Source organism: Humulus lupulus, chromosome 2 (genome assembly GCF_963169125.1).
Source record: "Humulus lupulus chromosome 2, drHumLupu1.1, whole genome shotgun sequence".
Classification (NCBI taxonomy): domain Eukaryota; kingdom Viridiplantae; phylum Streptophyta; class Magnoliopsida; order Rosales; family Cannabaceae; genus Humulus; species Humulus lupulus.
In genome coordinates, this window is record NC_084794.1 from 25,089,123 (window position 1) to 25,161,211 (window position 72,089).

Here is a 72,089-nt window from a genome sequence, read left to right on the forward strand (position 1 = left end):
GCTAATGTTCTTGAGCTTTATAAATGTTTAGTAAAAAGGGCACGTGGAACTAAAAAAAAAAACCTGCACAACATCTATTTTATTAGACACATTAATGACAAAAATAATAGTAATTATTTTCAAACAAATAACAAGAAAAGTGGGCGAGGATGTATGTTATCAAGCTCTGATAGAGAGAATCCCACGTATAGAATCAATATACCATTTAAAAGAACACGTGTTACTATTCATACCAATTAGTATAGAATCAATATATCATGCACCTCATTCTACTTTTTCTTTCACAATATAGCTTTTTTTATTCTCGAATCACTAACAATTTTCAACTTTTATTTCGGAGTTATTTTTCTTTGTTAAAATTCCTCTGAACAATGTCAAATATGATTCCTTTTGGCACATCCAAAAATTGACAAAAATGTTATGTAACCATTATGTATAATTAATAAACTACAAAAATCTCTCTGCCTCCCCAAATTATTTGGTAAAACCTATTTGTCGAGATATGATCAAAATACCAGTACATGTCTTGACTAAGCCTTATTGTGATTATTTGTGTTATAACCCAAATTAAATTTATTAAACTTCTTAATTGGATTAAGTTTGTTAGTTCATATGGTTAGGCTTGTATTTTATTATTAGTTAGTTTAGATCAACTGTATTACGCTTTCTTGGTTGTATATTCGGTTTTGTTTATATCAAAATTTAGTTGTATCTTTACTATATAAATAATAATAAAAGCTCTATTAAGATTCATTCACTAAATCTGAACCCATTTTATCTCAAACACTCTTGTGTTTACATGGTATCAGGCCTTCACAATCACTTTCTCTTCCAAACACTTTCCCTTCTTGATTTCTTGTAAGCTTCCATGGCGTCTGACAACTCTCAAGATTCCTCTACAGCCCCTGGAAACTCTGCTACTGCTCCAATCCTTTCCATGATTTCAGCTCTCACGGCTCAGCAACAACAATTTGTGGTTCTTTCTCAAGCTCTTAACCATGTCTTGCCTGTCAAACTAGACCGAACAAATTTCCTCTAGCATGCTCAGATGAAGAATGTAATCTTTGCAAACGACATTGAGGATTTTCTTGATGGTACTGCAACAACTCCTCCTTCAGCCGTGGAAGGTGTCTCTGGTATCAACCCGAATTTTGTCACTTGGCGTCGTAAGGATCGCCTGATTCTAAGCTGGATTTTCTCTTCACTATCCCAAGAAATAATGTCACTGATTGTTGGTCACTCCACTAGTACAATCTTCTGGAATGCCCTTCGCCAAATCTATTCCTCTACTTTGAATGCATGTATTATGCAATTACAAATTCAACTACAAACTGTCAAGAAAAAGAGCCTTATCGATGATTGATTATGTCCTCAAAGTCAAGAGTCTTGCCGGTCAACTTGCTGTGGTCTCCGAAAAAGTCTCTGAAAGAGATCAGGTTCTTTACCTTCTAGCTGGTCTTAGTGCAGAATAAAATTATTTGTTGTCTCCAGTATATCCAAGACTAAGGGCTTCACATTTGAACATGTCACAAGCCTCCTTCTTGCTCATGAGACTCGCCTAGAACAACAAAATTCCATTGATGAAGCTGCTTCAATTATGGCCAATGCTGCCTTTCGTCATCACCAGTCTCAGCGAACCCAATCTTGGAATTGCCCAGCACCAGGTCGTGGTTCATTCACTAATGCCCCATCTTCATCTCAGGGTTGAGCCCTCTCATCTAATCGCAGCTATAACAACATTTTAGGACCAAGAATCATCAATCAACTCTGCTCTCGTGTAGGACACAATGCCTTCAATTATTACAGGCGTTTTGATCCAAATTTACCATCTTATTATGCTTCCAATGTGGCCTTGTCAACTTCGGTCTCTTCAATGGTAGCCACACCAAACACAATAGTTGATGATACATGGCTACTGGACTCGGATGCGTCTAGTCATCTCACCCCCAATGTCAACACAATTGACAACTCCACTCCTTGCTTGGGATTTGAAACAGTCACCAGAGGCAATGGTAACTCTATTCCAATTCATTCTTTTGGTCATTCCACTTTACTTGCTCCTAATAAATCATTTTCTTTACAAAATGTTTATCATGCCCCAAATTTAGCTGCTAATCTTTTATCTGTGTCTCAATTTTGCCATGACAATAATGTGTGTATCGACCTCTACTCCCACCTTTACAAAATAAAGGATCTTTCCACAAAGAAATGGTTGCTTCAAGGTTCTCTTGAACAAGGACTTTATACCTTCCAAGATGCCAAAGATCCTCATTCACCCTCTAGTGCCAAATGTGCTTACCTCACAACAACTCTACACCCAATTCCTGCTTTTAGTTATACTCGTAAGTTTCATAGTGTACAAATGACCCCTACTTCTATATGGCATGCAAGAATGGGCAATGTTCATTTTGATGTATTTATTTTTGTTTTGAAACAATGTAATAAATATTTTACATATAATAAAAAGCACATTTGTTCCTCTTGTCAACTTGCAAAGAGTCACAAACTCCCTTTCTCACTATCTAGTTCTCATGTTATAAAGCCTTTAGAACTTATACACACGGACCTCTGGGGTCCTTCTCCCATACCAGCTACAAATGGCTCTCAATATATCACCCCATTCATTGATGACTATTCCCAATTTACTTGGCTATATGCTCTTCAAACAAAGGATCAAGCCTTACCTATGTTTAAGCAATTTAAATCTCTTATTGAAAACCAATTTAGCACAACCATTAAATAATTGCAATCTGATAATGGAGGTGAATACAAAGCCTTCATCTCCTATCTCAACTTGTGTGAAATTCATCATCAATTTTCTTGCCCATACACTTCTCCTCAAAATGGTAGAGTTGAGCGCAAACATAGGCATGTTGTGGAAACTGGATTAGCCTTGCTAGCCCATGCTTCACTACCCTTGTCTTACTGGTTATATGGTTTTCGTGTGAAATTTTACACAATCAAAAGACTACCCACTCAACTTCTTCACAATAGCTCCCCATTTCAGGTTCTATATAACAAAACTCCAGACTACTCTCTCTTCCGTACCTTTGGTTGTCTATGTTTCCCTTGTTTAACTCCCTATAACAAACACAAGATCCAATATAGGTCATCTCCTTGTCTTTTTCTTGGTTATAGTACTAGTCATAAAGGCTACTATAATGTCCCAAATTCCCTAATGTGGTTTAATGCCTGGATTAGGGGGTCAGGAGGGCCATAATTGATTTATTATGCAATTATGTGATTAAATGCATGATTATGTGAATTATATGATGATAATTGCATGCATGTGGGCCCACTTCTTATTAGAATGTCATATTTGTATATTTATGTGCATGTTGGTAATTTATGAGTGAGACCACATTGTTATGTGGATATGTTTGAGCTATTCGGCATGAGACGATCTTAGGTTGCAAGATTAGCAATTTGATCATAATGGGATTAATTTCCAAGCTCGGGGTAAGTCTGGGGGTAATTTGATGCTTAGTACATTACTGGGAATGAATGGGTAATGTGATATGATTTAGTTATTATTTGAGAATATTGGGAGTAACGGGAATTGGAGGTCGTTAATTATAATTAACGGGATAGACAAGAAATGACTGTTTTGCCCTTAGGTGGCTGTTAAGGAATTAATTGACCCTAGGGGCATTTTGGTCTTTTGACCATGAGATATGCGTAAGTTAGTAGGCTGTAGAAAGTTTAAGGCAGCAAAACAAAGGTTCTCTTCCTCACTCACGATCATCTCTCTTTCTCTCTCTCGGGTTGAGATTTTTGAAGGAAGCTTGAGGATTCAACTTGGGGAATCAGGGCTTGTGAGCGTAGGGTTGTGTTACAACTATTAAAGGGGGTTCAATTCAAGTTTGAGGTAATGATTTTAGTTCAATTTTTCTGGTTTTGCTCTGTTTTTGAGGTTAGTTTAAAGCTTGAGGTTTTGATCAAGGAATTGGGTATGTGTTGATGTTTTGAGTGGTTTAAGGCTTAGGTTTTGTTTTTAAACTGGTGGATATGTTGTGTTGATGATTGGTTGTGATTTTGGGATTGATTTGATGAAGGTTTGGGTTGAGTTTGAATTGAGAAATAGGCAGGGGAGCTGGGTTCGTGGGGTCAAGTCGCGACCGAGTTCATGCAAGTCGTGACTTGAACCCATTCTAGAGCCTCCCTTGGGTTCTATCTAGTAGGACGCCGCGACCCGATGGGTCAAGTCGCGGCCCGCCCTTGGTATCCCAGACAGAGGGGTTTCTGTCTTGGGAGCGCACCGCAGCCCTTAGGGGCAGGTCACGGCCGCCCCTCCCTTTTGTGCCAGGATGGGTTTTCAAGGGTTTTAAGCGCGGGGTTTCATTTCCTAAGGCTCGGGATCGAATCTACTAACCGTTTTTGTAATGCCCCAAATTTCCTAATAAGGTTTAGGACCTTGATTAGGAGGCCGGGAGGGCCATAATTGATTTATTATGATATTTAATGATTATATGCATGTTTATGTGAATTATATTATTATACGATGGTAAATGCATGCATATGGGTTCATTTTTAATTATAAGGGCATTTTGGTAATTTGGCCCGTTGAGGGCGCGATTATGTATTTTCGTGCATGTGGGTGAATTATAAATAATACCACATTATATGTGGACCGGTTCGAGCCATTTGGAATGAGACGATCATGGAATGCAAGTTTTCGGTCTAGTCATAACGGGATTAAGTTCGGGGCTCGGAGTGAGTCTCGGGGTAATTTGGTGATTAGAACGTTGCCGGGAATTAAAGGGTAATGAGATGTGAATTATTGGTATTTGAGAATATTGAGAATAATGGGAAGTGGAGGGTGTTAATTATAATTAACGAGATAGGCGGGAAATGACGATTTTACCCTAGGGAGTCTTCAGAAGCCTTTATTTGACCTATGGGCAAAATAGTCTTTTCACCCCTAAGATATATATCAGCCCTTTGAGTTTAGAAGGCTGTGGAAGTGTAAAAGACAGAGCATCATCACCCTTCTTTCTCTCCCTCACCCGTACACCATTTCTCCTCTTCCATCCTTTGGAATTTTTGAAGCCATCTTGAAGAACCAAGCTAGGAGATCAAAGGTGGGAGCTTAGGAACTTAGTTCAATCATTGAAGGGGGTCTTAATCCAGCTTGAGGTAAGGAAATTTAGCCATGAAAATCTTATATACCCTGTTTTTCTATTAGGTTTTCAGTTGAGGATTTTGATGTGTTAGTTGGGAATTAATGGGAGTTTTTGAGTAAGATTGATTGGCTTTTGAAGATGTTGTGACATGTATGAGGTTTAGAGGTTGAATTAGATGTTAGGGTGATGTTTGAGATTGTTTTGAAGGGTTAGTTTCAAGGAGAAACGCAGAGGAAGAAATCTGGTTCCTTTCTGTTTTGCGTAATGTGCCGCGGCATGGCTATGGTGAGCCGCGACCCACGCTGGTTGGCAGGGAAGGGTCGCCTCTGTCTAAGGGGCGAGCCGCGGCCCATAGAGGCAATTTTGGCCAGAAATGAGTTTTTGGCTTGGGGATTCAAGCCTTAGGCCTCGGGATCGATCTTACTGCCCGGTTTAGTAAGACTTGATGTCTCGGAGGCTAGGTTTTGGTTTGGGAACCTTTGTTTTAATTTTCATTGATGAATCCTATATTTTGGTTATGACTAGGTGACCGCTAAATGATCAAAGAATTGATCGTTCTCAGAAGTTGTTCTTTTACTAATTCTTGCTCGAACCAGAGGTAAGAAAACTGCACCCCATGTGTGACATGCATGACTATTATTGATGCATGTTGGATGTTTAAATGTAAACATTGATAGCATAATGAATGCTTAGCAATCTTGCTCATTTGCATATGATTATTATTGAGGCATGTTGGATGATTAAGTGTGATGCATGTGATGCACGAGAAACATGTGATTAGGGCATGCCATGGATATTGAATATGAGATTAGTCAGAGCTTGAGTCTCTGTGTTTGTGCATGATCATTATTATGCTCGCAATTGTTAAGTAAGCATGTTGAATGCCCCATCTTTGGATGTGTGACATATGATATATGTTTGGTAGCAATGCTTACTTGTGCATGGTACTGACTCATTAGTCAGAATTGGCAAAGGTGTTAGTATCAACTGTGAAGCTGTGACTCATCAGTCAGGTTCGGCAGTGGTACTGGGTACTGGTCACATGGTGCTGACTCATAAGTCAGGACAGCCTTAGCGTGTTCAATGCAAGCCAATAAAGATTAGATCTAATCGACAATCTGCATTGGATGACTCAAGGAGCATTAATATCGGACCGACCTCAAGTTCGATGAATAATATAAGCGCTTGTGTGACTTACCCATCAGTCACTCATCTGTTAAGTTAGAGACTTACCCATCAGTCTCTCATCTGTTAAGGCCAGTGGCTTATCCAGCAGCCACTCTTCTATTTAAGCTAGTGACTACCCATCAGTCACTCATTATGGTTTAACAGGACCTCAAAGTGATATTCACTCATCTGATCAGATCTATGAGTTCTGTATGATCATTTTGATCATCATATGCATGGCTTTGGGTGCTGAGCCCCGTGGTGACTTGTTTGTTGGTCACTCAGTATGGTTTATCAGAACCTCAAGTGTCGAAACACTCATCTGATTAGGATTGACTTGATAGTCCTCCAATCTGAAGGGCAGGATTTCTTATCCTGGATACCCCAACATTGTTTGAATTCAATTGCATGCTTGAATGAGGTTATGTTTGCTAGGCATGCCAGATATGATTTGATATCACGATATGACTGTTCATGAGCATATTGAGTTTTCTTGCTGGGCTTCGGCTCACGGATGCTATGTGGTGCAGGTAAAGGCAAAAGGAAGCTGGACCATCCTTGAGTTGGAGAGCTTAGGTGATGATGTGTACATATGCAGCTACTCGACCGCCACGGCCGAGGTTTGAAGGAGAGGAACTAGGGCTAAACCCTGTTTTGCTGCTTAGATCAGTTGATTGTAAATATTTTCTTGTAATAGACCTTTAAATTATATTTTTGGGATCCCAATGTATATAGTAAACGTTCTGATGAAACGTTATATCTTAACCGAAATTTTTAATCCCTAAACCGCTAATCATACTTAGTTACACATTTATGGCCAAATGACTCGATTAGCGAGTTTAGCATTGTTTGCAATGTGCACCGTAACGGTCCCTGGAGTTGGGGCGTTACAGTTTTAGTACAATTCGAGGCCCTGGGAGCGGGGTTTTAGACCATGAACCTTGTATTATTTCTTTTTATTGATGGAATTGCATATTTGGTTGTGACTAGGTGACCGCTAAGGGACTTAAGGACCGATCATTCTCAAGGGTCGTTCTTTTATTATTTCATGCTCGAACTAGAGGTAAGAAAACTGCACCTAGTATGTGACATGCATGGTTATTGACGAAGCATGTTGAGTGCTCTATATATGGACATTGGTTGCATTGTAAATGCATAACAGTTTTGCTTACTTGTGAATGACACTGACTTATTAGTTAGGGAATGGCATTGGTGTTTAGTATTGGTAGTGAAGCTGTGATTTATCAGTCAAGATCAGTGGTAGCACTGAGCACTGGTCGTATGGTATTGGCTTATGAGTCAAGAACGACATTAATGTGTTTAACATAGGCCGGAATGATTAGATCTAATCAACATGAGCATGAAATGCTTGACCGACCTAAAGGTCGAAGAAAATTAAAGCGTTTGTCTAGTCTAAAGGCTAGTTACTTAGAGCCAGGGCCAAAAGACTCAGATGATTGAAACGTCACATGGCTTAGGGTGCGGAGCCCCAGAGTGTGACTCATTAGTCACCTATCTATAGAGTGACTCATTAGTCATCTACACAGGGAGTGACTCATTAGTCACCTATCTGATTAGGGCTGCAAGCCCCAAAATGATTACCAGAATCATTTATTGATATTGTATACATGCAGTAATAATTTTTCTTACTGAGCCTTGGCTCACGAGTGCTTTGTGGTGCAGGTAAAGGAAAAGAAAAGCTCACCCAGCCTTGAGTGGAGAACATAGGTGGCAATGTGTACATATGTGGCCGCTTGACCACCACGGGCTAGGTGTTTCTCAGATGAACTGGGGGTTAACCCTATTTTTGCCGCTTAGGTCAGCGACTTGTAACTTTCACACTGTAATGACCATTTTGGATTGTAAATAACTTTGTAAATACTTTTATGGGCCCATGTACAATATGACGTTTTAAATTAAAATATATCAATTCCTTTTGACCGAGATTTTTACCCTGGCCTATGAATAACACCTAGAAGTACGTTTATAACCTAATGACTTGTTTAACGAGTTAAGCACTATTTAAAGTCCACAGTAACGGTCTTGGAATAACCAGGGCATTACAACTACCCATGCTTGGACCCCCTTACCAAACACATCTACACTACACATCATGTAGTGTTTGATGAAACATCATTTTCCTTCCATTCTCCATCTCTTCCCTCATCCATCTCACCCTCCTCCACTATTGTCACCCCTGCCCTCTTACCCCTACACATTCCTTCATCCAAACCTACTTTGTCCCATTCTTCTGTTGTCCCTTCTTTTCCTTCTTCCTCCAACAATAATGTTCCCAATTCTGTGACTCCCTCACTCCCACAATCCCCATCTTCCCCCATATCATCTCCCATTGCTCTTGCCCCTATCCCTGCAACTGTTATAGAGCATCATGCTCCCACATATACTAATGATGCTACTTTTATTCCTAATGCACCTACTCCAATTACTAACGATGCTACTAATGTTCCTTTTGTGCAGGTTCCTTTGAGTATAAACCACCATCCTATGGTGACTCGAGCAAAGAATGGCACCCACAAGCCAAAAGCATTTGTCTCTAAGGCTGCTACAGGTTCTCATGTCCCACCTAAGTCATACAAAAAGGCGCTCACAATTCCTCACTGGCAGAAAGCAATGGAAACCGAGATTGTTGCACTCAAGAGAAATGCAACATGGACTCTTGTCTTAGCTCCAGCTCACACGAATGTTGTTGATTGCAAGTGGTTGTTTAAACTCAAATACCATCCGGATGGTACAATTGATTGACACAAAACACGTCTAGTGGCTCGCAACTTCACTCAAACTACAGGAGTCAATTATTTTGATACTTTTTCGCTAGTGGTCAAACCAAGAACTATTCGTGTTATCATAACATTAGCTCTGTCTAAAGGTTGGCCCTTGAATAAAATTGATGTCCATAATGCTTTTCTTAATGGGGATCTCACTGAGAATGTCTACATGGCATAACCTCCGGGGTTCCTTGATTCATCTTGACCTTCTTATGCGTGCAAGCTTTCTAAGGTCCTTTACGAACTCAAACAAGCACCATGTGCCTGGTTTTCAAAACTCAGTGATGCATTACATCAATGGGGTTTTATTTGCTCTAAAGACGACTCTTCTCTATTCATTTTTCATCCTTCAGATCTTGTCATGTATTTGTTGGTCTATGTGGACGATATCATACTTACAGGCAACAATGTTTTAGCCTTAAATGATTCTGTCTAGCAGCTTCATCTCAAATTTGCTCTTCGAGATCTTGGTTCCCTACATTACTTTCTAGGCATTGAAGTCACATCTACACCAGGTTGCCTTCATTTGTGTGAACAGAAGTACATACATGATATGTTGATATTAAATATGATAAATCAGGATACACAACGGAATGGATCTTTTAAAAAATTTATTAATACTAGCCATGATCATACATATATAAATATATTAAATCAAACACAAATAGATTAGATAATACCTCTTGTAGCCTATTAAGCGTCCACGAATTTTTTTGTATAAATCAACGATCTTCCTATCCTCATTCTGAAAGTTGACATCTTGATCTTTCAAACCAATCCTCAAACACAAACGGACGTGTGTGGGCACGCAGGATTCAAAATGTTGATTTAGAACTCTCTAGATGTACTCAACATATGTGATCTAAAGATGTTTGAGAAGAGAAATGCTGTAGAAATTTCTAGAATTTCAGGTTAAGGAAATTCTATCGTTTCTTTTCTTGAGAGAGTCTGATAGTAAAAAATAATTTAAAAATTCTTCTTTTTGAAAGTATCACTTATTTCATGTTTATAAAGATAATTAACTAATTTAATTAATCTTTATTTTATTTAAAAAAAAACAGACCAGTTACTACTTATTTAATTATTTAATTTAAATCATATTTAAAAAGAATAATTAAATATAACTAAATAAACAAATAGGTTTGAAATTCAAAATTCAAACCCATGGTTATTTCTATCCCTAAGTGGCGCCACACACACTCACTGAGTCACGTTAGAGTTTTTCCTAATTTTCTCATTTGTTTGTTTAATTAATATTTAAGATAATATATTTTTCCAAAATAAATATCAGTTAATTTAAAATTAACTTTGTCTTAAAATATCAGTTTTAAATAAATAAATAAATATGTTATTATAAATAAGATAATTATTAATCTATCTCTATATTAATCCAAACATGATTAATATTTATTTTACATGTAGTTTTTCAAAATAAAAATTACATAGTTAAATAATTAATTAATTCATAATTAATCAATTGCCCATAACTATCACATAATTATTTCATTACCCTGAAAAATTAATTCCTTTGCAATTAAGTCTTTCTCTCTACAAATATATTTTTTAATATCCTTACCCTTGACAATGTAGGACAGAGATGATCTGGGGACCATGGACCTATAATACGAAGCTCCAATAAATCAGATTATTAATTAAACATTTTAATATGATAATCTTATTTATTAATTCTATGATTACTCTACTATAAATATGGAATTGCATTCTAAGTATTTATGGAATTATATTTACAGAATTTTCACTTGTAGTCTATTGATATAATCAATAAATGTAGTTTCGTCCTCCATTTATTAGATCGTTAATTAGAGCTGGTCAAAATTACCGTTTTACCCTTCTAATTACCTCTTGATCATTAAGTACCATTAATTCACTAGCAAATAATTAATCTATAATCAAATTATAGATTTGAGCTCAATAAAATTTAGTTCTAGAATTAACCCGTAAGGGAACCAATATTCGATCCGTTAGGAAAGTATAAATTTCATTATTGTAAAATCATGTTCCCAACCATTCATGATATTGAATCTTCAAAACAAAAGTCATTAGCCTTACTATACAAAGAAACTTTAACAAGTAAATCAAAAGATCCAATAAACACAAACGGGAGTCCGTGAATACTCAGGATTTATATTGATCTACAAATGATCATCTATTATGATAAGAATTAAATTTTTTATGTCAAACAGTAAGTTTATAAAGTTAATTAATTCTCATCGGTCGTGTCATATATAATCTCTATTATATACAACACATTTACTAAGATGTCTATCCACACCAGTAATCCGAATCTAGATCACTTTCATCCCGTATGCTTAGTAAGTTGCACTAGCAACCATTCATTAAAGACTCCTTACTTTAATATGTTATTAACTATTTTATTCATTATATATGATCTTAATTCTCTCGTACTAATACAAGATCATATTATCATGAATGAATATGGAATTTTCTTGATATTATTATATAATTTATTCAAACAATAATTATAATATTCAAATATAATAAAAATGTACTTTTATTTAAATCAATAAAATGTATTTACATGCTTTTAGAGCATTAATCCTAACATAACCTTCTTTTATATGACCGATATGCTTGACTCAAAGGTTGCTCCCACACCAGGCTCTGCAGGAAAACCTCTTTCTCAATATGATGGTTCTCCACTTGAAGACCTCACTAAATATTGAAGATTAGTAGGCTCCCTCGAATATGTGACGATGGCTCGGCCAGATATAGTGTTTGTTGTGAATAAGGCGTGCCAATTCATGCATGCCCCAACTTCGGCTCAGTGGTTTGCAGTAAAGAGAGTCCTTCGATACATGTGAGGCACTCAATCTCATAGGATTACACTTACTGCAACATCCAAATTTCATCTTCCAGCCTTCACGGATGCTAACTAGGCTTCAAGTCTGGATAACCGTAGAAGCACAGGTGGCTGCTGCGTTTTTCTTGGTGACAACTTAGTCTCTTGGTCCTTAGCAAAGCAGAAGGTGGCATCTTGCGGTAGTACAAAGGCTGAGTATCTGGCCTTGGCTAATTCAGCTGCTGAACTAACATGGTACAAGCATCTGTTTCAAGAACTGCATCTCAAAATTGCCTCAACACCAGTAATATGGTGTGATAATATCTCAGGCACACACTTAGCTTCAAATCCCATCTTTCATGCTCGGACAAAACACATTGAGATCGATTTTCATTTCATGAGGGATATGGTGCATAAGAAATAAGTGCTGGTGTGCTACATCCCTTCTGCACATTAGGTGCCAAACATCCTTACAAAGCATCTACTTGCAACTCGGTTTACAACACTGAGTAACAAATTGATTGTCCTAGACCTGTCAATTTGAGGGGGGCTGTTAGTTCATATGGTTCGGCTTGTATTTTACTGTTAATTAGTTTAGATCAATTGTATTACAGCTGTCCTAACAACTTCTTTCTTGGTTGTATATTCTGTTTTGTTTATAACAGAATTTAGTTGTATCTTTACTATATAAATAATACAAGCTCTATTCAGATTCAGTACTCATTTTCTCTCAAACACTCTTGTGTTTACAAAGGTTTGGTATACAATCTTGTGGATGATGAAGTCTAAGTTTCATTAGTCCTAGACTGGATTGAAGTTCTCCTCTCCATTAAAAGTTATACCATAATTTTTCAAGACAAATCTTAGATTCTACTCAAAATAAGAAAAATATATAAATTAAGGAGTTTAATGAAACTTTAAGTGTAATATTATTAATTCAACATTTAATAAACATACACTTTTACATATTCATCAATAAAAACTTGCTACTACAACTAAAAAAGTGTAAATCTAAGTGTAGGTTGTCTCAAATAATAAATCTCAAAATTATGAGGTAGACCACAAAAAATTGGTAAAAAATAGTGATGTGATTTATGAAGAAATAGTTTGGATGAAACAATTAACAGATTACAACTAAATAATATGTTACTAGTGTCTAGTCATAAAGGAGAGTATTCGTGGGTGGACTCTTGGCCCCGATTTTTATGTTCTCTGACAGATATTCGTTGTTAATGAATTTGTTTTCAATAAAAAAAACATAATTTTTTTTTTTCAAATTTAAAAGATTGCTAAGGCTAGGGGATTCACTTTTGGCATGTATAATAAGAATAATTTAATTCTTTTTTTATTAGTCAATTAGAATTCTCCCATAAAATGTTTCTAATAGATAAGTTTAACACTTAAAGCATACTTCTTATTATATTGATTTTAGCTTGAAAACACAAAAAACTCCACCAACTGTAAATAGATTCAAATACTCTAAGTGTGAATAAATGATATTGACAGTAAATGAATTAGTGATAAACTATTTAATTTTTATAAATATGGAAAATAATGGTATGAATGAATTTCTAATGGGTGAGCTAAATTTGAGCTATTTTACACATTTTTTTACCTTAATGAATAGTATTAGTCCACATGTAGAGACAACTATTGATTGAGTTAAAATTATTTTTTTATTATTTCTTTCTTTCTCTTTTTATGGTAATTATATTATTTTTCTCTTTCTTATTTTAGTATTTTAATAAATAAAAAATTAATATTTAAATGAGGTTGAGAAAATATAGAAAAAAAATAAATAAAGAAACTGATGTATAGTATAATGTAAAAAAGTAAAGTAAAGTATAATTTGATGATGTATTTGAAAAAAAATATAATAGAGCATCCATTATGAGTGTTCTTAAGTAACAATAATTAACAAACTAACTATTCTGTAACCGCTTAATCTAACAGAAATAACAGAAGAACAATTAGTCCTTAAACACTCGTCAGCAATGTGTTTAAGTGTTTAAGGAAAATAAGTATAACACAAAAAAAAAAAAAAAAAAGATGGGTACAACAATTAATATACTACAAGAACTATTACATATCCCGATTGAATAGCGTGATCCTATGTAGGATGTATGGTTTTTAATAATAATTGGGTCCTATTTCAAAAGGGTTTATATTTTTTTGGACCTTGTATTTTGAAAAATTATTTTTTGGACCCTATGTTTTGTAAAATAGTTAAAATAGAACCCTAAACTCAATTTTGATGAAGAAAAAAAATTGAATATAACAACACATTTTTTAAGCAGAATGATTTTATTTTTGTTCTGAGTTGTTAGTTTGGTAAATTATTTGTAATTTTAGTTGAGAAAACATTGACCAAAATCGGGTTTAAGGTTCTATTTTAACCATTTTACAAAACATAGGGTCTAAAAAGTAATTTGTCAAAACACAGGATCCAAACAGGTAATGGGAAAAAACACAGGGTCCAAAAATGTATAAACCCATTTCAAAATAATAATAAATGGGTTCCACATCTACATGTGGCTGACAAAGGAAGCGTGGAGTCAATACAATGGACTACATATTGATCGTGTGTGGAATAGAATAGCTCTTATAAAATATAGAGATAATGGCGGTAAAATTAATTAAGTAGTTACAATTATTGCAATTAAATACTTATGTAAAAATTTTGACAGCAAAACTACTCAAGTAGTTACAATTCTTGTAGTTAAATACCCATGTAAAATTTTGATAGCAAAAGTATTCAAGTAGTTGATTTTCTTGCACTTAACTCCATGTCGTTAAGTCAATGGTTAAAACTAATCTTATGGGACACGTGACAGCTTCCAATTCGTCCAAAATATTTTAAAAATAATTAAACATATTAAAAAATTCAGAAAAAAACAAAAAATTATTTTAATTCGTAAAAGTTTAATTTTTAAATATTTTAAAAATTAAAAAAATTTAAATAAAATATTTTAAATTCCAAAAAAAATTAACACAAGTATTTTTAAAACTAAAAAACATCAATTTAATGAAAAATCTAAATAAAATCATAAAAAAATATTTGGATTTTGATTAAAATTTAAATACATTCTAATTTTATGTTGATTAAAAATGAAATTTTATGCTTTTTATTTAGATTTTTCATTAAATTAATGTTATTTTTTTAGTTTTTAAAATATATGTTTTAATTTTTTTATGAATTTAAAACACTCTTGCCTAAGAGAGTTAGAGCGGGCTCGAGAAAGATTCTAATACCCAGATTAGTAGAATTTGAGGTCTTGGAGACTGGGACTCGGTCCAGAAGTCTTTATTTACTTGATATTGATGAATATCATTTATTATGGTTGTGACTAGGGTAATGCTAAGGCTCGGGAAAGGGTCGTGCTCAAGGGCCGTTCATATTTACCTTACGCTTAGACCTTAGGTAAGAAAATTGCACCCAAGATGTGATGTATGTGATTAGGGCTTGGCCCGATTGTTAAATATATATTTGATTAGGGCTTGGGCCCCTGTAAATGAGCATGATTTTGATTATTCTTGTGATTGTTTGATTAAGCATGTCGAATGCTCTGTATCTAGATATTTGTTATATAATGTATGCCTGTTTGCATTATTTGATCGGGAAAGGCTTGACTTATAAGTCAAGGGCAGAAATAGCGCGCTGAGCGCTGGTCGTTGTGGTTAGGCCTAATCAAGAGCGCATTATACGCTTGTCTGACCCAATGGTCATGGAAAATTAATCGCTAGGTACGCTGGGCCAGCTCTAAGGTTGGTTCTACAGAGGATAGGGCAAAGGGCCTCGGCGGGGTGACTTATTATTCCTATATCCTAAGGCATGACCCCGGTATGACTTATTAATCATTTAGTTAGGGCAGCGAGCCCCTATGTGATAGTGTGGTAACTTATTTGCATAGAATGCGTGCATGAGTAAGTTTATTTCTACTAGGCATGCTTATTATGATTCTATGATATAAAGTGCTTATGAGCATGTTTAAATTTTTTTGCTGAGCCTTGGCTCACGGGTGCTATGTGGTACAGGTAAGGGGAAAGGGAAACTAGACTAGCCATGAGTTGGAGAACTTTGGTGGCGACGTGTACATATGCGGTTGCTCGACCCCCACGACCGGGGGTTTCTCAAAGGATCTAGGGTTAAACCCTATTTTGCCACTTAAGTCGGCTGGTTGCAACTTTTGAACTGTAATAGACCTTTTAAACGTTATGTTGGGATCCCATGTATGAACGTAGATATTTTTAATGAAATGGTTATTCATTTTTTACCAAATTTTTTAATCATAAACCGTTAATTACGTTTAGTTACAATTATGGCCCAGAGACTCGTTTAGAGAGTCTAACACCATTTAAAACACATCGTAACAGTCTTGGCTATTCAGGGCATTTCAACTTGGTATCAGAGCGTGCCAAGGTTAAGGGTTCCTGAAAACTGGCTGGACATGTACACTCTCTATTAAAGACAAGCTCGACTTAAGGTTTGGTAACTATTTATGTAGTTATGTGTTTAACTGCTTAAATAAGATATAAATACCTTATCTGCCTGCCTTTATTAGGGAGCATGAGATATTCTGATAGGGCCTGGCCCTTAGCTGTTGTACGAATGATAAGGACGTGCTTATTAGCACTGATATTGCTTGTGACTACAAAATAAACACTTATTAGCATTGTTGTATGGACATGTAGGTCAAGACACACTCATTAGCGCTACTGTAGGTACATGTATGCTAGGAAAATGCTTATTAGCACTGTTAAATGTTAAAGAATTCCTTATTAACATCGTTATTTGTGTATGAATGTCAGAAAATGCTTATTAGCATTGTTAATTATTTATGAGTGCCAGAAATTTTTTATTAGCATCGTAACTTGCTTATAAATGTTAGGAAGTGCTTATTAGCACCATGTTTGGGTATGAATATGAATTGACATGCTTATTAGCATGATTGTTGAGTGTGAATGTTTGTTGTTCGGTCTTGGACCGTAGGGCGGCAAGAGGTATAGTTATTACTACCTAACTGGTCGAATTGATTATTGCAACAAGGTACAAGCTTGGGCGTATGCTTCCATGGTAGTCAGATTGCAGGTCAGCCAGAGATTACAGGCCGAGAACGATAATCAGGGTCAGACCCCTCCACTAGCTCGTGGGAACTAGACGCAAGTGCTTGCTGATATGCAAGCCAGGTCACTGAGGCAGGAAGAAGAAATCAGACTCAAGAGTTAGCAATAAGTTCCTGCAGGGAACATTCAGTCAGAGGTACCACTGGTGTTGGTACCGACAGTAGAACAGTCGTTAGAGGCTGTGAACAAATGGAAACCTCTTTATGAAAGGTTTAGGAAATAGCACCCTCTAGTCTTTGAGGGCAGTACAGATTCGACTAAGACTGAGCACTGGGTGAGCATGGTTACCACCATCTTGGATTTTATGAGGGTGGTTGGTAATGAGAGTGTGGCATGTGCCACATACATGTTTTAAGAGGATGCCCGGATTTGGTGGGTGGTGATATCCTAGACCAGGAACGCCAATACTCTAGAGTGGGAAGAGTTTAGAACTTTGTTCAATGAGAAGTATTACAACGATGCAGTTAGGGCTGCAAAGGCTGAAGATTTCAGTAAACTACTTCAAGGGAATATGTTAGTGTCAGAGTATGCATTGAGATTTGATAGATTGGCCAAGTTTGTTGCAGACTTGGTACCCACTGATGGGACAAGGAAGAAAAGATTCCTTTTGTAACGCCCTGGTTACTCCAAGACCGTTACTGTGAACTTTGAATCGTGCTTAACTTGCTAATCGAGTTCTTTGGTTATAAACGTGCATCTAGGTGTTATTAATAGGTTAAGGTGGAAAACCAATAAAAAAGGAAAGGATATATTTTATTTAAAACATAAAACTGTTCATGGGCCCATAAAAACATTTACAAGTTATTTACAATCCAAAATGGTCATTACATCGCAAAAGTTACAACCCGCCGACCTAAACGGCAACAATAGGGTTAACCCCTAGTCCCTCTGAGAAACTCCTTGGCCGGCTGGTCAAGCGGCCACATATGTACACATCACCACCTAAGCTCTCCACTCAAGACTGGGTGAGCTTTTCTTTCCCTTTACCTGCACCACATAGCACCCATGAGCCCAAGCCCAGCAAGAAAACTCATTACTGCATATAAATATTATCATATGATGATCATTATAATCATACAGAGCTTATAGCCCTAAACATATGAGTGAATATCACTTTGAGGTTCCATTAACCATGATGGGGCTTTTAGCCCTAATCAGATGAGTGATTTAACATTTGAGGTTCTGTTAAACCATGATGGAGTGTATAGCTCTAATTAGAAGAGTGACTCATGAGTAAGTCACTAGGGCTCAACACCCATAGCCATGTGACGAAGTAGTCACCTGGGCCCTCTGGCCCTGGCTCTAAGTGACTAGCCATAGGCTAGACAAGCGCTTTTAGTTTTCATTGAACTTGAGGTCGGTCCAGCATTAATGCTCATGATGAGTCATTCAATGCAGATGTTGATTAGATCTAATCTTTGTCATCTTGCATTAAACACGCTAAGACCGTTCTTGACTTATTAGTCAATACCATGTGACCAGTGCTCAGTACTACTGCTGAACTTGACTAGTGAGTCACAGCTTCATAGTTAATACTGACACCATTGCCAATTCTGACTAATTAGTCAGTACCATGCACAAGTGAGCAAGTTTTGCTAAGCATTTGATATGCAATCAATGTCCACATTTAAACATTAAACATGCCTCATGAATAACCATGCATGTCACATATGGGGTGCAGTTTTCTTACCTCTGGTTCGAGTGAGAATTAGTAAAAGAACGACCGTTGAGAACGATCAATCTTTTAGTTCATTGACGGTCACCTGGTCATAGCCAATTATGGGATTCCATCAATAAAATGAATCATAAAAGGTTCCCGAACCAAAACCTAGCCTCCAAGACATCGAATCCTACTAAAACGGGTAGTAGGAACGATCCCGAGGCCTAAGGTTTGATTCCCCAACCCAAAAACTCCATTTTAGCCAAAATGCCACTAAGGGCCGCGACCCTACACCACCATGCCGCGGCCCGCCTCCTGAAACAGAACGACCACCCTTCAATCCCCAACACGGGCCGCGACCCTCCTTTACCATGCCGTGGCCCTGCAACTCCTCCCTTCCTCTTCAACAAGCTCAGGTCGCGACGCTCTAGAACAGAGTCACAGCCCCACCTGAAACTCAGCCAAAAACCCCTGTTTTCCCCTTCAAACTCATTTCAAAAACCCATTAAAACACTCCCAATATCACAAAGCAAAGCTACCAACTATTACCACAATTTATCCACCATAAAACCAACAAAACCTAGGCCTTAAACCAAGCAAAACTTCATCAAATTCTCGTTTCAATGATCAACACTCCAATCTAAAAACCAACCCAAAAATAGAGCAAAGAGCCATAAAATAGAACTAAAACCTTACCTTAAGCTTATATTGAATCCTCTTCAATGGATGAACACTAGTCTAAGACCTTAAGCTTCATTCTCCAAGTTTGAATCCCCAAACTTGCTTCAAGATTCAAAGGAAAAGAAAAGGGAAAAAGATGATCGTGAGGGAGGTAGAATAAGGCTCTGTTTTGGCTAACCTTCCACAGCCTTCAACTTATATATATAGCCTAGGTCAAATGACCAAAATACCCCCATGCTTAATTCATCTCTTAACAGCCCCCAAGGGAAAAATCGACCTTTCCCGCCTATCTCGTTAATCATAATTAACGCTCTCCAATTCCCGTTATTCTCAAATACTAATAATTCATATCCCGTTACCCTTTTAATTCCCAGCAACGATCTAATCACCAAATTACCCTGAGACTCACCCCGAACCCCGAACTTAAACCTGTTATGACCAAACTGCTAACTTGCACTCAAAGATCGTCTCATGCCGAATGACTTGAAAAAATCCACATTATTATGTGGCCTCAACAATGATTCACCAACATGCATGAAAATACACAATTATGCCCTCAACAGGCCAAATTACCAAAATGCCCCTATCATGAAATGTGGACCCACATGCATGCATTTAACATCATATAATAATATAATTCACATAAACATGCACATAATCATTTAATGGCATAATAAATCAATTATGGCCCTCCCGGCCTACTAATCCAACCATTAAACCTCATTAGGGATTTCAGGGCATTACACCTTTAGGGGCTACAGTCTATGATAGCCTAGGATGTTCGCATTACCACTGTGCCTGGGGTGACAACATATGCCCAGGTGGCAAAGAAGGCCCTTACTACAGAGGGTGTAGAGAACAAAATCTGGCGCGAGAACGCGGCCAGGACAGACACTAGAAGGATGGGACCTCCATTCATGAGTTCAGGTACGGGCGGAGGCCCCAGTGATTAGAAAATGAAGGCTCTAGATGCCTTTTCAGCTCCAAGCCCTGACATGAGACCACATGGTATTCCGATAGGCCGCCAAGGCGGCAATGAGGGCTGGAGGACTTACCCAGAGTGCACCAAGTGTAGGGGGAACTATGCGGGGGAGTGTTGGGAAAAGGCTTGTTTCCTATGCGGGATAGTGGGACACTTGATGAAAGATTGCCTGAGAGTAAAGAAAGAAGAACTAAGGAAGGTGAATAGCTCGACTCCAGCTCGAGTGTTCACATTTCCACAGGCAGAGGCTGAGGCTAGTCCCTCAGTATTGACAGGTCATCTTTCTAGAGCTGGAACATCTTATACTATTTTGATTGATTCTGGTGCTACACACTCTTTTGTTTCCAATAGGATTCTTGATAGACTATGTAGACCATGTGATTATTACACTGTGGGGTTCGAAACCTTACTGCCCACTGGGCAGTTAGTAGTTTCCAGGAGATGGGTCAGATCACTGCCAGTGATAGTGGATGGCAGAGAGTTGTCAATTGACTTGATAGAGTTGGTTATGACCAACTTTGACATGATTCTAGGTACGGATTGGTTAGTGAATTATGGGGCAACCATAGATTGCAAAAATAAGATGGTAACCTTTTATCCTGAGGGTAAGGACCCCTTTGTATTTGTTGGCACTGTGCATGGACCCCGTGTACTTATGATATCAGTATTGAGGGTTAGAGATTTACTGCGAGGTGGTTGTTGAGTCTAGTTTTTGTCATGTTTAGGTGGTGTTTTAAGTAGTCTTTTATCTAATTTTTCTTTCATTTAGTGCGGGTTTATGCTGTTGTTTGTTTGTTTTTGTGAATATCAGGAAGAATTGAGAACTTGGAGGAAAATGTCCAAAAAATAGAAGAAATATCCAAGTTTTATAATATTTTTGAGATAGGATGGATCTCAACATGATTTGTAGGCGTTGGTGAATTTTTGGGTTTAAAATTTGAAGAATTGAGAAATATCTTAAGGGCCGCGACATGAGCAAAGTAGAGCCGCGGCTAGCCAATGAAACAGAACCTATGTTTTGAAGGAGAAACTTGGGCCGCGGCATGGCTAAAGAGAGCCATGACATTGAAGGGCAACAACCCATAAAATGCAGATACAGGCCGCGGCATGGCTCAGGAGCGTCGCGGCATGAAAAGCAGATTTGTGAAGGTTTTAAGACACGGGTTGCGACATGGTATATATAGAGCCGCGACCCGCCTCTTCAAAAAATGAATATTTTTTTTTAGGTTTTATAAGAAGAAAGATAGGAAAAGGGGACGGGGGGATTTTTTATTGGAGAGTCTTGGAGGCTCGGAAGGCTGGGAGAATTCAAACTGCATGTTTTTCATCTATTTTCTGATGTTATTTTTAATTGTCTTTGTGATTAAAATTATGATTATGAACTAATTTTCTGTTTAGGATTTTTAATTGAATCACTTGAATCCCTATTATGAATTAATGCAATTTCAATTTCCTTCTTCAATCTCTTTCAATTCCGTATAGCCTATTCTTATGTATTGATTATTGATTGGCCATCTATAGTCATTATTTATATGTTTTTGAATCAAAATCTGAGAAGTGCGATTTGAATTTGCTTTGGTTATATTGGACATAATTCTAATTTGGAACAAGAGTATCCATATTAATTGTGTAACTATTTATTGAGTTGTTGAGATTAATGCTATCTTGGTGAGTCAATTTACCATAGAAATATAGGAAATTGTCGCCTAGGTTGAGTTTATAATTCATAGTATGATTATAGGCTGCTTTTATCAACTCGTTAATTGAATTAGGCAGAAAGAAGAAGAATTTAGTATTTTGTGTTAGGGAATGATAGGGAGGATAGTTGATAAAATTAAATATCCTAATTATTTCTTCATTGTTTAAATCCAAGGTTTTGTTATTATTTGTTATTTTATTTAAATTTTTAATTATTGTTCCTGCATATTATATTTTCTTTTGCTTTGTCTGTAAGAATCAAAATTCTAATTGATCAAATAGAAAAAAAAAAGATTAATTGACTGGTAATTGAGAATTCAGTCCTTGAGGATGATACTTGGTTTAACCAAGGTTATTACTAAATTGCGATACGTGAACTTGCGTAGCATATAAAATCCGCAATAGTGGTTGCATAGGATTCCTAGCCAGTGTGGTAGATACCACTCAGGTCGTGCTAGTGAGACTAGAATAGACTAGATTAGTCTATGAGTTTCTGAATGTGTTTCTAGAGGATTTACTAGGGTTGTTGCCGCACAGAGAGATGGAGTTTGTTATTGAAATGGCACCAGGGACAGAGCCAGTGTCTAGAGCACCGTACAGAATGGCCCCAGCGAAGTTGAAAGAGCTAATGGTACAGTTACATGAGTTGTTAGACTTGGGTTTTATCTGACCTAGTTTCTCACCATGGGGTGCACCAGTTCTATTTGTGAAGAAGAATGATGGTTCTCTGAGGATGTGCATTGATTACTAGGAACTGAAAAACTTGACCATTAAGAACAAGTATCCTCTGCCAAGGATAGATGACTTGTTTGATCAGTTACAGGGTAAGACAGTATTCTCAAAGATAGATCTTTGATCTGGTTATCACTAGCTGAGGATCAAGAAGGGAGATATATCGAAGACTGCTTTTTGTACTAGATACATACATTATGAGTTATTAGTTATGTCATTTGGTTTGACTAATGCCCCAGTAGCTTTTATGGATCTGATGAACAAGGTGTTCAAAGATTATTTGGATCAGTTTGTGATCATCTTCATCGATGATATTCTGATATATTCTCAGTCAGAGGCAAAACATGAGCATCACCTTAGGTTGATTCTACAGAGACTGAGGGAACACAAACTGAATGCGAAGTTCAAGAAATATGAGTTCTGGTTATCGCAGGTGACTTTTCTTAATCACATTGTCAGTAGGGATGGGATCAAGGTGGACCCTGCTAAGGTTAAGGCAGTTAGAGATTGGCCAAGGCCAAGGATCGCCTTAGAGATCAAGAGTTTCCTTGGATTGACAGATTATTACAGGTGTTTTTTGGAAGGATTCTCAAGGATTTCTACCCCATTGACAAAAATGACACGCAAGAATCAGAAGTTTGTGTGGTCAGACAGGTGTGAGAACAACTTCCAGGAATTGAAGCGGTGGTTGATTACAGCTCCAGTACTGAGTCTTCCAACATAATATGAGAAGTTTGTAGTGTAGTGTGATGCCTCGAAACAGGGTTTGGGTTGTGTTCTTATGCAAATAGGGAAGGTGATTGCATATGCATCACGACAATTGAAGGAATATGAGCAGAGGTACCGTACTCATGATTTGGAGTTAGCAACTGTGATTTTTGCATTAAAGGTATGGAGGCATTACCTTTATGGGGAGAAGTGTGAGACATACACTGACCACAAGAGCTTGAAGTACTTCTTCATGCAGAAAGACCTAAACATGAGACAGAGGTGTTGGCTAGAGTTGGTAAAGGATTATGACTGTGAAATCCTGTATCACCCAGGAAAGGCCAACGTGGTGGCAGATGCCTTAAGCCAGAAAGGTCCGGGATAATTATACAGTGTGATACTGATATCCATGGAGTTGGCAGAGGATATGACCAGAGCTAAAATAGAGTTGTGGGTGGGCCAGTTGGCCAACATAACACTACAATATACACTGTTGGAGGGGATAAAGGAAAGTCAGTTGGGTGAATCTATGCTCCAATGAATGTTGTTATTAGACGGGAGATTCTGGATGAATCTCATACTACCCCTTACTCTTTGCATCCAGGCATCATGAAGATGTATCAGGATTTGAGATCGCCATATTGGTGGCTTGGGATGAAGAAGGATGTAACTGGATATGTGGCTAAGTGCCTGACATGTCAGCAGGTCAAGGCTGAGCATCAGAGACCAGCAGGGTTATTATAGCTTTAGCGTCCAAATTTGCTAATAGGGCTTAGGGCCTTGATTAGCGTGATGGAAGGGCAATAATTGATTTAATTATGCTATCATGTGAATTAATGATTATGTGATTATAAATGCATGTTTAGGTGAATTAAATATGCATGTGGGCCTAATTTGGTTAATAGGGGCATATTTGTAATTTTAGCCTGTTGAGGGCAAAAATGTGATATATATGTGTGTTTTGATCAATGCCACAAGAGTATGGTGCTATGTTGGTGATGTACGATTCGAGACGGTGCTAGGGAGCATAATAGCTAAATAATCACAAAGGGGTCGAATACCCAGCTCGGGAGGAGCCTAGGGGTATTTATAGGATATAATATGTGTTTGGGAATTACCGGGTAACAGGTAGAGATTTAATGTTGTTTAAGTGTGTCGGGGATTAAATGGGGGAATTATAGGAACGCTCGAGGATTTAGCGGGATATGGCAAATGATGGGATTGCCCTTGATGGCACTAAAGGGTTAGATTAAACTTGGGAGTATTTTGGACTTTTAGCTAGGGGATAAACTTAGACTTATCTCAGATTCTAGAACCTAGTTAGAAGGAAACTGAAGAAAGAAACACCAAAAAATCTCAGCTCTTGCTCCCTCTCTCTTGGTTCTCTTTCCTTCTCTTGGGGACTTAGCAAATTTTTTAAAATTGGGGTGGTGAAACTCATAATTTAAAGCTAGGAACTTAGGGAAGACAAGCTAAGGGTGTTGGAAAGTTAGTCTAAGCTCGAAATCTTCACTGAGGTAAGGTTACTTTCATGTTTTTGTTGGTAAATTCTGTTGATAATGAAGCTTAGTTAAGTTCTAGACTTTAGTTGAATTTAGTATTAATTGGGGTGATTTAGCTAGCTTTCTAAAGTGCTAGCACTACCTAAAGTGTAATAGAGTGATTAAGGGACTTAACTCTAGCTTTGGGGTATGTTTAGATTGAATTTCAGGGAGGTTAACTCGTAAAATGCATGTGGAATTTTGGGTTTAGGGGTTCGCGCCACGACCCGTTTGAACATTGAGGCATGGGGGCCTCGGAAATTTCCCAGGCGACATGGCGCAAAGTATAGCACACAGTGGCCCGTGTCCTTCAGTAGAGAGAGAGAGAGCTTTGCTCTTTCACTTGAGCGCGTCACGTCCCTTAAGGGTTAGGTCGCGACTCAAATGGGAAATATTGGCTGTTTGAGGGTTTTAAGCTCGAGAACCCAAATGTTAAGGCTCGGGAAGGATTCTACTACCCGGTTTAGTAGAATTCAAGGTCCTGGAGGCTAGAATAATATTCCAAAGTTATTATTTGATTTAAGGCTTGATGGATTGTTAATATGGATGCGTTGTGACTAGGTTTACGTTAAAGCTCAGATTAGGTGACTGTACTCGGGATCGCGATACTCTATCAACTGGGGACATAGGTAAGAGAACTATTTGTGCCCGTAGAGATATGTGGTGTGTAGTGTTATATGTATTGTTTATAGTTGTTATGTAGTATATGTGGTTGTGACTAATCGACAAGAGTCAGAAGTCGTAAGAGCTGGGAGCAGCAAGAGCTGGAAGCGGCAAGAGCCAGAAGTGGCAAAGGGTCGGGATCGACGTTAAGCAAGCTGAATGCAAGCCACTAGGGCGAGGCCCTCTAAGGGTGCTGTACACACTTGTTCAGTTAAGACCTTGGACCTGGTTCCTAAAAGCACATCCCAAGTGGAGGAGGTCCTTGCTATGCTACTGTACTATTGCGTTGTTATACTGCTATGATGTCATGATGTTGTGTTTATGTGTCGTTATACTGCTATGATGTGATGCTGTTATGTTGTTGTGCCATCGTGTATCCCAATAACAATTTTTAGATTGTTTATTGCCTTTGATTAAGTATTTATTTGTTGAGATAAATTATTGTATGTTGTGCTCTGAGGTTCTCTTGCGGGGCCTCGGTTCACGGGTGATCTGTGGTGCAAGTAAGGGCAAGGAAAATGGCGATTAACCATGAGTTGGAGGTCATGGAGAGGTGCGTACATGTTCGACCAACCTGGCTGCCACGGCCAGGGTTATTATGAGGAATATGTTGTAGAAGTTAGTTTTGTCGCCTAGGTCGACAGTATTTCCCCTTTTGAGTTGTAAATATGTTTCTAAAGAGTATTTTGGGATCCCAATGTAATACTTTTATAATTTAAATGAATGTCCAACCCCTTTTATACCAAAATCTTATTTAAATAAGCCTTCGTTTTAATTATCCACACTTTTTGGTCAAATACCTCGATTAGAAAGCTAATGGCACATTTTTAAATTCACATGGTAACGACTCTAGGTAGTAAGGCATTACAACAACATCTGGATATCCCAGAGTGGAAATGAAAGGATATCACAATGGATTTTATGGTTGGGTTATCCAGGACCGTGGGTCAACATGATTCAGCGTGGGTTATCATGGATCGATACACCAAATCAGCTCACTTCTTACCAGTAAGGAGACTTATACAATGGATCAGTATGCATAACTCTATGTCAGAGAGATAATGCACCTTCATGGGGCTCCAAGGTCGATCGTGTTAGATCGGGACCCCACCTTTACTTCCAAGTTTTGAGGAAGTTTGCATAAGACTATGGGTACACAGTTGAAATTCAGTACAACTTATCATCCTCAGACAGATAGACAATCTGAGAGGACGATACAGATATTAGAAGACATGCTGCAAGCATGTGTACTGTAATTTGAAGGGTCCTAAAGTAAGTATTTTCCTTTGATAGAGCTTTCCTACAATAATAGCTATCAGTCGACCATTGGGGTGGCTCCTTATGAGATGTTGTATGGTAGGAAATGTAGATCGCCCATTCATTGGGATGAGATAAGGGAAATAAAATACTTGGGTCCTGAGGCAGTTCAGAGGACCAATGATGTAACGTCCCAAATTACCTAATAAGGCTTAGGGCCTTGATTAGGCGGCTAGGATGGAAAATTATGGAAATTATGTGATTATGTGATATATATGTGTATCATTATATGACTATGTGAGTTATATTATAATATGACTTGATATGCATGTTTAGGTGTATTAAATATGCATGTGGGACCATTTCTGATTAAAAAGACAATTTTTGTACTTTATCCTGTTATGGGTATATTTGGCATATATGTGATATATGTGTGGGACCACATCATTATCTGGATATATTATGGTTACTCGGCATGAGACGATCCTAGGGAGCAAGCTAATGGGAAAGTCACAACGGGATCCATACTTGACTCGGTGTGAGTCAAGGGGTATTGTAACGCCCTGGTTACTCCAAGACCATTACTGTGAGCTTTGAATCGTGATTAACTCGCTAATCGACTTCTTTGGTTATAAACGTGCATTTAGGTGTTATTAATAGGCTAAGGTGAAAACCAATCAAAAGGAAAAGATATATTTTATTTAAAACATAAAACTGTTCATGGGCCCATAAAAGCGTTTACAAGTTATTTACAATACAAAATGGTCATTACAGTGTAAAATTTATAACCCGCCGATCTAAGCGGAAAAAATTGGGTTAACCTCCTAGTTCCTCCGAGAGCTCCTTGGACGTGGTGGTCAATCGACACCTAAGCTCTCCACTCAAGGCTGGGTGAGTTTTTCTTTCCCTTTACGTGCACCACATAGCACCCGTGAGCCAAAGCCCAGCAAGAAAACTCATTACTGCATGTATATAATATCAAATGATGATCATGATAATCATCCAGGACTTATAGCCCTAAACAGATGAGTGACATATGTAAAAGTCACTAATGTGGGTTCCGTGCCCTTTACAAATGAGTGATCGAGTCACTAGATTAAACTAGGTGAGTGATCGATGAGCAAGTCACTAATGTAAACCAAATGAGTGATCATGGAATCACTAGCGTGGGTTCCGTACCCTTAGCCATGTGATAATGGAGTCACCTAGGCCTTCTGGCCCTGGCTCTGAGTGACTAGTAATAGAACTTGACAAGCGCTTTTAGTTTTCAACGAACTTAGGGTCGGTCCGACATTAATGCTCATGATGAGTCATTCAGTATTGATGTCAATTAGATCTAATCTTTTCAGCTCTGCGTTCATGACGCTTAGGCCGTTCCTGACTCATAAGTCAATAACATACGACCAATGCTCAGTACTACTGTCGAACTTGACTAGTAAGTCACAGCTTCACAGTCAATTCTGACACCATTGCCAATTCTGACTAATAAGCAATATTTTCTAAGCATTTGATATGCAATCAATGTCCACATTTAAACACTCAACATGCCACATGAATAACCATGCATGTTGCATATGGGGTGCAGTTTTCTTACCTCTGGTTCGAGCAAGAATTAGTAAAAGAACGACCCTTGAGAACGATCAGCCTTTTAGTTCCTTGACGGTCACCTGGTCATAACCAATTATGGGATTCTATCAATAAAATGAATCACAAAAGGTTCCCGGATCAAGACCTAGCCTCCGAGGCATCGAATCCTACTAAACCGGGTAGTAGGAACAATCCCGAGGCCTAAGGTTTGATTCCCCAAGCCAAAAACTCACTTTTGGCCAAAATGCCACTAAGGGTCGTGACCCTATACCACCATGTCGTGGCCCGCCTCCTCAAATAGAAGCGGCCACCCTTCAATCCCCAACACGGGTCGCTGTCCTCCTTCACCATGTCACGGCCCAACGGCCCTTCAACTCCACCCTTCCTCTTCAATGAGCTTGGGTCGCGACACACTAGAACAGAGTCGCGGCCCCACCTGAAACTCAGCCAAAAACCCCTGTTTTCCCCTTCAAACTCATTTCAAAACCTTATTAAAACACTCCCAATATCACAAAGTAAAGAAACTATTACCATAACTTATCTACCATATAACCATCAAAACCTAAGCCTTAAACAAATCAAAACCTCATCAAATTCCCATTTCAATGGTCAAAACTCCAATCCCAAAACTAACATAAAAATAGAGCAAAGAACCATAAACTTGAACTAAAACCTTACCTTAAGCTTGAATTGAGACCTCTTCAATGGTTGAACACTAGCCTAAGACCTCAAGCTTCAATCTCCAAGTTTGAATCCTCAAACTTGCTTCAAGATTCAAAGGAAAAGAAAAGGGAAAATGATGATCATGAGGGAGGAAAGACAAGGCTCTGTTTTGGCTAACCTTCCACAGCCTTCAACTTATATATAGCCTAGGATAAATGACCAAAATATCCCCCATGCTTAATTCATCTCTTAATAGCCCCCAAGGGAAAAACCGTCCTTTCCCGCTTATTTCATTAATCATAATTAACGCTCTCCAATTCTCATTATTCTCAAATACTAATAAAATCACATCCCATTACCCTTTAATTCCCGGTAATGCTCTAATTATCAAATCACCCTGAGACTCATCCCGAGCCCCCCCGAATTCAACCCAGGTATGACCAAACCAATAACTTGTATTCAAAGATCGTCTTATGCCAAATGGCTCGAACAAATCCACATTATAATGTGGCCTCAACAATAGTTCACCAACATGCATAAAAGTGTACAAATATGCCATCAACGACCAAATTACCAAAATGCTCCTATAATGAAATGTGGACCCACATGCATGCATTTATTATCATATAATAATATAATTCACATAAACATGCACAAAATAGTTTAATGACATAATAAATCAATTATGGCCCTCCCGACCTACTAATCTGATCATTAAACTTCATTAGGGATTTTGGGGGAATTACAGGTATATTGGGTATTTAGTACATTACTGGATTATTGGGTAATGATAATGATTATTTGATGATATATTGGGAGTTAGTGAGATCTGGAGGGAATTCTAGGGATTTTGACTATTTGGCCCCTAGGGACGTTTTTAGGTACCCCGAGCATTTGGATTTGCTTAAGGTTACTTAAGCTTGAAGTAACCTGGCAGAATAAAAAGAACGTTCAGTCTCGTTCTATTTCTCTCTCGTTCTCTTTTTGGCGTTCGATAGCATTTTCGAAGGAAACTTGAGTTTTAGGACTTGGATTCAAGCAAGGTTAGAGTCATAACGATTCTAGGGAAGATTAAAAGCTTAATAGCCGGAGGATTTAGATAGGAAATAACTTAATTGGAGGTAATCTAAGCTTTAAGTTTTAAGTTTTTGAGTTTTTAAGCTTTGATTGGATTTTACGTTTTGATGAGTTTTTGAATTGTTTGTGTGACAGTCAGTATCTCGTGATCTGTAGGGGGAAAGACCGGGTAAAGTTGTACAATCCCACACCGCCTGGGGAAGGTCAAGTGTGATGATTCTAAGACTATGTAGGTATGGGGCTACACAATTGAAGAGGGCTTAAATGGATTGATGGGTACTACATATATCAACAAGATGCATCTTCTTTTCGGTATCTCATCACTTGAGAACTCTAAAGTTAAGCGTGCTTGACATGGAGTAATCTCATGATGGGTGACCTCATGGGAAGTTTTCCCAGGAAGCGTGCGAGTGAGGACAAAGCACACTGGAAAGACTCGTGTTGGTTTGTAGGGTCAGTCGTCATTCAAGAAAGCAGCCATAGTGACGTAGGGCGTTACAGTTTGGAACTTGGGTTTTGATGATTTTGGGCCATGGAATTGATTGGGAACTTTGTTTTTAGGATTTGGATATGTTTGGATAGATTTATTGAGGTTTTTGAAATGGGAAAAATGGAGGAAATGACTGGGATCTAGGTCGGGCTGCGACCCTGTTCTTAGGCGCTACGGCTTAGGCTTGACGAAGGAGGAGAATAGGTTGTTGGGCAATTAAGGCCGTGACGCCTGGTAGGTGTGCCGCAGTGTGGGGCGCAGGCAGAGAAGAGGCTGAGCCTCTGTCTTTGGCGGGTCGCGACTCAGGGGCTTGGGGACACGGCGCTTAAGGGAATTTTCGGCCAAAATGGGTTTCTAGTGATGAAAACTCAAACCTAAGGGCTCGGGATCGATCCTACTACCTGGATTGGTAGGATTCGACACCTCGGAGGCTAGGACTCAGTCCAGAAGCCTGTGTTTTCTCGTTATTGACAGGATTCTATATTATGGTTGTGACTAGGTTATCGCTAGGGGCTCGAAAACGGGATCGTACTCGAGGGTTGTTCATTGGTAACCTGTACTTGGACCAAAAGTACGAAAACTGCACCTAGTATGTGATACATGTGATTATGGCTTGGCCCAAATTATTGAACAGAGATATGAATAGGGAATAAACCCCTAAGAATGTGCATGATTATGATTATGCTTATGATTATTGATTAAGCATGCTGAATGCTTTGTACTTGGATATTTGATATATGATATATGCTGGTTTGCATTACCTAATTGAGAAAGGCTTAACTTATTAGTCAAGGTCGACAATAGCGCCGAGCGCTGGTCAAAAAGCATTGACTTATTAGTCAAGGGTGACAATAGCACGTTGAGTGCTGTTCATTTTGGTTAAGTTAACTAGGAGCACAACATACGCTTGTTCGACCTAATGATCGTGCAAAACTCAATGCCAGGTACCCTGGGCCAGCTCCAAGGATGGCTATATAGAGGATAGGGCAATGGGCCCTGGTGTGAATTATTAGTCCCATATCCTAAGGTTGGGCCCCAACATTGACTTATTAGTTAAGGACGACCTTAGCACGTTGAGTGCTGGTCATAAAGCATTGACTTATTAGTCAAGGACGGCCTTAGCACGTTGAGTGCTGGTCCTAAAGCATTGAATTATTAGTCAAGGATGACCTTAGCAAGTTGAGTTTTGGTCGAAAATCATTGACTTATGAGTCAAGGACGGCAATAACGCTTTGAGTGCTGGTCGATATGCTTATGTCTAACCAGAAGCGCATCATGCGCTTGACTGGCCAATCGGTCGGGGAAAAATCAGCGCCAGGTACGTTAGACCAGCTCCAAGGCTAGTTATACAGAGGACAGGGCAAAGGGCCCCAGGGTGACTCATTAATCCCATATCCTAGAGCGATGAGCCAATATGGTTGATTAATCATGTGTTTGGGCTCTAAGCCCCAATATGATTCCATCATAATGTATTATGGACATTGGACCTCGATATGATTCATTGATGGTTAACTTGGGCTATTGGACCATATGACGCTATAGTCATTTATATGGATGGTATACATGCATGAGTAGGGTTATTACTGCTAGGCATGCTTTTATGATTTGGTAGCATGTTATTAACTGCTTATGAACATGTTTGAGTTTTCTTGTTGAGCCTTGACTCGCGGGTGCTATATGGTGCAGGTAAAGGGAAAATAAAGTTGGGCCATCCTTGAGTTGGAGAGCTTAGGTGACGACGTGTACATATGCGGCTGCTTGACCACCATGGCCGAGGGTGTAAAGAGGAACTAGAGTCAAACCCTATTTTGTCGCTTAGGCCGACTAGTTGTAACTTTTCCATTGTAATTAACCTTTTAAATGTATTTTGGGATCCCATGTATGAAGTAAATGTTTTAATGAAATGATGGTACCTTTGACCAAAAATTTCCCTGAATTGTTAATCACGTTTAGTTACACAGTTATGGCCAAATGACTCGTTTAGCGAGTTTAGCACTATTTTACATACACAGTGTAATGGTCCCTGAGTAGTAAGGTGTTACAACTTGGTATCAGAGTGTGCCAAGGTTAATTGTTCTTAGAGACAAGTTGGGCATGTACACTCGTCGCTAAAGACAAGCTCCACTCAGGGTATTGTAACGTCCCAAATTCCCTAATGTGTCTTAGTGCCTTTATTAGGGGACCAGGAAGGAAATAATTAATTTATTGTGTTATTATGTGATTATATGCATGATTATGTGAGTTATATTACTATATAGTTGTATTTGTATGTATGTGGGCTCGTTTCTTATTAGAAGGGCATTTTCATAATTTTGAGTCGTTGATGGCATATTTGTATATATGTGATATAAGTGTGAGACCACATTAATATGTGGATATATTTGAGATACTCAGCATGAGGCGATCGTAGGAAGCAAGTTAGCAGTTTTGTCATAACGGGGTCAAATACCGAGCTCGGGGTGAGCCTAGGGGTAATTTGGTAACTTAGTACATTACTGGGATTAAGTGGGTAATGAGAAATTATTTGGTAAATATTTGAGGACATTTGGAGTAACAGGAATTGAGAGACGTTAATTCTGATTAACGGGGTATGTGGCAAATGAAAAAACTGCCCTTGAGGATCTTTGAGAGAAAAGGTTGGCCCTAGAGGCATTTTAGTCATTTATGGAAAAAATCTAGTGACTTAGTCACCTTTTCCCTTGGCTGAAGGATAACTACAGAACACTTTAGCTCTTTCTCTCCTCCTCTTGATTGTGCCTTTTCCTCTCTTGGTTTTTCTCTCAATTGGGTTTGGGATTTTGAGGGTAAGGTTTGGGGATTCAAAGCTTGAGGTTAGGTGATTGTAGCAGCTAAGAGGAGTGTGATTCACAGCTGAGGTAACGTTTATAAACTCTATTTTTGGTTGGTATTTTGCTATGGTTTTGATTAATCTTAAGCTTGGAAGTTTAAGGTTGTGAATTGGGTTTTTGGTAGTGTTTTGAATGTGTTAAAGCTTGGGTTTTGTTGCTGGTTTGATGATAATGTTGTACTGGGTTTTATTTCTGATTTTGGGATTGTTTGGAAATGATTTTGGTTGAGTTTGGGCTGAAGAAAAACAGGGGTGCTTGGTTGGCAGGGGTGCGCCGTGGCCGTGTTCTTGGGCATCGTGGCCCGTTCGAGCCCCAGGGCCTAAGGTGGGGGCTCTGTCTTAATGGCGCATTGTGGCACTTAAGGGCAAGTCGCGGCCCACCCCTCGACCCAGATAGGGGGGCGCCACGACCCTTGGGGGCAGATTGCGGCCCGCCTGGTCCTTTTTGGTCAGCTCAGGTTTTTATGACGAGATTTCAAACCTATAGGCTCGAGATCAAATCTACTACCCGGTTTGGTAGAATTCGAGGTCCCAGAGGCTAGGACTTGGTCTGAAAGCCTTTATTTGTTCATTATTGACGGGATTCTATATTTGGTTATGACTGGGTTATCGCTAGGGGCTCAAGATCAAGATCTTGCTCGAGGGTTGTTCTTATTTTACATTATACTCGGACTTGAGGTAAGAAAACTGCACCCATTGTGTGATGTACATGATTAGGGCTTGGCCTGAATGCAAAATATAGTCTTGATTGTGCATTGGCCCCTGTAAATGCACATGATTATGATTATGCTTGTGATTATTGATAAAGCATGTTGAGTGCTCTATATATGGATGTTGGTTATACGACGAATGTATGTTAGCATCATATACTTGAGAAAAGCATTGAATTATCATTCAAGGACGACTATAGCGATGGTCATAAAGCATTGACTTATGAGTCAAGGGCGGAAATAGCGCATTGAGCGCTAGTCGACATAATTAGACCTAATTAGGAGCGCATTACACGCTTGTTCGACCTAATGGTCATAGAAAACTAAAGCACTAGGTACGCTGGGCTAGCTCCAAGGCTGGTTATTCAAAGGATAAGGCAACGGGCCCCAGGGTGACTTATTAGTCCTAGATCCTAGGGAGCTGAGCCCCAGTATGATTTATTAGTCATGTACCTGGGCAACGGGCCCCGATACGATTCTATTATCAATTATTAGGGCATTTGATTCCATATGACGCTGTCATCATTTATATGAATGGTATACGTGCATGAGTAGAGTTACTATTGCTTGCATGTTTATTATGTTATGGAATTTTGTTATTCACTGCTTATGAGATTTTTAAGTTTTATTGCTGGGCCTTGGATCACGGGTGCTACGTGGTGCAGGTAAAGGGAAATAAAAGCTGGACCAGCCATGAGTTGGAGAGCTTAGGTGGCAACGTGTACATATGCGGACGCTTGGCCACCATAGCCAAGGTTTTTCAGTGGAACTAGGGTTTAATCCTATTTTTGCCACTTAGGTCGGAAGATTGTAACTTTTGAGTTGTAATGACCATTTGCGAATTGTAAACATTTATTATGGGATCCCATGTACAATTTAATGTTTTAATGAAATATCCATTCCTTTTGACCGAAATTTTAACCCTGGACCATTAATCATATTTAGATGTACGTTTATGGCCTAAATACTCATTTATCGAGTTAGGCATTATTTAAAATACACAATGTAACGGTCTTGGCTAACCATAGTGTTACATGTATGGTGACTATTTATGTGGTTATGTGTTTAACTGCTTAAATAAGATATAAATGCTTACACGCATGCCTTATTAGGAAGCATGAGATTCTGATAGGGCCTGGACCTTGACTATTGATATGATTATGTGATTACATGCTCAGTGCATATATGAATGTCTTATTTGCATGCTAGAGTAAGAGCATGAGATTTTGTTGAAAGAGCAGGGATTATTGATTGATGCGTGAATGTTATGGGCATGTATTTTAGTATCATAGTGGTATGTGAATGTGGTGTTATGTGATTGTTCTCGTGGGGAAGGCTTTTGAATATGTTCATCATGCTTAATGGGTCAAGTTATTGACTGTAGACTAAGTAAGAGGTTATGTACCCAAGGCAGTTAATGGGACCCAATGGTGCTTATATTGAGGTTGGGAATTACAGACAGGGCTTGAGCCCCCCGCCTGCTCCTCAAGAATTGGCAACATGTGTTTACAGATATGCAATTAAGATTGCAAAGTCAAGAGGAAGATATCAGGTATTTAGAACAGCAGGTTCTGTCAGGGAACACATGTAACACCCTGGATAACCAAGACCGTTACACTATGTATTTTAAAATAGTGCAGGACTTGCTAACCAAGTCATTTGAACAATAATGTGTTCCTAAAATCAACTATCGGGATAAGGTTAAAAGATTTTAATCATAAATGGTTAATTTCCATTAAAATATATGTTTGGTACATGGGATCCCAAAAACAGGGTTTAAGAAACAATTTACAACTCCCAAAAAGTTTTATACAACCAAAAGTCACTCTAAGCTCTGTCCCTGTACTTTCCCTCGGTCGTGGCGGACGAACAGCTGACAATGTACCTCGCCCCCAAAGCTCTCCAACTCATGGTTGGACCAGCTTGCCTTTGCCTTTACCTGCATCACGTAGAACCCGTGAGCCAAGGCCCAGCAAGAAAACCATAACAGCAAGCACATAAAACTATAGTTAAATATAATCAATCTTAACTCAACCAGTTAACAAAATTCAAATATAAAACCAAACAGTGGTAAACACTTCATCTCAGATACATATCAAAGTTAATTACACAAATGCTTAGGGTTGGCACGCTTAGGCCGAGCCCTCTATTTATCTGGTTGACCCTGGCTCGCTTAGGCCGAGCTGCGTTCAGTACGCTTATCATCAGCCCCGGCACCCTTAGGTCATTCATTCTTAGATGTCATATCAATCGTACAATCACACAATACATGTATTCAATTATTGGGAACCACAGTTCCGTTCACAACCACAAGGGTGTAGTCTTCTTACCTTGAATTCCCGAGCGGAGAATTAAGAGTGGTCTCGAGCACAATGCTCAGTTCTGAGCCTTAGCAATAAAACTAGTCGCAGTGTCAATGGGTAACCATCAATTTCTAATCCAAATAAATACTTAGGAAACAATAGCTAGCCTCCGGGACCACAATTTCTACTAAACCGGGTAGTAGAAATCGTCCCGAGCACTTAGATTCGAACCCTCGAGCCTTCCCAAGCCTAAACACTAACCTAGGCCCAAATTCCCTAGGCGGGCCGCGACCTGGCCCTAGGGGTTGCGCTGCGCCTCAAGTTAGAGGCACGATCCCTATGCATTTGGGGGAGGCGGGCCGCGATTTGCTCCCCTAGGGCCGCGGTGCGCCTTCAAGACAGAGAGTCCTCCCAGGGCATTTTGGGCATGTGGGCCATGGCGCCCATGAGCTGGGTCGCGACGCGCCCCCACAAACTCAGAATTTCAAGGGTTTCCTCAGCATTCTTCCCAGCCAAATACTCACAATTCAATCTTAACAAGCCTCCTAACCAAAACTAAGCTCAATTACGAGTCTAGGACTCTTAATCACATATTTTAAGCTCAAAACCTCAAGAATCATACTGAAGCTACTACCCCGATTCAGTGATAATTCCTCACCCAAAAATCAATTTAATCCCAGCCTAATGATCTACATTTTCTAACAAAACAGAGACAAGACCTTACCTCAATTATTGCATGAATCCTCATAGGCTTTCTACCCTTTACCAACTTTAAATTCCTAACTTCTTATGCTTCAAGTCTAGCCTTTCCCCAGCTTAGCTCAAGCCTTTCTTCTTCAATTTTAATTTTCCCTTCAGCTTCCAAGTATAGGAGAGAGAGAGAAATCGTGAGTGGTTTTTTTATCTCTCTCCATTAATGTAGAATAAAACATTATCTCAAACCAATAGGACTTTATTATGCTTGTAATGTGGTTAGACAAAAGGGTGAGATAAAAGATATTCAAATTGGCTTAACTCACTAGTTGCTAACTTTGGTTCTTTCATAACCATTTTTTCAATAATTTTTTCTACATTCCAAGTACACCACCATGCTTCAAAATAATTCTTTTCACCACTTGTATTCTTTTTTTTTTTTTTCTCAAGACACTATTTCCTTTTTCCTTTCTCCAGTCACAAACATATATATATACTATTTTTCTTTTTTAATGTGACTTTTTGAATTTCTTTTCAAAACTTGAGCAACTTTTTTAACATAAACAATAATGAACATTTACTTATGATGTAAGGAATGAATTTTGTAGAATCATGCAACTTCAAATATGGGTGAAACAAGAATGACTTGTGTTTGGCTCAAATTGGTGAACTATGGAATATCATATGTAATGGTGATTATATAAAAAGGCTCAAGCGTTCCGAAAATTGCCTAAATCATTTCCTAAATAGTGTATTTTCTAGGATTTCGTCTCAAGAGATAATCAAGCAAATTCTAGAATTTTCAATTTTTTTATTTTAGAGATTTAAAAAATTCAATGTTTATATAAAATATATCCAAAAATCACAAATTCAAATAGAATATAAAATTGCCATATTATGAAAAATATATATTTAAACAAAACTAACTTAAAAATTAAAAATAAAGCTTAATAATTATTTATATTTTTCTAAGAATTAAGAACAATTCAATCATAATTCTTATCATCAGAAAATGAAAAATCACCAATAATTTTTTTTTTTCAAACAAAACAAAGTTTTTTTAATATTTTATAACAAATGAAAAACACACATAAACAAAAAGAAACACACACACACACACACACACACACACTAACCCAAACTTAAATGAGACATTGTCCTCAATGAGTAGTAAAATGGAAAAAGTTAAGAACTACTCCCTTGGATGTATGCTTCCTTGATTTGGCTCGTTTGTTTTCTTCTATTTTTTTTTTCTTTTTGGGCAAGGAGTTTCCTTCAAGCTTTTGAAAAACATGAAATAAAAACACACAACAAAAGTGAAATATAAAATGAAACATGAAAAGTATGGGCTGCCTCTCACAAAGCGCTTTAGTTTATAGTATTTAGCTCGACTATATATATTTTTTCTTCTAACCTACACGCAATTGATGGTGCAGAATTTCATTTGTAGGGTGAGTTCTGAGTTTGATGCAAATGCCATGAATAATAATTGATAACATCACACCTACACAAAAATTATAAATATGTCATTTTGATGGAATATCAATGAAATGAGAAACTTGCACGTCTATGTCACACTCCTTTTCATTCTCTTTTTCACCTTCAATTTGACTGTTTAGATTGGGAATGGGTTGGTTGGGATGAACTTGTTTTTCTGACTCTATCATAATAGTTGCAAGTTGCCCTATTAGTGTCTCAATTTTTGAGACTGACTGAGACTGAAATTGTAGGATTCGGTGGGTAGATTGCATAAACTATTGTAGGGTATCCTCTAAAGATGGGCTCATTTCTTGTTGGATGGGATATGATAGATAAAATTGGGCATGACTTTGATTAGGAACGTTGAACTCGTGTCTTTGATTCATTGGAGAGTGGGTATGACTCAATGAAAAATTTAGATTATAGGCGGGGGCAAATGGGATATCAAAGGATTCCCCATAAGCATGCATATCATTGGTTTCTCCATAATTTAAATTTACTTGTTCACAATAGTAGTACTCAGAATTCAACCTATAATAAAAATGATTCATATGGTAAAAACTCAATGACGAACTCAAGAAATCTTTTTTGATATAGAAGATCGGTCAAGACCGCAATCATGGAGCATACTAAGAGTTCAAGAGAATATATATATATTTAAAAAAAATTAAATATATATATTTATTTCTTATTTTTTTAGCACAAATGCAATAATATGATAGAATATGAGAAAAAATAAGGTAAAGTCAATAAGGCTATCAACTCGTAGGCAAGAGTAGAGAGGCATAACATGCCATCAACCATAACAAAAATAAAGTAAAATCCAGGAGGCAAAAATAAAGTAGCGGGAACTATTCAGATGGTATCGAATGGGGTATGACGAAAGGCATTGGTACATCAGCTTGGAGTTGGCTTGGCTACACGTGCTACCTTGGCTTGCGAATGTTTGGGTGAGCATTGGTGTTGGAATTTTCCTTGACATAGTGAGAACTTGGCTAGATAGCCTTGATGCATGGATGCACTCATAGATACTTGAGAGGATGACTGGCGGGAGTTGTTCGAGAGACGAAAGTGTGATGAGGCACACGGTCACGCAAAAATGTGCCCATTGTTATCCGAATGGTTGGAAGGCTGACCTTGGCTCTAAGGAGTCAAGGTGTCGCACATGCATTTCCTCTGTAAAAGATCTTATTTATTTTCATGTAAATCATATATTAAAAAATTAATATAAGAAAACCTAGAACATGTTTCTATAATTGAATTTAAACAGATATAATGATAAGAAGATTTACATTATATGCAACGAAATGAATAAGTCATTCCTTCATTTTCTCTAACATTTGTATCCTTTCTGTCGCAGGGTATCACTAAGAGACTGAACCGATCTTCAAATTTCTTCACAACCTTCCACAATATCCTTAGAATCACCTAGACTAGAGTGGGAAATTCTCAACACATGAGATAGATACAAAGAGAAGAAGAGAAGAGAATATAGAGGCTTAGAAAAAGACTTTTGTTGTAGAGAGAGTCTAAAACCCTAAAGCATCAAAAATAGATCTTCTGATCATCTGTTCTCAACTCTCACTTAGTATTCCTTTTAAAGGCTCAATTAGGTCACTTATTTAATTAAAAAATCAATAAAATAATAGGTAACATCAGTCATTAGGTTGAAATTATCATAGGCTATAGGCCAGTGAAATTTCCCATTTAATTAAAAACATGTTGGACTTAAAATCAATGCCCCCGTATTATTTTTTATTGATTAATTAAATAATTATGTAAATCCTTTATCAAATTAATTATTTATAATTTGAACCTTGATTTAACCTTATTTATTAATTTAGACACTAATTTGTCTTAATTAATAAATATATCCTAAAATCTATTTTCTTCTCTAAATTGCATAACTCTGTGAAACTATCCAAAATTAACCTGGTCAACTTTAATAATTCTAATTGATAATTAAATAAATTAATTGAGACTATCTAGATGATTTTATCCAAGGTACAGTGAGGACCATGGGCCTATGAAATCAAGCTCCAATAATTTATCATAAATTTAACAAATAAATTTACTAACTTATTAATTCCTCGTGACTCCACTAAAGACTCAGAATTGCACTCTTGAATTCATAGAACGCTCTATAAGCAATATGGATACGTTATTAATTATCCATTATTACAACCATCATTATCACTCAATCCTCTATAGACGGTCTACAATGAGATGGGACTAAAATATTGTTTTACCTCTCATTGTATTTTATCATTAAAACACTTAGTTCCTTGTAAATGATATTATTTCAGTAAACTAATATTAATTACTGAAATGAGATCTCTATCATTTAGCACCTCGAACCAATCTAAAAGGAAACTATCATTTTACTTCTTCATCAAAAGCTATAGATGTTAATCTCTATGATTAACACTCCCACTCAATTATACTACCGAGTTCCCAAGATCTAAGTATGGGCTAGTCTGTAGGGTATGCTGGTGACGAGCAAGTCAAAGAACTCAAATAATACAATAAGTTAGAATACTAACCACTCATAATTGAGATTGAATTGACATATAGTCAACTATATGATATGACTAGAATAGATAATAACTGTATGTTTACTTATCCTATCTACTGTCAATATCGGTCCAGTACGATGTAACAAATACATCCGATCTTATCTACTTTGCTAATGTTCTGGAAAGAACATAACACTACAATGTGTAAGTAGAACATATCATAGATTGACAAGTCAGTGTAAATCTTGTCCACTGACTAATCTTAGGACTAACTTATGTTTGAACATATAATCGTATTTATATTCCAATGTGATTACGTCACTATAAATATGATTAGCTATATGCTCAGGATTAAATTTACATTAAACAAATAATCATTAAAATAAAACACGTGAGCAAAGTGATTGAACAAGTCAAAAATGATTTATATTCTTTTATTGATAATAAAATGAGATTACAAAGAAATTGAGTTTTGATTAGGGCGTAAAACCCCAACAAACTCCCACTGGCACTAATTGAAACTAATGCCTTAATTCTAATAGTCTCATTTCCTTGATATGCTTATCAAATGTAGTTTGTGGTAGTGTCTTTGTAAATGGATCTACAAGATTGTCTTCAGATGCAATCTTCATAACCTTCACATCTCCCCTGGCCACATATTCTTGAATTATGTGATACTTCCTTTCTATATGCTTACTCTCCTTGTGACTTCGAGGTTCTTTTGAGTTGGCTATCGCTCTTGTGTTGTCACAAAACAATACAAGCGGTTTATCCATATCTGGAATAATACCAAGATCTAAATAATACTTGTTTAGCCAGACAATTTCATTACTGCTTCAGACGCAACTTCGTACTCAGCCTCCATGGTGAAATATGAGATAGTAGACTGTTTTACGCTTCTCCATATCACAGCTCCACCCCCAAGAGTAAACATCATTTTAGAAGTAGACTTTCTATCATCGACATCAGTCTGAAAAATCTTAATCAATTTAGCCTACAAGGTTCTAAACGCCCCCTTTATTCTATTAGGTTGTATTTAACTTTAAGAGAGAAATGTAACCTCAAATTAAAATTTTATTTTAGAATTGTTAAATTTTAATTAATCAAAACTAATTTTTATTTCTAAAACTACATTTTAAAGTTTTTAGAAAATTAAATATCTAAAATTGATTTTATTTTCAATATATTGGTTAATAAAATGTTATATTTTTTAAAATATTTCATTTTGTAAATTAATAAATTTTTGATAGAACTTCTATAACTTATATTTGAAAAGTGTAAAAAGAAAAAAAAAATATCAGTTTGGCCCCTGTGTTTTGCCCAAATACTCAATCGACCTTTGTGTTTTGTTAAATTACAAAAATGACCCTGTGTTTTACAAAATGATACATTGAGCTCGATTTTGTTCAAACAATTTTTCAATATGACTAAAATACTATCAGATTTTGAATTAATGAATTTATTAAATAATTAAGAATAAATTTTAAAATAAAAAATAAAAAAAAAACATATATTTAATTTTCCTTTTCTTTTCTCTCTCATTTCATCTCTCTTCTCTTCCATTTCCTTCCCAATCTTCTCCTTCTCTCCTGTTCTTCTTCTTCTTCTTCTCTGGTAACGGTAATGGAACCCAAATAGCTTTTCACATTCTTTGACCTCAAAATCAATGTCGTGGCTCTCGATCACTATATCCTTCTTGGCTTTGTCGTACTGTAACAATACCGGCTATTTTAAACGAAACGCTTCGTACCCGACAGACTTCATCAGCGACATTTGTTCCATGGCAGCCATCGTGACTTTCCCGCCGTTGGATATGACGGCGTTTCTGATCTCTTCAACCAATTGGGTGTGGAGTTTGACCTTGCATCGTCCTATCGACTTGAGCATGTTGGGGAGGAGGATCTTCATTCCGCCTAAGGTGTTAAAGCACGTAGCGAAAATCAAATTGTGATAAGCTTCTTCTCTAGAGATTCCAACTTTCTCTGCTTCATCAAGGACGTATCCCCCAGCTTCATAGAAGTAATCGTAGAGTCTCTTGTAATCAGATTTAACCAAGAATGATGGAAGTCGGAAGCTATGGATGGCCAACTCTTCAACCTGTTTGGGAAGACCCAAAATGAGAATGGGGTGAAGATTGAACAAAACCCATTTCAGGACCAACTTTGGACCGTCGGTTTTGAGTTTGGTATTGGTCGGACTAACCCCGTACAGTGCCCGACCCAAAACTTAAACGCAGAGGATAAGAAGAACAGGAGAGAAAGAGAAGGTTGGGAAGGAAATGGAAGAGAAGAGAGATGAGAGAGAAAAGAAAAGGAAAATTAAATATATATGTTTTTTTTCATTTTTTATTTTAAAATCCTATTTTAATTATTTAATAAATTCATTAATTAAAAAATTTGAGGGTATTTTAGTCATATTGAAAAATTATTTTACCGAAATTGGGCTCATACAATCATTTTGTAAAACATAGGGTCTGTTTTGTCATTTAACAAAACATAAGGGTCGATCAAGTATTCAGGTAAAACACATGGCCAACTAGTATTTTCCAAAAAAAGAGAGAAAATATATATTTAATTTTTAGTAGTTTGGTGTTTATCTAGGTATAAAGGAAAGAAAATTAATTTATTAAAAATTACTACATTACCCTTGTATTATTATAAGAGTATTATAGTAATTGTAAAAATAATTTAATAATTTCATGCTTGTCTGTTTTTATAGAACTTTTTTTTTTTTATAAAACTTTCTCTTCAAATAAGGGAGGAAATTTTTTTGTGGCCCCACTCATTATTTTTCTCACTTTTCTTTCTCTCCAATTTTCTATCATACTAAACATCCTATTTTTATATTTTCTTTTCATTTTTCTCTCCTATATTTTTGTTTTTATAGTTTTTCGGAAACTAGAAGTATGAAAGATAAGAGAGCTAAAAAGAAAGGATTTAAAATATGCAAGCAAGGTTTTTACATGGTTGTGGCGTTAATGAGCCTTAGTCTACGAGTTAGTTGTATTAGAGCTTTTTGACAATAGAGTTTTCTGCAAGTTTGAGTAGAGTAATTGCTTATAATAGAAAATCTGGGATCCCCGCTACAGTGCACAACTGGTCCTATTTATAAGCAGTTTAGGTGCGATGAGCTTGGGCCAGACTAATTTGGGCCCAATAGGGATGTAATCATGGTTTGCTTGCTAATGGAGGCTTAATACAAAGGATATTGCTAAATAATACATATTAATCAGAGCCCATTGGACCGGCTTAGGCGTGGCCAAGCCATACTGCTGTCAATAAGACATAACCTCAAACTAGTCCGCGTGGGCTTCTATGGGGATCTTGGGCACAAGATCTGTCAGAGTAGCAGCAGTACTATTTCCTAGTAGCATCGTACATTCCGTATGTAACCTCTTCTGTAGGTTAGTTGAGGAGACCAACTTCTGTGTTTCTTGGGAATGTGTCAGCGTCAGGGAAAGTCAATCTTGCTCTATCCGGACGTTTGGTTCGAGTTTCTTTATAAACGTCCCGGTCCATTCACCGGGAGCCTGGTTCGTTTACCAGGGCTTGGGTTCATTCTTGATAAGGTTGTACTCCCAGACTGTCGAGCAATGATGGGCTTATTGATGAGTTGGGCCCGCATCTTGGTCCTGGTTCCCTCGCTATGGTGGCGCCCATCAAACAATGATGGGCTTATTGATGATTGGTCCACTAGGACTTTCATCTTCCCCATTCATTGGGCTTAGGATAGGCCTTTGATCTCTTTGGGAGAGCCCACGGACCCACTATGTCATGCCATGTGTTCGGGGGGGAAACAGGGATAACATTTCTTCCCAAGTCTTCACCCATGTTTGCATGGTGGAGACTTGCCTCATTCTCCCGGTTCAAACCCAAATATCTTGATTTATTTCCTAGGAGACAGGTTCATTTTCGTGGGGGCCACTTGGGTAATCTTGCGTGGAGGAGATTTGCCTTATTATCCCTGATCAAATCCAAATAACCCAGTTTGTTTCCTAGGAGACAGGTTCATTTACTTAGGGGCCACTTGGGTGATCCCTGTCCTTTCGAATTCACCACGTTTTACACACGTGTCCCCCAGTAATTGATGCGTCTGTACCTCTCGCGCCTTACGAATTTGGAAAGAATCTTTCGATTGTCACAGTGACCGATGGGTGTCAGTGTGATTTCCGAGGCATCCCGTTTGCACGAGAGATGTTGATAGGGTACTCGAGTGGGTTGTTGATGCCTCTGCGCCATCTGGGACCGTTGGATGGGGATATCCTTGAAAATCTTTTAATGTTGGTCGTTGGATCAAATAGGCGTGGATCGTGGGTTGGCGAATCCACGATCTGGTGCTTGATTGGGCTAATTAAGGCCTCTGCATCATTCGGGACCGTTGGATGAGGATAGTCTTGAGATCCCCATTCTGAATCATTGGATCAAACAATGGATTTTTTCCTTATAAATACCCCCACAGTTTCATTTCCAACTTTACACATTCTAAACAATTAGAGCCAAAGCGAGAGCTTTTATGTCCCAACTTGTCGACGAACTTTTCCGGCGATTAGTTCATCTCCGCACCTGTTTATTTCCAACCGACCTCTTTCTGCTCAGCCATCAGACGATCTAGTCCCAGTCTAACCAATAGACAACATGCTGCACCATCTTCTCCGATTCAAGGTTGAGATCTTGCCGGCCGTGTTGCCGGAGACTTTACAGCTTTCAGACCCAGTACCTTACAGTAAGTTTTCTGGTCTTTTTCCCCTGCTTATTCCTTCTCTTTTATTTTGTTCTGTAATGTTATCTCCGCGACCAAAGGTGTAACGCCCTGGATAACCAAGACTGTTACACTGTGAGTTTAAAGTAGTGCAAGACTTGCTAATCAAGTCATTTAAATGAAAATGTGATCCTAAAGTCGTAAAAACGTTAGGTTTAAAAGATTTTGTTCATAAACAAATAATTTTCATTGAAATAAACATTTAGTACATGGGATCCCAAAAACAGGGTTTAAAGAACATATTTACAAGATTGCCAAAAGTTAGAAATCGACAAGGCCACTCTAATGGAAAAATACACATTTAAAGTCTCTGTCCCTGTACAAACCCTCGACCGTGGCGGCCGAGCAGCTGACAATGTACACCTCGCCTCCAGAGCTCTCCACCCATGGTTGATCCCTCTTACCCTTGCCTTTACCTGCACCACGTAGCACCCGTGAGCCGAGGCCCAGCAAGAAAACCATAACATCATAGCACAATCAATATCGATAACCGAATAATTCACAAAGCATAATCAGATATTCAACAGTCCACAACATTCACATAATCAACTATAGTAATTGACAAATCAACAGTCTCTTAACCAAGTAATTAACATGTCATAATCATTAGATTAACACAATAAACATATCATTCAATAACTAGGGTCGACGCCCTTAGGCCGCACCCTCTGTTTAAGTCACTCTCTTCGGCTAACTTAGGGCGAGCTCAATGATTATTTAATTAACCTCAGCTACCAGTGGTCGAACCGCGTCCTTATGTGCCAATATTAATTCTGGCACTCTTAGGCCATTTATTTTATACTCACATGGCATAATACGATCATACAATATTGCATATAAGTATAGGGAACTCTTAGTCCCAAAGTATCCACATAAAAGGGTGCAGTTCTCTTACCTTTGATTCCGAGCGCTTTGGCTAAATGAGATGACACTCGAGCACGATCCAGTCCGAGCCCTAGTGTACACCTAGTCACAACCGTAAAATAGAATCCTCATTAACATTCAATTCCGTATTCCAACTTTGGAACCAATCCCAAGCTCTCGGGAAGCCCAATTCCACCACACGGGGTGGTGGAATCGACCCCCGAGTCCCCAAGCAAAAACCTTAAGAAAAATACCCAAAACCCATTTCTAGAGGCAGGGTAGCACTACAGCGCCACAAGAAGGGTGCTACAGACAGAGAAGAACTCCCCCCCAGAAAACTCCTCATAGCGATGTAGCGCCCATCACCTAGCGCTACAGCACCACAACCAGAACATGAAAAAGTTCTGGGTTTCTCCCTCAAACTTTCCCAAGCCAAAGCTCCACCAACCAATTCCAAACTTCAACTAAACTCAAAATTAACCTTATAACTCACTATAACTCAACAAAATCAACCCATCAAAATAAAAAACCTAGCTAAAAGCATCATCAAACACATAAACTAAAGTTGAGCTCAAAAGCTCAAGAACATCATCAGAAAACCAGAAACCCAGAACTTCAAAGTCAGAAATTGTTACCTCAACTGAGTGGATTCGACCCTAGGTTGCCTTCAATGCCCTTCCAGACTTTAATTCCTTAAATCCCCAAGCTTAAGTCCTTAAATTTCCATCCAAAATCCAAATTCAGATTTCAACCTCACAAACCCAGAAAATTCAGACAAAACCTTTAGACCTGACCTTAGTTGGTAGATAACTCCAACTGAATCCCTTAGTTTCTCCAAGGATCAACACCCCAAATCAAGCCTAGACTTCCTCTGAGTTCTTAGCTTCAAAAATTCTCAAGGGAGAGTGAGAGAGAAAGTAATCGTGAGGGAGAGAAAGAGAGGTAAGTGAGTGTTATGTTTTTCCCTTCTTTTTCTTTACTTTCCTTTTCAGTTTCTACCCCTTTCTACAACTTCCACTATAGTCTAAATGAGCAGAATATCACTTATGCCCTTTTAAACATCAAAAGACCATTTTGCCCTCCCAATTAAATCCAAGTCTTTTAATCACTGTAAGGGCATTTTGGTCATTTACTCCCGATTCCCACTAATTCCTCAAGTGTCCCTAATATTTACCACTTAAATCTTGTCATCTAAGTAATCACCAATTATTTTCCCCAATTTCTAAAAATCTCCAATATATTTCCCAAATTCCCAGAAATACCCTCAGGCTTCCCCGAGCCGGGTAAAAATCCCCGTCGTGACTATTTCACTAAACCGCTCACTAGGATCGCCTCAAGCCACAAGCTACAAATATATCAACATAATAATGTGGTCTCAACAATTTATCGCAAATAATTACATTTATGCCCTCAACAGGCCAAAATTACAAATATGCCCTTCTAAGCAGAACAGGGCCCGCATGCATATTTAATACTCATAAACATGCATTCCATCATATCCATACAATCATATAAGCATGCATGCCACATATTCATGCATTAAATCATGTATTCACATAAATACCAATTATGCCCTCTCAGCGCACTAATCAAGGCCCTTAAGCCTCATTAGCAATTTTGGGTCGTTACAATAGGATTGTTAGGGCTGTGACCGCCGTGTAGGGTGGTTCTACGTAGGATGGTGTAGGTTTGAAATATAGATCGTCTAGGTAATACCTTTGGTATGGTTGTACCGAATCAGTTCGGACATTCCTAGATTGATTTGGGAGAGTTAGAAAAAACCTCTTATTTTTAGTTCCCAACCGAGGTTCCTGGGATCTTTATTGAACCCAGATCTGGGTCCGGAGAGGACTTCTCCAAGCAGTTTTAGGTGAACCCCCGTACCTTAACCAATTTTTTTGGGTTTTGGTGCTAACGACTTGGTTTTTGTTTCCTTTGTTACTCCCAGGTCCCTGATCATGAGTCGCGGTGTCACCCTTCATCCGGAAGACTTCGTGTAGTTGGGTCCCATCATCTTGGAAGGGAAAAATCTTCCCACGGGCAACACATGGGAGATGGATGGGGAGAAGAACGAGTTCCGAAACTACCGGAAGCTGGATGCCCTGGAGAAGCATTTGGGAGTAGAATCGACTCCTAGAATCTTCTACAACCGGCTGGCCCGGAAGGAAGAGAAAGCTCATACAATCGTGGGCGAGTTCGAGGCCTGGAGCGTAGGCTATATCAGTGCGGGAGCATAGCTCCCACTTCACGACTACTTCGCGTGATTCCTAAAGTTAATGGGGATCACGCCATTTCAACTCTTGCCCCAGGCGTTCAAGCTGCTTGCGAGATTTCGCATCTTTTGCGCGTCGAAGGAGATCCCGGCGCCCACCGTCGCAGAGGTGTTATACTTCTACAAGCTGGTGCCGTAGCTTAATGCTAAGGACAAGACCCAGGATGAATTCTATAGATTGAAGCCCCGTGGTAATTACCTGGCTCCATTCAGCACCTTAAAACATCCCTCGAACGTCAAACACTACTAGTTTATGAAATTTGGGTTCCTTTTGGAGAAGAACCCCACATTGGTGCTGGACTTTCAACGCGTGGGTAAGTTACTTTCCTTCCTGTCTTGTTTAGTTTTTTTTTAGTTTTATCTGTTCTACACCCACGTTCCTGGAAAATAGGATCGTACGCCCAGACCCTTCTCACAAAGTCTATCCTGGACCGCATGAAGTACTATGCCACCATTAGCGCCGAGGAGTTGGACGTGGGGGCCTTCAGCTAGTCGGAATGCTGGCTGTCAACCAGACGATAGATGCCCCTAGTTTCTGGGAGCTGCAATGTGAGAGGGATCTCGTCTTGAGGGAGGAGTTGGCCCTTGTTCATATCAAAGCTATGGAGGCCGCAGCTAGGGCTGACGCGAAGAAGAAAAAGAAAGAGCAGGCCCGTCAAGTGGAGAAGGTCTCGTCTGAAGAACTGGACGCCCTTTTTGAAGGGGCTCCTGGAGCTAGCATTTCAGGGCAAGGTAACTCGCCTATGATTTTAACTTTCACTCCTCATTTTGAGGACTTAGGGATAGGCAACTGTACCGAGATTACCTGATCGGGGCTGTTAGAGAAGTGGGGTTTCCTTGCCCCATTGTCTTAGATACGTTAACCCTCATGTACTCGTCCGGGTTCTTACAATACAGTAACTTTTTGGACCTGGATGACATGGGGGACCGCATTCATTCTTTCTCCATAGGGAATTTGAGTCATGCTTGTTCTTTAGATAAGGGTTCATCCCTGAGGACTTTAGACTAATATTTCCCTTATTGTTTTTTTTTACTTCCATCCCCATTCATATATTTTGCTAATGAGTTTGTCTGTCTATTTCAGGTGATCTGGAAATGTCTAACCCCATGGCCAAGATGAAGGAAATGATCGAGGCCAGGGAGGCCGCGGCTAAGGCATCGACGAAGAAAACTGCCAAGGGCCCGACCAAGAAAAAAGTCATGGAGCTAGTGCTCGGGGGTTCCAGGCCAGCCCCGGATGTTTCTGAAAGGGCTCCAACTGCGAGTTCCTCCCCAGTAGCGCCTGTCGAAATGATCCCACCCTAAGCTGCTCCTCTCTAATTTAATAACTTGGATCAGGAGACATCTGAAGGTAGAAGGGTAGAGAAGAGGCCTGGTCGCCATAGAGTCCTCGAAGCGGGCCAAGAGGACCAGGACCAAGGATCTTGCCTTGGCTGAGGAGCATTCCTCAAGGGAAAGGCTGATCATCACACAAAAACTCCCAGATTTGCCCAGGCTCCCTGTTAACCCAGCTCTTCCTGAGGAACGGGATATGATCCTCTAGGAGGAGAGGATGAAGATGGTGTCCCGGGCTTGGGACGATGGCCGTGACAAAATAGATGAGGTGTACCAAGCCCTGACCATCTAGTGGAAGGTGGGATTTTCCAACCGTCCGTAGGCTTTCAATGCTCCCAAACCCATCGTGGATCGACTAGTAGCTGAGTCCGGGTTTCGGCCTAAGCTGGGCCAAGATATCGCTCCGTTGACTGCAGATTTGCTGGCCCAGGTGGGAAATACCATGTCTACCCTCCAGTTGAAGTGGTACGCTTTCTTGGTCAGTCAGGATGTCCTGTTCATCTCCCAGTCCATTCGTCACCAGGCCACCGCAGTAAGTCACAGACCCGTGTGAACTTTTACTTTACCATACTTATTACTTGTATATTTTCTAACTTTGGCTTGTTCCAGAGCGCACTGTTGGCTCATAGGAATGAGGATATGGTGGTCAAAATGGCGATGAAGCTAGAGATGACCCAGATGGAGTTGGTGGGGGTCGTGAACCAGTGAGAAACCGCTAAGGAGGCCCTGGCCAGAGAAGCTGCTCTGATCTAGGTTGACCGCGAGGAGGCTGCCTGGATTCAAGCTCGACATGAGGAAGCATTGTCCAGGAAGGACGCTGACCATAAGAAGTTGGTGGACAACCTGGAGGCAGAGCTACTTCGTGTTCGGGGCTCAGAGGCATCGACCAAGGCCCTTGTGGAGGTAAGTGAGGCCCAACTTCACCAGGAGCGGGAGAAGTTGGCAAACCTTGAGTCCCGAGACTAGGCTTTGGATGGCATGCTTCAGTTGGAGATAAAGCGGAGCGAGGAGGCTTACCAAGCAAAAGAGCAGGCTGATGCCTTACTGGATGCCACTTTTGACGAGGCCATTTACATGGCCTGGCTCCAGGACAAGAAAATGAATCTCCTCGTCTATCCAAACCCGGTTGCCAAGAAGGCTGAATTTGAGGGCAAGGAAAAAGTCGATGCGGAGCGTCTGGCCTGGGGCGAGCAAGATGAGAATATTCCGGATGCCCCGGATCAGGACGAAGCCTAGGCCTGGGCATTTGTATTGTGATTAGGGCTTCTTTCCTTTTTTCTTTGCACTTGTATTAATTTGATGGACGTGGATGTTGTTGGGAATTATGTCCTGAAAGCATATTTAGTAGACATTGTTTTAAGAAATAAATAAATAAATTGAATTTGTTATGCATATATTTTATGGACTATATTATTCTGTGATAATATTATGTAAATATCAGAAAAATTCATAAGTTCATATATGTGATCTCAAACACGTATTGGTATGGGAGGATTGTGTTTGAGATAAATGAACTTGAATAGTTCGCAATAAAATAAAGTTAATGAATCTTTAGATTAATTACTGCAAGTACAGTCCACTAGTATTATGAATACATGTGATCTAGATCTGGATTACTAGTGTAGTAGGACACTTTAGTGGAGGTACTTTATATATTAGAGAATATATAGAACTTGACTATATATGTTTATTAATACTTAGTTAAATACCGTTTCGAAGTATTAATTAAATATATCACCTAATGATCATATACCAATAGATCTTAATCCTGAAGTTACTATGAACTCTTGTTTATGTTATTAGAGAAGTTATTTGATTCACTCGTTAGGGTCTGTCAGAATGATCAGGCTAGAAAGTTTTGTTTTGGGAAATCATTAATGTAAATGGCTGGGGACATAGTATATATATATGAAATCTACACCTTCTCATAAGAGATTGAATAATGGTTCTCTTAAGGGTTGACTTTTGGGACTGAAAATGTTATTGAACTCAAATTCATAATTTAGTTATGAATTAACCTTCACTTGTAAAGTCAATGGTACTTAAGGAAACAAGATGTAATTAAAAGGGTAAAACGGTAATTTTATTCTCGATTAATTATGAACCATTATTAGAGGGTTAATTTGTATGTAATGATTATATCAATGGACGCTTTATTGTTATAAAGTAATCAGTAAATGAAATGTCTATAATTACTAGAGTGCAGTCTCATATTTATAGTAGAGTAATCATGAGATTAATAAATTAAGATTATTTAATTAAAAAGTTTAATTAATAATCTCAAATTTATTAAAGCTTGAAATTATAGGTCCATAGGTCCCCATAACGGCTCTATCAACACTATTCAAAGCAAGAGTTTATATAAAAGGAAAAATGGTTGAAAGATATATTTAAGAAGAAATTTGTTCTTCGAGCCAAATATGCAATTATGTGATAATAGTGATTAATTAATTGATTACAAATTATTTATAATTAACAAAATCAATTAATATTTAATTATTATGTAATTTTCGAAATTATATTAAATAATTAAATTTATTTTTGAAATTATATTAAATAATTAATTAATTATAATTTTTGAAATTATAATAAATTAAATATTTAATTTCAAAATTTAAATTGGTGTTAATTAATTGGTAGAATTAATTAAATATCTTTATTTGAGTGGGAGATAATAATCTAATAAGTTCAAATTAGATTTGAATTTTAAAGATTGATATTTATTCAAATAATTAATTGTATTTGATAATTAGTTAAAAAGATAATTAATTCAAATTTGAATTAATTATTAGGTTGTTGTTGGATTTTATCTGATAAGGTAGTTTGAATAAATAATTAAATAATTATGGAAAAATTAAATATCCCTAAAATATAGGGTGGTACACGACCACACACAGTGGCGTGTACTACACAATTTTCAGGGATATATTTTTCAATTTTATTTATTTAATTAATTAACTAATAGAAAATTCAAAAGTTAGTTTTTGGATATTTTCATTAATGAGATAATTAATTAATTAATTAATTAAAAGATAAATTGTAAATTAGTTACATATTTATTTTTTAAATTTAACTATTTCTATTTAAGTTAGACTTATCATAAAATAATTAGATACTCAGTTATTCGCTCAAAAAGAAAATAACAATACTTTTCTGTCTCTCCCTGAAAAAAATACATAACCAATCTCAGGCCTATTCTCTTGATCTCATTTGTTGAGTACATCAAGTAGAATCAGAAATTAACCATCCTTTATTCTCTAAGTGCCCACACACTTCCGTAGGTGTAGAGAAAGTCGTGGAAGATCTTGGTGTTAGTACCTGGGAGCACCTTGGATAGGAAGTTCGTTTAAATTATGAAAAGATAGCAAAGACACTTGATAGGCATCAAGAGGTATGTTTTCTATTCTTTTCTTGTTTATGATTAATGTATGTATATTAATGGATCCGCATATTTAAATGTAGTTTAAATATGTTACAAAAGTTTTGTTGTACACTGGGCCAACCCACCACCATTCCGCTGCGTATTAGGAAACTCGTTCCTAACAGATGTGTCCCAGACAATTTTTATCATTTGTATTTATGTATTGATTTTACCTTATGCACCCAGATTTCCATTTTTCATTCGCCTATGTTTCCTTAAAATTCACTAAGTGTTTTACCAATCTGCATGAACCTGGGCCGAATGTTGGGTCTTGGTTCCAACAGCCGAGACCACTAGGGAAATGTTGTAGAAGGCATTTAGCATGTTCTGGGACCAAGGTATGGGTCTTGACGGCCTAGACCGTTTTGGGCTTATCAATATAACTTAGCTTTTTTATCCTGATTTTATAGTTCGGGCTCCAACGGCCTGGACCGTTAGAGATTTCTTTTAGGTATGACTTAATTAATTAACTCACTTTAATCCTGACGTTCAGGCTCCAACGGCCTAGACCGCTAGGGAGTTAATAAGTATCGTGTGATTTATTCGTCCTGACTCTGGTGTTCAAGTTCTAATGGTCTAGACCATCCGAGATTAGTTGATTAGCTTATTTTGAACCTAGGGGTCAGGTTCCAATGGCCTGGGCCATTTATAAAACTAATTTTAAACAACTTATACCTAAGACTTACGTTCCAATGGCTCTGGGCCATTATAGAGGAAACATGAACAGGGATTTTGTTATTTTAGACCTCGCTAGGTCAACCAATTTTTAGTTGTGTACCCCCCGGACCATGTATGTCCGAGTTAGGACTGGGCTTGAGCCTTACATCCAATTGGGTTTTGAACCTCCCCGGACCATGTGTGTCAAAGTTAGGACTGGGCTTGAGCCTTACATCCTATTGGGTTTTAAACCCCCCCGGACCATGTATGTCTGGGTTAGGACTGGGCTTGAGCCTCGCACCCTATTGGGGTTTGAACCCCCCCGAACCATGTATGTTCGGGTTAGGACTAAGCCTAAGCCGTATGTCCTGTTTTGTTGGGAGTTGGGTTTTGCTACCCCGAGTCTATACGGTCCGGATCAGGACTAAACTCTGTATTTTGCATCCTATTTTATTTTTGTTCCTTGACTTGCTCGTATAAATGGTCATGGCCCCCAAGTGATTGAAGACTATAGTCTTGGGTCACTTGTTAATTTAAAATATGAAGACAGGTGCGAACTTTTATTTCTTTACAATATTTCTTTATGATGTTTTGTATACACGATTTTTATTAAAAAAATTGTCCTGGGGCGTACATTGTTTAAAAGAAGAAAAATTAGGAAAGAACAATAGAATCAGGCTCTCTCGACTACTGATAGTATCGGTGGAGGTGTTCTGTGTTCCAGGCCCTTGAGACCTTTGTTCCGTCTAGTCGCCTTAAGCGATATATTTCCGGATCTATTCAATGAGATCTAAGGATTCTTCAAGTAAGGCGTGGTTCTGGATGGGATCATATGTGTCCCATTTTTGAGACGGGACTGCCGTTTGTACTAGGAATACCTCTTCACATCCGTACACCATTGAATATGGAGTATGTTCAGTTGACATTCTTTCGGTGGTCCGGTGTGCCCATAGGACACTGGACAGTTCTTCCAGCCACTTGCTCTTGCAGACTTGTAGCTTTTTCTTTAATGTTCCCTTTAAAATCTTGTTCACGGCCTCAAGTTTCCTGTTTGCTTGAGGCCTTGTGACTGCAAAGAAGCTTTTGATGATGCCACGTCTTTCACAGAAGTTAGTGAAGTGGACGCTATCAAGTTGCTTCCCGTTGTCGGACATGATTTTGTGAGGGAGGCTGTATCGGCACACAATGTTATTGATGACAAAGTCCAGGGCCTTTTTGGAGGTGATGGTGCTCATTGGTTCCGCCTCGACCCACTTTGTGTAATAGTCGACGGCCACAATGGCATATTTTACACCACCTTTCCTGGTCGGGAGCGATCCTACCAAATCGATTCCCTACACTGCAAAAGGCCAGGGACTGGTCATCAGGGTTATTTCTGTTGAAGGGGCTCGCAGGATCTTCACGTACCGTTGGAACTGTTCACATTTGCAGACATAATCAACACAAGCCTTCTCTATTGTTGGCCAAAAATATCCTTGCCTTAGGATTTTCTTGGACAAGCTAAGTCCTGTCGTGTGATCTCCACAAAACCCTTCGTGCACCTCATGCATGATCACACTCATTTCTATCCCAGATACACATCGGAGATATGGCATGGAAAACCCCATGCGATATAGTTTGCCATCCATCATGACGTATCTGGGAGCCCGGTACTAAAGTTTCTTGGCGGCAGCCCTATCCGCGGGCAACCCCCCTGTGGTTAGCTAGTGGATGAGGGGGCCCATCTAGGAATTGATTGTGAGGGCATGAATACTTGGTGCGGAAAGATGGTTGATTAGGACAAGCCCAGAGAGTTCTGCTTCAACATCCGTGGCCAATTTTTCTAATGTGTCTGCAAACACATTCTGTTCCCTAGGGATTTGGCGGATGAAGTATTTCTTGAAGGATTGGAGTAATCTCAGGTTCGCATAACGTAGGTGGGCATCCTTTTCCCCATTGTTTGGTATTCCCCCAAAATCTGCCTGACCATCAATTGAGAGTCGCTGTAGACTTCTACATTCGCTGCCCCTACCTCCCGGGCCAAACGTAAACCGGCTAACATGGCCTCGTGCTCGGCTTCGTTGTTCGATGCTTCAAACTGGAAGTGTATGGCGCTCTGTAATTGATGGCCTTAGGGGGATATTAAGATGACTCTGGCCCCGACCTATTTTCATTCAAGGCTCCATCTACGAAGATCTTCCATAGAGGCATGACGGGGTCGACGGGTTCTTCATCTTCTGTGATCCCGGTGCATTCCACAATGAAGTTGGCCAGGGCTTGTCCCTAGATGGAAATCCTAGGGACATATGCTATGTCTAACTGACTAAGCTATATGGCCCACTTCAAGAGTCTTTCCAATGATTCGGGCTTCTGTAATACTTGCCGTAGGGGATGGTTCGTTAATACCTTAATGGCGTGGGCCTAAAAGTAAGGTCTCAGCTTCCTGGATGTGATCAATAAGCAAAATGTCAGTTTTTCAATTAATGGGTATCTGGACTCTGCGCCCAACAACTTTTGCTCACATAATAGACCAGGAGTTGGACCTTTCCCTCTTTTCGTACTAACGCGGCGCTGACGACGTGTTCCAACATGACTAGATATAGGTATAACGATTACCCGTCCACTGGTTTTGACAAGATTGGCACTTGGGCTAGATGTTCCTTCAACTTCTGGAAGGCCTTTTCACACTCGGTCGTCCATTCAAACATCTGGCTTCCGCAAAGAATATTGAAGAACGGGATGCACTTGTTAGTGGACTTCGAGACGAAGCGGCTTAGGGCCGCTATTCTTCCCGTCAAGCTCTGAACGTCTTTGTGCTTCCGTGGCGAGGGCATTTCGATCAGTGCTTTGATCTTGTCCAGGTTGGCTTTCATTCCCCTCGAACTTACTATGAAGCCCAGAAATTTCCCGGATGCCACGCCAAAGGTGCATTTTTTGGGGTTCAGCTTCATCCTATACTTCTGAATGATGGCAAACGCCTCCGCCAGATCATCCGCGTGTCCCTTCGTGGCCCTGGACTTGACCAACATGTCATCTATGTAAACCTCCATGTTCCTTCCCAATTGGGTCCGAAATATCCTGTTGACCAGCCTCTGATAAGTGGCTCTGGTGTTCTTGAGCCCGAAGGGCATGACAAAGTAGCAGTACACACCTTTGTTTATTTGGAAGCTGGTGTGTTCCTGGTCCGCTACGTGCATTGAGATTTGGTTGTAACCGGAGTAGGCATCAATAAAATTCAATATTTCATACCCGGACGTTGCATGTACCATCTGGTCGATCCGAGGCAAAGGGAAACAATCTTTCGGACAGGCCTTGTTAAGGTCAGTGAAGTCGATGCAAGTTCTCCATATCTCATTCGACTTTGGTACCAACTCCGGATTGGCTAGCCAAACGGGATACAAAGCATCCCGAATGAAGTTGATTGAGGATAACTTCTAAACTTCTAATCTGAGGGCTTCTGCCCTCTTCGCCCCTAAAGGTCTTCGCTTCTGCCGGACTGGAGTTGCATCACGTCAATGTTGAGGGTGTGACATATGACGTTGCAATCGATTCCGGTCATATCCAAGTGAAACCAGGCTAAGATATCCTGGTTCTCTCTGACCCGGGAAATAATGGCATCCCTGACCTCTGAATTCAGGTTTCTTCCGACCCGGATAACTTTGGTCGGGTCGCTGTCACTAAGGCACACCTCTTCTACCTCCTCCATGGTAACTAGTGCCTTGTCCGCTCCTATTCATAGATCCAATTCATTTCTTCCTGGATCACCCTCCGTGCTGGTGATGGTGGTGGAATCGGGTCAGCATTTTCCTCTTCGAGAGGCTCTTCACGAACCATGCACTTCTGGGCGCTCGTATGATCTCCCTGGACAGTTCCTATCCCTCCATTATCGCATGGGAATTTCATGCAGAGGTGGTGGATTGAGGTGATAGCGCCGAAGTCGACCAGTGCGGGACGACCAAAGATAACGTTGTAGGCGGTGGGGCAATCTACCACTACGAATGTGAAAAACTTGAATGAGCCCTGAATCTCGTTCCCCAACGTTACAGGCAGTTGAATCTTCCCCATCGGGAGAAATGAGTCCCTGTTGAAGCCATAGATCTGCGTTGGGCATGAGGCCAGATCTGCCTCAATCAAGCCAATTGCAGTGAAGGTCAGCTTGAAAAGCACATTGAAGGAGCTCTCGTCATCCACCAACAATCCGGATACCATTTTGTTGGCGATTTGGGCATCGATGACCAAGGGATCATGATGCGGGAAGTGGACGTTTCAGGCGTCTTCTTCCATGAAAGTGATGGGAAATTTCATAAACTTTGGGCGTTGGGCCAGAGTCTGGACCAAGGCGCATACCTCGTGGTCATGGTCGAGTTCGTTGAGGTAGCATTTCTGATCATTTCGGGACGGGCCTCCCAGATGCGACTCTCCACACGTGACCATCTATCCGCAAAGGCGCGGTTCCGGTAGGATATGCCATTATGGGTCCGGTTGCCTACACAATCGAGGCCCCCTGAGGGGCATGTGCTCTATTGCATACCCTCCATGAGGAGGTCGATATGATCCAGGTGCACTCGGGGCCTTGGTTATCTAGGAGCTGCTGGGAGCCCCAGAACTCCCATTGGCATTCTGACCCATTGATGGAGATGTCCCAACTTGACCATATTTTCAATCTCGTCCTTCAAATGACGACACTCTTTGGTCGTATGGCCCACGTTCTTATGATAGGCACATATTTTGCTGGTGTCCCTTGAGTTCTTTCCCCCTTTGAACATGGGGGCTGGTTTTCCCTTTGCCCGATCTCTTTCCCCGGGAAGGGTTTACACTCGCCTCCATTCCCCCGACTTGAGAGGGTTGGGCTCCGCCGAGAGCGGTGATGTACCCGATTGGCTCCAAGCTGTACCCGAAGAATGGGGCAGATTGAGCCGGTGCGTACCCCGTTGAAGTGGGACCATAGACAGTTGGGATCACGAATGTCATCCAACGGGTACTAGCGGATCCGCGCGCCGCTGGGGGTGCCGGATAATGATTTGCGGGGTACTGCACTGTAACGCCCTGGATAACTAAGACCGTTACACTGTGTACTGCACTTGCAATTCAAGTCATTTTATTAAAAATGTGATCCTAATGTCCAAAATTGGATTAAGGTTAAAATATTTTGATCATAGACGGTTAATCTTGCATTAAAATAGATGTTTGGAACATGGGATCCCAAAAATAGGGTTTAAGTGTTAATTTACAATCTTTCAAAATTATATACAATCAGTGGCCACTCTAATGGCAAAATACAAGTTTTAGGCTTCTGTCCCTGTACTTCCCCCGGCAGTGGTGGACGAGTAGTTGACAATGTACACCTCGCCCCTAGAGCTCTCCAACTCATGGTTGATCCAGCTTGCCCTTGCCCTTGCCTTTACCTGCACCACATAGCACCCGTGAGCCAAGGCCCAGCAAGAAAACCAAAACAACAATCACATGTAACAATAAGATTATTTCATCAAGCTTATCTTTTATAAACATAAAACAAAGTACAGGTATTCAATTAATTAATGACAATCACATAATCTCAAGTAATCAGGGTTGGCCCCTTAGGCAGAGCCCCCTATTGATCTAGCTAGCCCCGGCTCGCTTAGGCCGAGCCGAGCTTAGTACATTTACCATTAGCCCCGACTCCCTTAGGCCGATCTTTCTTGCATGACAGATCAATCTTACAAACACATAATACAAGCAATCAATATTTGGGAATCTTAGTCTCGTTCACAACCACACAGGGTGCAGTTTTCTTACCTTGAATTCCGAGCGAAGATACTAGAAGGGTCCTGAGCATGATCCTCAGTCCTGAGCCTTGGCGATAAACCTAGTCACAGTGTCGAATGGGTAATCGTCAACGTCTAATCCAAATAAATATCTAGGAGATAAAAACTAGCCTCTAGGACCTCAATTTCTACTCAATCGGGTAGTAGAAATTGTCACGGGCGCCTAGGTTCAAGCCCTCAAGCTTTACCAAACCTAGAAACCAACCTAAGGCAAAAATCCCTAGGCGAGCCGCGACCTAGCCCCAAGGGTCGCGACTTGCCCCCAAGTTAGATGCTATACCCCTAAGCCTCAAGGGGGAGGTGGGCCACGACTTCCTCCCAAAGGTCGCAGCGTGCCCCTAAACAGAGAGCACACCTAGGGCCTGATGCGAACACGTGCCGCAACGCGTCCCCTTCGAACCTAGAAATTATGGGTTTTCTTCTCATTTCTCCCAGCAAATTTTCCCAGAATTTCACCTTAACAAACCTCCCCAATCAAACCAAGTTAGCCATTAATTTAAGACCTTAACTCACATATTTAAGACACAAAATAACCCAGCAAACTCTATTGAAATTGCTTACAATTCATCACCTAGAAACCTCAATCGATTAACTCTATGAAACTAAATTCAATCAAGACCCAGAATTCTACCATGTTCTAAACTTCATAACTACCCAGCTAAAACTCCACCCTATTAATCTACATTCTTCAGCCAATCAAATGACTAGAACTTACCTCAACTATGGTTGAATCCTCACAAGTTCCAGCTTTCCACCCTTGAGCTTACACTCCCAAATTCCCAGCCAAATCCCCCTGGTTTCAGGGCTTCAACTCCTTCAAGTTCTTCAAGAGTGAGAGAGTGATAGAAAGTAAATGAATTTGGGATCTTTCCTCATATGTCTAGTATATTCTGAATGCCCATAGAGCATAGTCAACCCTACCCTTAATCCACGCACAATGACCAAACTACCTGTTGAGTCTAGTTTATGTCATGGTTAGGTGGTGTTTCAGGTAGTCTTTTATGTTGTTTTTATATCGTTTAGTGCAGCTTTTGTTTGTTTGTTTTTTTTTCTTTCAGTTTTAGTGAATAAAAAGGAAGATTTGAATACTTGGAGAAAATTATTCCAAAAAGAGAAGAAAAATCCAAGTTTCGGTGTTGTTTTCAATAAGGATGGATTTCGGCATGATTTGAAGGCATTGGTGATTTTTCGAGTTTAAAAATGCAAAAATTAAAGAATTCTTTAAGGGTCACAGCTTGGGCAATTTGGAGCCGCAACCAGCCTCTTCACAGAAGCATTTTTTCGAAGTCTAGACAAGGGTCGTGGCATGGCTTTGGAGAGTCGCAGCTTAGAAGAGAGAATTCCCATGGAAATAAGGACACGGGCCGCGACAAGTGGACAGTTGCACTGCGGCCCTCCACAACGAAAAAACACAGTTTTGGGACACGGGCCGCGTCTCTTGATAAGCTGGGCCCAAATCATTCAGAAAGAAAAGTTTGGGTTATAAACCTAATTTCGAGAAAAAAAGGATTAGACAGTTTTTGTGGCTAAAAATTCTTCTACGAGCACTTTTGGAGGCCTCTTCACTTGCTTGTCATTCATCTATTTCTTTATGTTGTTCTTGAATTTTCTTGTGTTTAGAATGACAGTTATGAACTAATTTTCTGTTTAGGGCTGTTAATTGAATTGCTTGAATCCATATTATGAACTAATGCAATTGTCATTCCTTCTTTATCTTCTTTTCAATTCCTGGCAATCTATGCTTATTGATTGATTATTGATTGGCCATCTATAGTCATTACCTGTATGTTTTTTAATCAAAATCTGAGAAGTGTGATTTGAATTTGCTTTGTTTGTTCAGGACACAATTATAACCCTAGTTCCCCTTCAAACCTCGACCGTGGTGGTCGAGCAGCTGCATATGTACACATCATCACCTAAGCTCTCCAACTCAAGGATGGTCCAGCTTTCTTTTGCCTTTACCTGCACCACATAGCACCCATGATCCGAAGCCCAGCAAGAAAACTCAATATGCTCACGAACAGTATTAACATGTCATCAGATCATAAGGTACACGCCTAGCAGATATAGCCCTATTCAAGCAGGCAAGCAAACCCATGTAATGTTGCGTATAACACATCAACCAATGATCATAATAATCATCCAGGGCTTTTAGCCCAAAATAGAAATGTAATGTTGAGTATAACACATCAACCAATGATCATAATAATCATCCAGGACTTTCAGTCCAAACAAATAGGTGACAGTCGCAAAAGTCACTAAGTTGGGTCTAGCTCCCTTTAGCTTTGTGACGAAAGGGTCACCGGGGCTTAACAGATAGGTGAACTTTTATTAGTTTAAATAGGATAGGTGCATGGTGCCTAGTCACCAACATAACCTTCCTCATGACCTTAGGGTCATAACTTTGGAACATCGTTCCCTAGCCATGTGACAATCGGTCACCTGGGCCTTAGGCCCTGGCTCTAGTAACTAGTCTTAGACTAGACAAGCGCTTATAAGTTCGTCAACCTTAGGTTCGGACCAGCATTAATGCCTTAGAGCCATTCAATGCTGATATCGATTAGATCTAATCTTCATTTGGCTCAGCGTTCATGACGCTATGCCATTTCTGACTCTTAGGTCAGTATCCCTGACTAGTCAGTACATATACAAGTAAGCAATGCCACCAAACATATATCATATGTCAAATATCCAAATAAAGGGCATTCATCATGCTTACTCAATAATTACTAGCACAATTAGGATCATGCATAAACACAGAGGCTCAAGCTCTGAACAATATCATACTCAGTATACAAAGCATGTCCTAATCACATGTTTCTCATGCATCACATGGAACATATTTAACCACTTGACATGCCTCAACAATAATCATGCATGCCACATTTAATAATTCAACATGCATCAATAATAACCATGCATGTCACATATACACAGGGTGCAGTTTTCTTACCTTTGGTCCAAGCAAAGGTTACCAATAAAAGAGTCACAAGCACGATCCTGATTCCAAGCCCCTAGTGATAACCTAGTCACAACCATAATATAAAACCTCATAAAAATGAGTAAATAAATACTTCCAAACCCAACCCAAGCCTCTGGGACATCGAATCCCACTCAACTAGGTAGTAGGATCGATCCCAGGCCCTTAGAGTTAAGTTCCCATCACAAAAACCCACATTTGGCATTTTTCCCTTAAGGGCCGCGAACCTACAAGGACCATACCGTGGCCCGCCCCCCTGGCAGAGCCTCCTCCACCTTCTTCGAGCTAGGGCCACGGCGCCCTAGAACAAGGCCGCAGCCCAACCTCGCACCAGCCACTTTTCCTCGTTTTTCCACTTTTAAAACCTTCCAAAAACCTATCCAAACATCTCCAAATCCCAAAATCAAAGTTCCCAAACATCCCCATGCTCCAAAACCCATAAAATCCAAGTCTCAAATCACCCAAAAACACATCAAAACACAAAATCCAATTCAAGCTTAAAAACTTTAAAAACTTAAAACTTGAATTACCTCCAATTGAGTTGTTTCCAACTAAATCCTCCGGCTAATAAGCTTCTAATCTTTCCTAGGATCGCTATGCCTCAATCCTCGCTTGATTCTGAGTCCTAAAACTCATGTTACCTTCGAAAATGTGATTGGGAGACGAAAATGGAACTTTTAGGGAGAGAGAACGTACAACGCATTCTTTTATTCTTTTAAAAGGTTCCTTCAAGCTTAAGTAGCCTCAACCAAATCCTAACACTCGGGGTCCCAAAAACACTCCCGGGGGAAAAATAATCAAAACCTCCAGAATTTCCCCTTGATCTTACTAACTCCCAATTTATCACCAGATATTTATTCTCATTACCCAATAACCACGTAATGCTCTAAATACCCCTTGACTTACTCCAAGTCAAGAATAAGTCTCGTTGTGACTTTCCCACTAGCTTACCTCCTAGGATCGTCTTGTGCTGGGCAACCCTGGCATAACCAAATAATAATAAAGCACCACACACACATCACATATATGCCAAAAATGCCTGAAATGGCCAAAATATGAAAATCACCCAATTACTCAGAAATGGGTTCACATGCATATTTAATACACCTAAACATGCATATTATCATTTAATAACATAATAAATCAATTATGGCCCTCCCGGCCTCCTAATCAAGGTCCTAAACCTTATTAGTAAATTTGGGGCATTACATTATGGGCTCAAGATCGATTCTACAACTGTGCTAGATGGAATTTGATGTCTCAGAGGCTAGGACTCGGTCCGGTAGCCTTTATTCACTCGTTGTTGATGGATTTCTTATTCATGGTTGTGACTAGGTCAACGATAGGGGCTCAGATTGGGGATCATACTCAAGATTCGTTCATTAGTAGCTTGCACTTGGACCAAAGGTGAAAACTACACCTAGAATATGATATCCATGATTGGGGCTCGACCCGAATGCTTAATATAATCTTGATTTAGGCGCTGGGCCTGTAAATGTGCATGATTATGATTATGCCTATGTATGTTTGATTGAATGTATTATAGTACATTGTATTTGTATATATGTATGATAAATGGAATGTGTGATTTTCTGTTGTGACTAGGGAACTCGGTTTAGAAACAAAAGAATTTTTGTGACATCTAGTTAGAGATTGACTTATTAGTTGAGGGCATATCTGATTGGAGGGGCTCGACTTAAAAGTCGAGGGTCTCCGAAGCTCGGCTTATAAGTCGAGGGTCTTAAAGCTTCTGTAATGCCCCCTAATGCGGTTTAATGGCTGGATTAGTAGGCCGGGAGGGCAATAGCTGTTTAATTATGCCATTAAATGAATATATGCATGTTTATGTGAATTATATTATAATATGATGTTATATGCATGCATGTGGGTCCACATTTGATTATTAGGGTGCTTTGGTAATTTGGCCCGTTGAGGGCATATTTGTATATTTGGGTTCATATTGTGATTTGTGAATGAGATCCCATTATTATGGAGATATATTCGAGCTATTTGGCAAGAGACAGTCTTATATTTCAAATTAGCAGTTTTTTCATAACGGGGGTCTTTTATTGTGATATTGAGTAATCAGAATGTTATTTGATGATAAGTTGGGAGTTATTGAGATCATGAGGAAATTCTGGAAGTTTTGACTATAATACCCCCAGGAGTGTTTTTGGGACCCCGAGCACTAGGTTTTATTTGAGGTTACTTAAGCTTGAAGTAGCTTGTCAGATAGAACTGTATGTTAGAAAACCTCTCTTTCTCTTCCCGTTAGTTCGTTTTACCGTTCGAGGCATTTTTGAAGAAATTTTGAGTTCTAGGAGTCGGAATCAAGCGAGGATCGAGGCATAGCGATCCTAGGAAAGATTAGAAGCTTCTTGACCGAAGGATTTGACGAGAAACAACCCAATCATAGGTAATCTAAGTTTTAAGTTTTGAGATTTTAGAGTTTCTAAGCTTAGAATTGGATTTTGTGAATTGTTGAGTTTTTGGTTCGTTTGAGCCTCAAGATTTGATGGTTTTGGATCTTTGGGTAGCTTGGAAACTTTGATTTGTGGAATTAGAAGTGTTTAGGTATGTTTTTGGTGGGTTTGGGATGATGGAAACCGAGTTTGTGGATGGTTCTGGGTTGGGGGCCACGGCCCTGTTCTTGGGTGCCGCGACCCTAGCTCGAAGAAGCAGGTGTTGGGTTCAGGCCTTGCTGGGCGCTGCGGCCCTGGGTGTAGGGCACCGCGGCCCTTGCTTCTGGTGTGGCTGGGGGTCATGGCTCAAGGTGTTAGGGCCGCAGCCCTTGTTTGGTTTTGAGCCCGTTTGAGTGTTTTGACCTCGGGAACTTGGTTTTAGGCCTCAGGATTGTTCCTACTACCCAGATTAGTGGGGATTGATGTCTCGGAGGCTAGATTTTGGTTTGGGAACCTTTGTTATTCATATTATTGATGGTGTCCCATATTATTCAGATCGTTCTCAAGGGTGGGTCGTTCTTATATTGATTCTTGCTCGAACCTGAGGTAAGAAAACTGCACCCTGTGTATATGACATGCATGATTGTTGTTGAGTCATGTTGGTTGATAAATGTGGACATTGATTGCATATTAAATGCTAGCGGATGTTTTTTACTTGTGTATGGCACTGATTAGTCAGGGATGGCACTGGTCGCGTATCACTGACCTAAGAGTCAGAAACGGCATAAGTGTCCTGAACGCATGGCCGAATGAAGATTAGATCTAATCGATATCAGCGTTGAATGACTCTAAGGCATTAATGTTGGACTGACCCTAGGGTCGATGAAACTTATAAGTGCTTGACTAGTCTAGGACTAGTTACTCAGAGACAGGGCCTAAGGCCTAGGTGACTGCTTGTCACATGGCTAGGGAATAGAGTTCCATGGTTATGACTCTATGATCATGAGGTAGGTTATGTTGATGACTAGTCATCATGCACCTAACCTGTTTAAGCTAGTGAAAGGATCACTTATCTTTAAAGCCCCGGTGACCCTATCGTCACATGGCTAATGGGAACTGAACCCACCTTAGTGACTTTTCAACTGTCACTCCTCTATTTTGGACTAGAAGTCCTGAATGATTATTATGATCATTGTTGATATTATATCATGCTATATTGTGTTTTGTTGCTGGGCCTTGGCTCATGGGTGCTATGTGGTGCAGGTAAAGGGAAAGAAAAGCTCACCCAGCCTTAAGTGGAGAGCTAAGGTGGTGATGTGTACATATGCGGCCGCTTGACCACCGCGACCAAGGAGTTCTCAGAGTAACTAGGGGGTTAACCCTATTTTTGCCGCTTAGGTCGGCGGGTTTGTAAACTTGAAACAGTAATGACCATTTTGAGTTGTAAATAACTTGTAAATATTTTTTATGGGCCCATGAACAGTTTTATGTATTAAATAAAATATATCCTTTCCTTTTTATTGGTTTTCCACCTTAGCCTGTTAATAACACTTAGAAGCACATTTTTTTTAACCAAAGGACTCGGGCAGCGAGTCAAATTTCCAGTTCACCATTCACCGTAACTGTTTTGGGGTAAGCAGGGTGTTACAGCTTCGAATTATAAGTCAGGGGCATGTGATGCTTGACTTATAAGTCAAGGACCAGTAAGACTCGACTTATGAGCTGAGATTGGCATTACACACGTGGAGTGCAGGCCACCATGGCTTGGCCACCTTGGGGGTGCACCAAGCACCTGACTGGCTCGGATGCCAAAAAAATTGAAAGGGAGTGCGACACTCACTTGAGAAACTCTATGGTTGTTGATCTGTATAATGTTTATGCTAGTTTAAGTTATTACTGCTAGTCAGATGTATTACTCTGTGAATTGTTGAATATGTTTTCTTACTAAGTCTTTTGGCTCATGGGTGCTTCGTGATGCAGGTAAAGGTAAAGAGAAGCTTGGCCAGCCATGAGTCGGAGGGCAATAGCAGTGACATGTACATATGCAGTCCGCTCGACCGCCACGGCCTAGACACTCAAGGAAGTTAGGGTTGAACCCAACTTTTGCCGCTTAGGTTGGCTAAATATGTAACCTTAGTGTTGTAATCAACTTTTAAACTTGTTTGTTTTTGGGATCCCATGTAAAGAACAAAGTTTTTGACAAATGAAAATGTTTATGACTTGACCAAAAATTTTAGTACCTAGACCCTTGTGGCTTTTTCACATGTTTAGTCCAAATGACTTGTTTAGTAAGTCCAGCACTAATTTTAAAGACACTTGGTAACGTACCCTAATTAGCAGGGCATTACAACAACTATCCCCTCCTACTAAGAATTTCGTCCTCGAAATTTACCTGAATAACTCGAGATACTGATCCCGCATCGCTGACTCAAGCTCCCAGGTCGCTTCCTCGACCCTGCTATTCCTCCACAATATCTTGACTAGAGGAATTGTCTTGTTCCATAGAACCTTGTCTTTCATGTCTAAGACCTGAACCGGTCGCTCCTCATAAGAAAAATCTGTCTGCAGTTCCAAGTCTTTATACTTCAACATATAAGTCCTACCTGAGACGTAATTTAGAAGCATAGAAATGTTGAATACGTCATGAACTCCCGACAGCGACGGCGGCAGTGCCAATCTATAGGCCACCTGCCCGATCCTCTCCAATATCTCAAAAGGTCCAATAAACCTAGGGCTTAGCTTTCCCTTTTTTCCAAACCTTCTCACCCATCTCATCCAAATGAATGGGTGATCTACATCTCCTCCCATATAACATTTCATATTGAGCCACTCCAATCGTTGATTGATAACTATTGTTGTATAAAAACTCAATCAATGGGAGATACTTACTCCAAGACCTCTCAAAGTCTACACACACACCTGGAGCATGTCCTCCAATACCTGAATCGTCTCTCAAATTGCGCATTAGTTTGAGGATTAAAGGTCGTACTGAATTTCAGCTAAGTCCCCATAGCCTTCTGTAAACTACCCCAAAACTTGGAGGTAAAGATAGGATCCCGGTCTGACACTATGGACTTGGGAACCCTATGGAGGTGTACAATATCCCTCACGTACAACTCTGTATACTGATCCACAGTATAGGTCATCTTCACTAGCAGAAAGTGGGTTGACTTGGTGTATATGTCTACTATCACCCACACCAAGTCATGAAGCCTCACTGTCCTAGGTATTTCTCCCACAAAATCCATGGTAATGTCCTCCCATTTCCACTCGAGAATATCCAAAGGTTGTAGCAACCCTGCTGGTCGCTGATGCTCAACCTTCACCTACTGACAGGTCAAACACTTGGCCACGTACTCAACTACACCCTTCTTCATCACAGGCCACCAATACAATGTCCGTAGATCCTGATACATCTTCTTGGTGCCTGGATGGAATAAGTATGGTGTAGTATGGTATTCTTCAAGTATCTCTCATCTAATCCCCATATCATTCGGAACACAGATCTGACCCTTATATCGTAATAACCCTATCTCTGAAATGGAATAGTCCTTAGCCACTCTAGCTAAGACATTCCATCTAATCTCCTGTAATAGTGTATCATCAATCTGACCCTCTCTTATCCTCTCTAGGAGGGTAGGCTGCAAGGTAATATTGGCCAACCGACCCACAACCAACTCTATCTTCGCTCTAGTCATCTCTTCTTCCAACTCTCTCGATATTTGTACAGAGCCAAACAATTGTCCTAGGCCCCTCCGGCTCAACGCATCTGCCACTACGTTGGCTTTCCTTGGGTGGTAAAGGATGTCATAATCATAGTCCTTCACCAATTCCAACCAACGCCTCTGCCTCATATTCAGATCCTTCTGGGTGAATAAATACTTCAAACTCTTATGATCGGTGTATATCTCGTAATTCTCCCCATACAGATAATGTCGCCAAACCTTTAGTGCAAATATCACCGCTACCAATTCTAGATCATGGGTAGGATATCACTGCTCATACTCCTTTAGCTGCCGTGATGCATAAGCAATAACCTTCTCATTCTGCATCAACATGCACCCCAACCCCAACCTCAATGCGTCACAGTAGACCACAAACTTCCCTTCCTCTGAAGGAAGACTCAACATCGGAGCAGTAATCAGCATCGCTTCAATTCCTGAAAGTTATTCTCACACTTGTTTAACTAGACAAACTTCTGATTCTTTCTTGTCAATTCTGTCATCGGTGCAGCAATCTTTGAGAACCCTTCCACAAATAGTCTGTAATAACCCACTAACCCAAGGAACCTCCGAGGCGTTCCTTGGTCTCAGCCAATCTCTCATTGCCTCCACCTTTGCTGGATCCACCTTAATTCCATCTTCACCAACAATATGTCCAAGGAATGTTACCTCTGGTAGCCAGAATTCACACTTCTTAAATTTGGCATACAATCGATGCTTTGCCTCTGAACTGGAGTAAACTAAAATATTGTTGATGAAGACAATCATAAACTAGTCTAGGAAGTCCTTGAATACCCTGTTCATCAAATCCATAAATGTTGTTGGGGCATTGGTCAAACCAAACGACATGACCAGAAACTCATAATGCCCATACCTCATTTGGAAGGCCATCTTCCGTATATCCTCATCCTTGATCCTCAGCTGGTGATAACCAGATCAAAGATCATTCTTTGAGAATACCGTCTTTCCCTGCAGCTGATCAAACAGGTCGTCAATCCTTGGTAAAGGGTATTTGTTCTTTATGGTCAGCTTTTTCAGTTCCCAGTAGTCTATACACGTCCTCAAAGTCCCGTCTTTTTTCTTTACAAACAAAACTGTAGCACCCCATGGCGAGTAGCTAGGCTTGATTAACCCCAAATCAAGAAGCTCTTGCAGCTATATCTTCAATTCTTTCAATTCTGCTCAAGCCATCCTATATGGCACCCTCAATATTGGCTCTATCCCCAGCGCTAACTCGAGGCAAACTGAATCTCCCTGTGTGACGACAGCCCTGGTAAATCCTCAAGAAACACATCCAAGAACTCGCAAACTAACCTAGTCTCTCCCGGCCCTACTGGCATAACTTTGGTAGTATCCACCACACTAGCTAGGAAACCTATACAACCTCCCTGTAATAGGTCTTGAGCTCTCAATGTTGATATCATGGGTATGCAGGGTCCATGCACTGCACCCACGAAAACAAAGGGATCCTCTCCCTCAGGCTCAAAAGTCACCTTATTCCTGCAGTCTATAGTATGCCTATATGTGACTAGCCAATCCATCCCCAAGATCATATCAAAATCATCCATACTCAACTTGATCAAGTCTACTAATAGTTCCCTACTATCTACCATCACTGGCAGTGCTCTATTCCATCTCCTAGAAACTACCAGTTCCCCTGTAGGCAGTATAGTCCCAAACCCCGCAGTATAATACTCACTAGGTCTACATAATCTATCAATTACCTTACTAGAAAAAAACGAATGTGTAGCACTAGAGTCAATCAATACAGTATAAGAAGAGCCAGTGCTAGAAAGCTGACTTGTCACTACCGAAGGACTAGCCTCGGCCTCCGCCTACGTCAAGGTGAACACTTGAGCTGGAGTCAAGCTGTCGACCTTTCTTGATTCCTCCTTCTTCACTATTGGGCAGTCTTTCTTGAGGTGTCCCACCACCCTGCACAGATAGAAAGCCTTTGCCCGACATTCGCCTAGATGGCGCTTCCTGCACCTCGTGCACTCAAGGTAACTCCTCCATGTCTCACCGCCTCCCTGGCGGCCACTCTGAACACCCTGACCCCTCCTATAAGGAACAACAGTGGTCAAAGTGTCAAGGGTCTTCCTCTTCAAATCACTGGGGCCTCTGCCCCTACCGAACCTTGTTGATGGATGCACTGCCCTGCGAACATCCCATATCGCAGCGCTCTCCCTCCAGATCTTGTTTTCTGCCTCTTCAGAAGTAACTGCCTTCTCAACCGCCTGGGCCTAAGTGGTCTGCCTAGGTACCTATGTAATCCTCACATCCCGGGCCATCAAATCATTGAGCCCTCGGACGAATTTTTCATGCCTAGCCGCATCTGTAGGTACCAAGTCCGATGCAAACTTTGCTAGCCTATCAAACTTCAGGGCGTACTCTATAACTGTCATGCTGCCCTATACCAGTCATGTGAATTCATTTATCTTCACGGCCTTGACGGAAACATTGTAATATTTCTGGCTGAACAGATCTCTAAACCCATCCCAACTCAAAGTGGAAATATCTATGATCTGTGATGCCACTTCCCACCAAATACGGGCATCCTCTCTAAGCATATAGGTGGCACAAGCC

The 72,089-nt window shown here is 39.6% G+C and overlaps 2 protein-coding genes and 1 pseudogene across 3 annotated transcripts in view; 1 reads left to right on the top strand and 2 right to left on the bottom strand.

Moving 5' to 3' along the window:
* The window catches only part of LOC133817522 (chitin elicitor receptor kinase 1-like), a 5,257-nt gene extending 5,252 nt beyond the window's left edge, over window positions 1–5 (top strand). For both annotated transcript variants that reach the window (XM_062250071.1, XM_062250070.1), the window contains one exon: window positions 1–5. This exon is cut by the window's left edge and continues 326 nt beyond it. The gene's annotated coding sequence lies outside the window, so the exon portion shown is untranslated.
* LOC133814051 (H/ACA ribonucleoprotein complex subunit 2-like protein) overlaps window positions 1–1,829 on the bottom strand; it is a 10,931-nt gene extending 9,102 nt beyond the window's left edge. The window contains exons 1-3 of the mRNA XM_062247068.1: window positions 1,805–1,829; window positions 1,391–1,457; window positions 969–1,007 (exon numbers count right to left, since the gene is read on the bottom strand). Coding sequence (XP_062103052.1) covers window positions 969–1,007; window positions 1,391–1,457; window positions 1,805–1,829 — 131 coding nt within the window. The remainder of the gene's footprint in view (window positions 1–968; window positions 1,008–1,390; window positions 1,458–1,804) is intronic.
* Window positions 1,830–42,842: 41,013 nt separating this feature from the next.
* Window positions 42,843–45,023, bottom strand: LOC133814052 (allene oxide synthase 1, chloroplastic-like; annotated as a pseudogene).
* Window positions 45,024–72,089: the final 27,066 nt, after the last annotated feature.